Raw genomic sequence first — 72,089 nt, 5'->3', positions numbered from 1 at the left:
CGCCTTTCCCACTTGGCCTAAATGACAATATTTTTCAACAGGGTAACATCTCTAAAGATCCAAACATTGATATATTTTCTATTCTGAATATTCGTAAACGTAAATCCCGATCTCACGGAGTACGTAGAAATGGCAACATCAAACGTAAATCTAAAATTACCCTGTCTGTCACCGACTTAAATATTATCTTAAAAAACTTCTGGTAAAAACATGCAATGTTATCACGTCTTACTTCCCTTTCATTATCATCTCTGAAAATCTTAGACGCGGAGGCAGATAATATAGTTATTCAAACAGATCCTTTATATACAGCAGCTTATCTTATTCAAAGTTATACTCAGCACGTCTTAAGACCTCGTATCGACAACACTTCTGACCACAACAGGCATTTCCTAAAAGTAACCTTTCTTAATAAAGGTATCGATTTCATCGATTTACCAAGTATTTTTCGTGATAAACGTGTCACTAATTCAGTTCCTTTATATTTCAAAAACTCCGAGATACCAATTATTTGCTATAAATATAAGAAACCTGTTAGAAATATCATATTTAATTACAACAAAGTGGTTTCTGACTTAGATATTCAGTCTAATACTCCAACAACTTGAGACTGCAATACTTCTAAATTCTGTAATTCAGATTTTGGCCATATAATCACTGGTAATTTTGATATAATTGCAGACAAAAGAATTCGTAATTTATTCTTGAAAGGACCTAAATACAGAATTCCTTCTGAGATTGATTTTAATGCTTGTCGTGGTCAGATTGCTGAATCTATAGAGGATTTTCGGTCAAATGGTGTCGCCGTGAAAATGCGGATAGTAATGCTCTAGTTACATGGAAACGTACCATCTTTAAAAATAATTGATTCACGTATTAATTTTTATCGTGGAAATGAACATCTTTTGCACCTAAAACCAAGACTTACTTTAAGACATCTGAAAAAAGATATTCTAGCTTTTCACTCAAAATTTGTTTTGGTGCCAGCGGACAAGGCGGCTAATAATATTATAATTGTTTGACGAATCCATACTACATTAACGTTTTGCATAAGGAACTAAATAGCACTAATGCGTATTCTAAAACTCTGCCTCCGAAAAAGACATTGTAAACAATCATTTTACTAATATTTCCAATTCTTAAAGTCCAAATTAATGAAAAAAGAACTCAAACTTCCTATTATGTATTGGATTCCTAAAATACATAAAAAAACCTTACAAAGCCAGGTTTATTGCTAATTCTACATCTTGCACTACAAGTAAACTTTCTATTTTATTGACGTCTTGTTTGACTGCCATTAAAAACACATATAATTAGATATTGTGATAAAGTCTATGAAAACACAGGCAAACATCTCTTTTGGTCAATTAAAAATTCTGGTGAAATCTTGGATAAATTCAAAAAATTAATAACTTTCAAGCTTCAACTGTCAGTACATACGATTTTTCTACACTTTATACAACTTTGCCACATAAATTAATCAATGATAAACTAATTTCCCTAATTCAGAAAAACTTTTGCACGGGAAAAAGTTACCTTTCTAGCATGTAATTCTAACAAAGCTTTTTTTTTACTAACGGTATTGTTAAACATTATACTATGTGGACCTGTGACGAAGTTTGTAGAGCACTCTCTTTTCTTTTTAGACAACATTTATGTCAGGTTTGGTAATACCCTATTTAAACAGATCGTAGGAATTCCTATGGTACATAATTGTGCACCCCTGGTCGCCGATTTGTTTTTCTACTGCTATGAAAGAGACTTTTATGTTGAGTCTCTCTGAAGAGAAACAACAAGATGTTATAGTCGCATTTAATAATACTTTCCAGATACCTTTGATGATATTTTTAATTTAGATAATCCTTATTTTGATCAAATGGTGTCTGACATTTATCCGCATGAACTTACAACTTAATAAAAAATATGAAAACAAGATCAACAAGGAAAGCGGCGTTCAATGAACGCAACCCCCCATATGACCCAGCAACAAGAACCAATGGCAAGGAGCCCAGGTGGACCCCAAACATAAAAAGGACAGGGCAAAAACGAACTCTTGAAATTTTAGTACATCATTTTTGGATCTTCATATTACTATCAACAACAATTCTATTCACACCGAAAATTTATGATAAAAGAGATGACTTTGACTTTTGTATAGTTAAATTATCCACATTTAGATGGAGACGTACCCCATGCAACATCTTACGGGGTTTATGTTTCTCAGTTAATTAGATTCGCTAGAGGCTTGTAGCAACATAAAGGATTTCAACGAGCGGAATATTTTTTATTACCAGCAAGCTTCTAAAAACAGGGCTACCGCTATCATAAATTACGGAAATATTTTACTAAATTTTACAATCGTAACTTTGATTTAATTTCTAATTCAATAGTGATTTAAACACTCTTCTGCGACAAGGGATTAGCCAGCCTGGTTTTTTTATGGCGATGTGATTTACAAACTTCGTAAGATTTTGGGTCATGGTAATTTTTCTGCTGTTTTTACTAAAATCATTAAACGTTTTATTAAAAGAGGTTATGACCCTACTTTTTTAAACATACTGCATGTTTAGTGTTCAACCCTTTTACAGTTGGACACTACGCTTTCCTCTTTTGATTGCATCTGACGGACCAAGTGGGAGACTCTATGATGGATAGTTCGTAAAGCCCTTTGGGACTGAATTGTCTTAATGTTCGTCTTCTGCCTTGCTTCGTCGGGCCCTTGTAGGTGATTTTCTTGTTGCTCTGTCTTCCTTTAGGACATTGAGTACTTTTGTTATGGTCATTGGGTTTTACTTTTATATGTTTCTACATGATCATTTTAGTGTTTTACTTATTTAACCTTTTGTAACCATGACAACTGTTAGAATTTCACTTGGCGGGGATTCATTTTATTTACACTGTCTCGTTTATAAGAACATGGTGGGGCTAAGAGCGAGGTTTGGTGCACCATTAACCGGTTTAAACTCCCCAGCAGTCATTATTATGCTGTGTTCCACTGTGTTCCTCAGATGTATGTCTATGTTGTTTCATACTGTTTTGGTGACACTTTTGCTTGTGTCCCTTGTTGTTTTCTCGTCTACGGTAAGTATCTTCCCCATTGCCTCTAGTTTTTATTTCTTTGATTAACCCCCCCCCCTCCCCCAGGCTCCTGTCCCCTTACCCTTTGTGGGCCTATTATTATTTTCTTCGAATTCCTAATCAGTTACAAATTATTTATCATTTAATGATTAACGTGTCTTTGCCCTGTCCTTTTTATGTTTGGGGTCCGCCTGGGCTCCTTGCCATTGGGTTCTTGTTGCTTGGTCATGTGGGGGTTGCGTTCAATGAACGCCGCCTTTCCTTGTTGATCTTGTTTATCATATTTTACCCTGTCCCACTACATGTCCTAGAAATGTTAAAATTGCATGACAAAATTCACTTTTTGCAAGATTAACTGTCAATTTAGCATCACTAAGTCGGTCGAAGAATGCTCTTATAGTTTTGAGATGTTCCTCCCATTCATCAGAGTAGATGATTGCGTCATCAATGTATGCGTCACAATCCGTGTAGACCAATATTACCATGTTTATAAAGTCTCTGAAATGTTGCCTGGTGAGGTTTTTCATACCAAATGCATGACTTTATATTGATACAAGCCGTCTGATGTTAACAAAAAGGCTGATATTTCTTTAGGCTCTATCAGTAAGTGGAACTTGCCAAAATCCTTTTAGAAGATCAAACTTTGTTACATTACTTTGCCTTTTCCAATTTTGTCAAAACAGTCATCAATTCTTGGTATAGAAAATGAATCAGTTTTTGTTACAGAGTTCACTTTACGATAATCTGTACACATTCTATATGTTCCATTTGATTTTGGTACAAGAATACATGGAGAGCTGTAACTGCTTTGACTTGGTTCAATAAAGTCATTATCCAATAAATACTGAACTTCTTGTCTTAGGTACTTTTGTTTTACAGGATTAGTTCTATATGGATGTTGTTTAATTGGTTCAGAGTTTTCAAGAAAGACGAAATGATGTATTTTATCAGTCCGTGTGGGAATATCAGGAAATAAGTGTTCATACTCATAAATAAGCTTTTTCAGTTCATCTCGTTTCGACGGTTCTAAGTGAGCAAGTTTTTCATCCAGATTTTTCAGAATATCAGAGTTTTCAAGCTTCGCTGAACCAGGATCAGACTTTTCAAAACTTTCACAACTATTAGATTCAACTGAACACTGATTTTGTGGAACAGAGTTTACAACAGATACAAGTTTATTAATTGTGCTATCTCTGTCAAAATATTCTTTTAACATATTTATGTGACACATTTGTTTTTGCTTTCGCCTCCCAGGAGTATTACTAATATAATTAAGGTCACTGACTTTCTTTTCAATAGTATAAGGAAATGGCACTACTGTGTCACATTGAAGGTTTCATGATAACGGCCGTATGAACACATCTGCGGATGTTTCTTAATTCAAAATTTCACCATAATTTCGTGTTAAATGTTGAATTCTGCTTAAGCCGGTGCTAGGGGCGTGGACGATATCTTGCACTTTCCATTACCGTCCATGAACATGCTCAATCAAACCGAGTCTGCAACATTTTCAATTTTGACGTTTTGGGCTTTCTTTAGGGATTCTGTTTACACTATTTTATGCTTTACTAGCCATCATCACTAAACATTAAAGTAACAAGGCTGAAACTTAATCAAACTTTAATTATATTAACAATTGATATTAACGCAATAAAAGTTATATTAACTATTTATATTAACTCAATAAAGGTTTTTTATGACTAGAAACAGTTTTATGAAAGGAAACAACAACAATTCATTGACTAGTGTGATATGAAAAAAAATCCATCAATTGCACAAAATTGTCACAAATGTACTTTATAACAGGCTTCATAACCTCTGATCCCCTTTCAAAATTCCATTTTATTTAGTTCCGCCCATTGTTTTCTCGTTTAGGGCACACGCTTTTTATTACTTGGGGACCATACGCCGCTTTTCATGGAATGGCACGGAAGTGTCACATTGAAGGTTCCATGATAACCGCCGTATGAACACATCTGCGGATGTTTCTAAATTCAAAATTTTACTATTTCACGTTTGAATGTTGAATTCTGCTTAAGCCGGTGCTAGGGGGCGTGGACGGTAACTTGCACTTTCCAGTACCGTCCATGAACAGGCTCAATCAAAACCGAGCCTGCAACATTTTCAATTTTGCCGTGTTGGGCTTTCTTTAGGGATTCTGTATTTATCTATTTTATGATCACATCCGTGTTATTTGTGCCGTGTGGCGGCTGTAAAAAATCTCCCCGTACATTTCATCAATGATGTTATGTTTTCGATCCTTGAAGATCGTTCAGCATGACATTATTGTTGTGCTTGTGGTATTTTTAGTTTCAACTTTTCGGCATTTTCTAGTTGGGTGGTTCCAATATTCCTACTTGAATAATGTTGAATCACCCTTAGGATATGTTGCCTGCTTTTTAAATTTGTCTTTTGACGTCTTATCTGTGATACGCAGGCTTCATAACCTCTGATCCCCTTTCAAAATTCCATTTTATTTAGTTCCGCCCATTGTTTTCTCGTTTAGGGCACACGCTTTTTATTACTTGGGGACCATACGCGGCTTTTCATGGAATGGCACGGAAGTGTCACATTGAACGTTCCATGATAACCGCCGTATGAACACATCTGCGGATGTTTCTAAATTCAAAATTTTACTATTTCACGTTTAAATGTTGAATTCTGCTTAAGCCGGTGCTAGGGGGCGTGGACGGTAACTTGCACTTTCCAGTACCGTCCATGAACAGGCTCAATCAAACCGAGCCTGCAACATTTTCAATTTTGCCGTGTTGGGCTTTCTTTAGGGATTCTGTATTTATCTATTTTATAATAAATTGCGTTTTAATACCCAATTCTCTTTGTCAATCTCATAGATGTCACATATTTTAACATGTCCATCACTTTACAAGCAACCGATACATTTTCAAATGAAGGGGCTTGTCAGTTAGATTTCAACATAGAATAAAGTTATTACTCAATTAAATAGTTCCAAGTTCCAACAATTAGTGGTAATCAAAACAGTAAAACAGAAAACTGGTAACTTTTCTGCGGATGTTTCTAATTCATAATTTTACCATTTCATGTTGAATTCTGCTTAAGCCGGTGCTAGGGGGCGTGGACGGTAACTTGCACTTTCCAGTACCGTCCATGAACAGGCTCAATCAAACCGAGCCTGCAACATTTTCTATTTTGCCGTGTTGGGCTTTCTTTAGGGATTCTGTTTTTATCTATTTTATACGTTGTTCAATATGCTCCAACATTGACATTTATTAATTCATTTCCAGTTTTTCTTTAGAAATATCAACTGATCAACATGTGAGCAGTAAGGATATCACCTGCTGTTGAAAAAATACATTTCCGAGGGAACACTAGTGGCAGGAATACATAACAAGCATTTTGTTTATTTTGATAATATTGTTTACCTTATTTCCCGTTGCTTCCACCACTGTAATGTATTTAAACTTTAAACTTTGAACACATCTGCGGAGGTTTCTAAATTCAAAATTTTACTATTTCATGTTTAAATGTTGAATTCTGCTTAAGGCGGTGCTAGGGGCGTGGACGGTAACTTGCACTTTCCAGTACCGTCCATGAACAGGCTCAATCAAACTGAGCCTGCAACATTTTCAATTTTGTCGTGTTGGGCTTTCTTTAGGGATTCTGTAGTTATCTATTTTATACTGATTTATTCCATTTCTGCCAAATCTTCATCAGATTTTGCCGGTTCAACATGTGTGACAAAAACATTACCAAGAATTTCGTTTAAACCTGACTTCACGGAAGTACAGACTATAGTAACTGTACACTCATGATCTGATGTACAGCTCAAAATGTCACTGACTGTCCTGTCAGGTAAACCGACTAAACAAGGCAGACTTGGTAAGAGTACCGTCCATGAACAGGCTCAATCAAACCGAGCCTGCAACATTTTACAATTTTGCCGTGTTGGGCTTTCTTTAGGGATTCTGTATTTATCTATTTGGTAATGATGGTTCTGCTGCTGCCGCTTCTCTATAACTGTTGAAGGAGGACACATTCTCTTTCTTCACCTTGATACCAAGGGCTACTGTTGATATGTGGATGGCTTCTTTGCAAAATCTAAGTAAACAGAAACCCTGTTTTCAACAATCAATAAAGTTAACATTTTAAACCTTGGATCAATTGCAGATGCCGTATATAGAGGAAATAGAGAAAAACAGAATCCCTAAAGAAAGCCCAACACGGCAAAATTGTAAAATGTTGCAGGCTCGGTTTGATTGAGCCTGTTCATGGACGGTACTCTTACCAGAGTACCTTTAAGTGAGATCAGATCTCATGATATTTTCATTTCAACAATAGTAGGTAAATTAAAATCTGAGTTGTCAATCTGTAGTGGAGAGACACGGCACGATAACTGAAAAAGTTGACTCACTGTAAAGCATTGTTGTAATGTCTTTCAGAGGCTTTCAGACTCAATCAAACCGAGTCTGCAATTCTTATGTTATTTTGTTGTGATTAATGCTTCCGAGGGATCACTTTGTTTCCAGAATTTAGCATGTTAGACACTTCCTGCGCTTAAATGATGTTATCGTTACTCATGCTGGCTGCAGCCCTGTCTTTCATGTGCAGGCCGGACATTACTATTTACTTTTCAACATTCAGAAAAAATAAATTTAGACTTTTTATAATTAAATCATAATTTATTATTGAACTTATTAGTTTATTAAATTACCTGTTTGACTCTCTGGTAATGGTCGTGTTTGAAGAACAAATTTACCAAATTCTGGAAACAAAGTGATCCCTCGGAAGCATTAATCACAACAAAATAACATAAGAATTGCAGACTCGGTTTGATTGAGTCTGTACATGAGTGATAATGAATAAGTGCAACATCACTCACGCCCCCTAGCACCGGCTTGAGCGGTACTCAATTCTCAATACCAACTCCTATAAATAAATGTTGCTGTTATTGTAATATACGACTCGGTAGACCTTGATGTCCAGCCGTCACTTGTCAAAGCAACCTGTAATAAAAAAAAATCGACATTAATAATATTTTCCGTTTGAATTTAATATTTCTTTTGGGTTATGAAGGGTATTATTATATTAGTTAGAATAATTACATGTATTTATTTGATAGCAAGATAATTAAGCTTTGCAACAATTCACAATTTTTGTCTTTTTATTTCGTAATCTGGTCCAACACACATACGGTATATTCAAGCAAGGAAATATTCAAGGTCTCTAATTAATTAAATACTATCTGTAATTTCACTTTGTTTCAGTAATGGTCTGTATAAAAATTGATTTCAAGTTTAAATATGGAAATAATGAGTGTGGATGAAATTGATTGATATATATGCAGCTAATTAATGTCTGTGATGAAGACTGAGGAAAGGCGGCGTTCAAGACTAACTGTTTGGTGACTACCATTTTGACATCATTGTACACTTTCGGTATTGTTACCTCTATAGACGGTAGCCTATACCTAGGATCCAACTCTAAAACAAGGTCCTTAAATTTTCTCTTTTCAACTATTTTATATGGGCGAAAATCTTAAACAATAATTTTTGCAATTTTTTTCAGTGATCAACTTTTCATGTACAGACTCAATCAAACCGAGTCTGCAATTCTTATGTTATTTTGTTGTGATTAATGCTTCCGAGGGATCACTTTGTTTCCAGAATTTTGGTTTTGGCAGAATCAGGTCTATAAAGATTCTGGAAACAAACGATCCCTCGGAAGCATTAATCACAACAAAATAACATAAGAATTGCAGACTCGGTTTGATTGAGTCTGTACATGAGGGATAATGTATAAGTGCAACATCCCTCACGCCCCCTAGCACCGGCTTGAGCGGTACTCAATTCTCAACACTTTATAGTGTTGGCATCAATGATCCTGAAGGACCAGAAAATATAACAACACTGAAGTGAAGTACGGGGCAACTTTTTACGGCTGCCACACGGCACTTGACACCTGCTGTTGTGAAGTACAAAATTCTGGAAACAAAGTGATCCCTCGGAAGCATTAATCACAACAAAATAACATAAGAATTGCAGACTCGGTTTGATTGAGTCTGTACATGAGGGATAATGTATAAGTGCAACATCCCTCACGACCAAACATACTGTGTATTGTCTGCTATTGTTGAAATGAAAGTGATGGGGTGAAGCACTGATGTTTTCACTTGATTTATTAATAATGCTATTCTCAACAGATCCTTTAACAACATTAGATTTCCCAGAAAGTTGCGAAATACAAAAATTGTTGTTGTTGGCATTTGGATGATGTCGGCGAATGTAAGCAGTCATGTTTGATGCCCCCCCCCCCCCATGCACTTAACTTAACCGTCACATTAGCGGCAGATGACAACGTTTTCTTCAATCACGGCATCATGTTTACGTTTTCAAGGCAAAATTTTCCCAAACATGTGACTAGGCTGTCCAGTTTTTTTACAAGCATTAACGCCGCCATGTTGTTTCCATGGAAGCTTAGACGGGGCTCATTTGATTCTCGCCAATTCGGTAATGACCGGTCAATATTATTATGAATATGCCGTGCGAAAATTAAAATGAATTACTAAAAGAAAATAATATTTTTTACTGAACCTTAATTCGTGAAAAATAAATATGCGTCTGTATATACACGAAAAATTATCTCGTGTGAATCTTTAGCGTAATTATACAGCCACGGGTTTAAATGTCGATTAAAGTCCGTGATACAGCAAAAGGGTTCGGTGCGGCACCGGCATTGTTAACAAGTACGCCCTTGTCAAGACCGGCGCAGACATATTTTTGCGCATAATCACGAGGTCAATAACGCATGTACTGTTATCCCACCAGATAGTTTTTTGTTGTTGTTTTTTTTTAATCTTTATATAGCTACTGTATACGTCACATTTCATAAACAAAATATGATAAACAAGATCGACAAGGAAAGGCGGCATTCAATGAACGCAGCCCCCACCCGACCCAGCAACAAGCGCCAGCGGCAAGGAGCCCAGGAGGACCCCAAAGAAAAACAGGACAGGGCACAAGGCAGAGCACGGGCAGGCAAACCACTACATCAGAATACATAATTAGTAACTTATAAGGAAATAAAACAAAACAAATAAATGATTTAATATAAGGCCCATAATGTCAAAAGGCACAGGGGAAGGGGACATGAGACACGGGGAAGGGGGGGGAATAAAATAAATAAAAACTAGGGACAAAGGGAAGATACTTACCGTAGACGAGAAACAACAAGAGACACGAGCAAAAGTGTCACCAAAACAGTATAAAACAACATAGACATACATCTGAGGAACACAGAGGGGCGCCGCCTTGGAACGGTCAGCAGCATAATAATGACTACTGGGGAGTTTAAACCGGTTAATGGTGCACCAAACCTCGCTCTTAGCCCCACCATGTTCCTATAAACGATACAATGTAAATAAAATGAATTCCCGCCAAGCGAAATTCTAACAGTTGTTATGGTTAAGATGAAATAAGCTAAACATGTAAATACATATTAATTTAAAAGTAAACCCAATGACAAACCTAAGTACTCGATGTCTTAAAGGAAGACGAAGCAGCAAGAAAGTCACCTACAAGGGCCCGACGAAGCAAGACAGAAGACAAACATTAAGGCAATTCAGTCCCAAAGGGCTTTAAGAACTGTCCATCATATAGTCTCCCATTTGGCCCGTCAGATGTAATCAAAAGAGGAAAGCGTAGTGTCCAACTGTAAATGGGTTGAACACTAAGCATGCGTATGTCTTAAAATAATAGGGTCATAACCCTTTTAATAAAACGTTTTATAATTTTAGTAACACAACAGAAAAATTACAATGACCCAAGATCTTACGAAGTTTGTAAACAACATCACCGTAAAAATCAGGCTGGCTAATCCCTTGTCGCAGAAGTGTTTTTTTAGATCACTATTGAATTTTTGAAATTAAATCAAAGTTACGATTGTAAAATTTTGTAAAATATTTACGTAATTTATAATAGCGGTAGCCCTGTTTTAAAAGCTTACCGTAATGAAAATATTTCGCTCGTTAAAATCCTTTACGTTGCTACAAGCTCTAGCAAATCTAATTAACTGAGATATATAAACCCCGTAAGATGTTGCGTGCGGTACGTCTCCATCCAAATGAGGATAATTTACTATACTAAAATCAAAGTCATCTCTTTTATCATAAATTTTCGTGTGAATCGAATTGTTTTTGATAGTGATATGAAGATCCAAAAATGATGTAGTTAAATTTCAAGAATTCGTTTTATTAAGTTGTAGCTCCGTAGGATAAATATTAGACACCATTTGATCAAAAAAAGAATTATCTAAATTAAAAATGTCATCAAGATATCTGGAAGTGTTATTAAATGCTGATATAACATCTTGTTGTGTAATTTCAGAGAGACTTAACATAAAATCTCTTTACACTCGCAAATTTGTACAGTTCGTCGCGAGAAGATAGTAGTTTACCAATTTCCCTGTTCTTTTCACCCAATAAAATTATTTCATTTTTTTTGTGTTTTTCGGTCCTCGCTTGTAAAATCTGTTACTGCCTTATTATGGATCTAAATGTATTGGTTTTCCGGGTCTGTACCGCTGTACGTACCGCAGACGGCTCGGACCATGGTTTGTGCCCTTTGACTTTATGGGCCTATTCAATCATTTATTTGTTTTCTTTTAATTCCTTATTAGTTACTAAATATTTATGATTTTAGGGGTTAGCCTGCCCATGCCCTTGTGCCCTGTCCTGTTTTTGTTTGGGGGATCCTCCTGGGCTCCTTGCCACTGGCTCTTGTTGCTGAGTCGGGTGGGGGTTGCGTTCATTGAACGCCGCCTTTCCTTGTTGATCTTGTTTATCATAGTTTACCGGTATACCGGTTAAACCGAGCACCTCTAATTGATACATACCATGCAATATGTGGAAGCGTTAAATAAGCATTGTATTGTACATCTTAAATGGGAACAAGAATCTGTGTTTGATAAACACAAATGCCCCCGTGCTCACTGTTGTCAATAATTTAACTTTAGAGAGTGAAGTAGCTAATTTGTATGGAAGACAAAATTCTACTTTGTTTACATTTTGCCACTTTTATGACAATTATTTCATATTAGGCGCTACTTTCTTTAGGATAAAAGCATCTAACAATGTCATGCTCTTACACTGTTATGAAGTTCATGTTTGCCCTTTTAAAGAAATAAAACTTCATTCATTTCTAAGGCATTATGTGCCTTTAAAAACTTCATGACAACAACAACAACACAGTGATCATAAAAGTTTGTCTTTTTTTTTAAAAATAAAACGTGCTAGCGAAATCACATACAAGTCATTGCACAACAAGAAAACACAACACTATATTTCATGTGTATGCACAGTCCAGTATAATCTGTGTTCATAAAATCATACCTTATACCGACTGTTGTGTGCTTTAAAAGAGATCGACTTAGGGCCGGAGGTTCCATCTAGGTCTAGGCAGGAATTGCAAATGGTTTTTGTACACTCCTTGTTGTGATCAATTGGAATTTGAAAATAACCAACACTACCAAGTTTAGGCTCTTGTGGGGTACACATCCCACCGTTAACTGTTCAAAATTACTCATAAAACAAAGTGTTAATAACAGGTAATGGTCAATTGTTTAAACTATTACTAAATAATTTAAATATTGGCACAATCAATTCATATCTAAATAATTACTGCTCACAGAGAATTGTTAAAGTGACAGGATACCCAGCAATGATCACTGAAATAGCATGAATGCACTGTGGTATTTGATACCTCCATTGAGCGAGTCTACAAATGGTCCAAGCAAGATCCACTGAAATGCGTAGTATGGCAAACTTGTTGCTTAAATCCATTTGTTTCAAGATGTCTGGACATACATTTCACTTTCCAGTACCGTCCATGAACAGGCTCAATTAAACCGAGCCTGCAACATTTTCAATTTTGCCGTGTTGGGCTTTCTTTAGGGATTCTGTATTTATCTATTTTGCAATCTGACAACATGTTCTCATTAAAATCTCCAGTAATTATTACTTTCGAACAAGCTGGTATATTCCTTGTCAAGTTATCAAACACAATTTTCAGTTTTACTTTACTGTGTGGTGCTCTGTACACGGCAATGACATGTTAAGTCCCATATTTAATATTTGAGATCTTTACAACTAACACTTGCAAAAAATTGTCAGAACAGGTACATACGTATTCTGCACTTGCTGCAAATTTTTTTGACTACTATAACAACACCACCTGCGTTCTTTGTGTGGTAGATTGGTCTTCGATTTTGTCACATCTAAAACAGATCATTTTCCAATGGCAGAAAAAGTGTTAAATTTTGAGAAGGTGCTAACCATGTTTCTGTGCAAACAACTATGTCTGATAAAGAGAATGCTGGATCCTGAAGAATATCTTTACTGTGTAAAGGCAGTGACCTAACATTTAGCACTGAAATCAGATTTATTTGGCGCAATGGAAAGCGCTGTAGAAAGGAATAACAGTCCTCTCAGTTTGAAGGTGTATCATGTGTTCTTGTACTGACTTACTTGTCTTAATTTTTTTTTGTTCAAAGTTTTTGATAAAAAGTCCTTCAACTGACTTAACTCTACTTAAAGCTACATAGGCTTGTCCATTGTCGAGTCTATTTTCAAATGAAACAAGAATTCTGTCAACAGTAAGTCCCTGAACTTTATGAATGGTACATGACCATGCAAGTTTTAATGGGAACTGGTATCTGTGTATATTAAGGTTTTTATTTGTTCTGTTACTGTATAAGCGGCTTCAATTCTGTTCAATTCTGAGGATTGGTGTTGCTTCTGGGTAGTTTTTTCAATTTAAGTATAAATTGTGTATTTTTTCTTGCTGCTTACCTACTTATGAATTATCAAATGTCACTAATACTGCATCAGTTTGCAAGGACTCTCTTTCCTGTTAATAAATCCAACAAACAGTTCCTTGTGAACCATTCACAAGTTCATCAGCCATGTCAACATTTCGTATCAGCATAATTCGTGCTCCTGTTGGCTAGTTTAATCTCATTAGGAAGTCAAGCAGTGAATTTTGGATCATCACTAGGTGTAAAATTCTCTATAGCCTGTGGCTTTCTTATCTATTGCTATTAATGTACGAATAGGCCGTTCCCAGGGTGGCTAATTTATGCTTTGTTGTGATAATCAACATCTTTGTTTCTAGCAAAAACATGTAAAATATTGCTTGGATAATTCTCTTTTACCTGGTGTTTATTTAGCTCTTCAATATCCTGCAAAGTATGGTTTCCAGTTCTTACTCTGTTCAATATTTCTGCAAATTTTTGGTCATTTCGCTGTCTCATGATTTCAGTTAGTTCAGCAACCTGGAAGTTATCCCATAGAGAACCATACATTCGGGCGATACTATCTGAAACTGGTTGGAAAACCAATCGTTGCCTTACAGGAGGCAGTTGATATAGATCACCAAAAGATATAACTGATATCCCACCAAATAGAGCATTTGAAGCCATAAGGTCACTCAAACGATAATGAAGCGTCAAAAAACAGATTGTTTCCCACCATAGATATTTCATCAATTATAAGTAGTTTTAGATTTGATAGTTTCGATCTTAAAGTATTCTTAAAGTATTAGGGACTCTGTATTTATCTATTTTATGATCACATCCGTGTTATGTGTGCCGTGTGGCGGCTGTAAAAAGTCTCCCCGTACATTTAATCAATGATGTTATATTTTCGATCCTTGAAATCGTTCAGCACGACATTATTGTTGTGCTTGTGGTATTTTTAGTTTCAACTTTTCGGCATTTTCTAGTTGGGTGGTTCCAATATTCCTACTTGAATAATAATGAATCACCTTTAGGATATGTTGCCTGCTTTTTAAATTTGTCTTTTGACGTCTAATCTGTGATACGCAGGCTTTATAACCTCTGATCCCCTTTCAAAATTCCATTTAATTAGTTCCGCCCATTGTTTTCTCGTTTAGGGCACACGCTTTTTATTACTTGGGGACCATACGCCGCTTTTCATGGAATGGCACGGAAGTGTTACATTGAAGGTTCCATGATAACCGCCGTATGAACACATCTGCGGATGTTTCTTAAATCAAAATTTTACTATTTCATGTTTAAATGTTGAATTCTGCTTAAGCCGGTGCTAGGGGGGCGTGGACGGTAACTTGCACTTTCCAGTACCGTCCATGAACAGACTCAATCAAACCGAGCCTGCAACATTTTCAATTTTGCCGTGTTGGGCTTTCTTTAGGGACTCTGTTTTTATCTATTGTTTTCAATTTGTCATCGCTTAGCCTTTGGTTAGACTTTGTCTGGCCAAGTGGTAAAAGAAATGCTGAATGCAAGGTTGTTCCAGATATATTATACGCAGCAGTTCCTGTAGGGGCAGTAAGAAGATCATTTATGTTTTCTGGGTCATCGTGCACATCTTGAAATTTTCTGATTGCCATTTGGAAAACTGCTTGAATTAAGTGTGTTTCTGGTCCTTCGGGATCATTGATGCCAACACTATAAAGTGTTGAGAATTGAGTACCGCTCAAGCCGGTGCTAGGGGGCGTGAGGGATGTTGCACTTATTCATTATCCCTCATGTACAGACTTAATCAAACCGAGTCTGCAATTCTTATGTTATTTTGTTGTGATTAATGCTTCCGAGGGATCACTTTGTTTCCAGAATTTTCCCAGTTCCTGCTCCTCCTGAAATGAACAGAAACAGAGGTGGAATATTCTGTTTTGTTGATACTGACTTTTCATGGCACCACTGAGCAACCTTTGCAAAGGTATCTCTTTGCTGAAAGTTAAGTGACTGTACATGAGAGCGATATTCGGTATCTGGTATAAACTGCGGCCTTGTTTCTAATGAAGTATTAACTGTTTTAGATATAGGTATACTGAAACTATTGTCTTTCTGAGACAACATATCTGAATTTAATGAAGAAAAATCTGGATCAAGCTCTTGAAAAACTGTTTCATCATCATCATGTTCTTGTTGTTCTTGGCCTGCAATACTGTCAAAGGCATGGACAGGTGGACCCAACTCATTGTTTTGTTCTCCATTGTCTCCATATTTTTCCACTTCAGCTCTGTTTGAAAGGATAATGTCAATGTTTTCATAATAGTGTTCCTCATATGATGAGATACTTAATAAATCATCTTTTTCCTGTCTCCATGGTCAAAATAACATTATCTGTGAGTAAAAATACTCTTCCCTTTGCTTTTGTTTAGAAATGTGAAACTGCCTTTTTTCCCTCTTTTTCATTGTTCCTTATCTATTTTGGAGTTGTATAAGATCATTTTCCCCATCCTCTTTATTTTCTGAAACATCCAAATATACTGAATTTGAGAATTGAGTACCGCTCAAGCCGGTGCTAGGGGGCGTGAGGGATGTCGCACTTATTCATTATCCCTCATGTACAGACTCAATCAAACCGAGTCTGCAATTCTTATGTTATTTTGTTGTGATTAATGCTTCCGAAGGATCACTTTGTTTCCAGAATTTTGTACTTCACAACAGCAGGTGTCAAGTGCCGTGTGGCAGCCGTAAAAAGTTGCCCCGTACTTCACTTCAGTGTTGTTATATTTTCTGGTCCTTCGGGATCATTGATGCCAACACTATAAAGTGTTGAGAATTGAGTACCGCTCAAGCCGGTGCTAGGGGGCGTGAGGGATGTTGCACTTATTCATTATCCCTCATGTACAGACTCAATCAAACCGAGTCTGCAATTCTTATGTTATTTTGTTGTGGTTAATGCTTCCGAAGGATCACTTTGTTTCCAGAATTTTGTTATAACATATGAAATAGCAAAGTGAGCTAGACAAAGATCAAACAAATGGTTGGGCCGTGCTGCATATCTATCAATTATACTTGTGCAATAAATTTCATCATTGTCATCTTCCAAAGACTGTATAACACTCACAGGCTTCAACAGACACACACGCTTTTCTGGAAGATCAACGGGAACAAAGACACAGCTAAATGATGACTTAAACAGTGGTAAGCTTAACAGTCGGAACACAGCTGCCTGTGCACTCACTTCTCGAGCATTCAGGAAGGATGATCCACATGCTTTCATTTGATCTCTCCATCCTTGGCACTGTGTTTCTTTAAATACATTTTGTAAAACAGTGCTCATTTCACGTTCATCTTTGGTTATATAAGCAAGCATTTAAGCTATACATGCATATGGGTCCAAGCAATACTTGGTTTGCCTCCAATGCTAGCAGTAGGTCACTGTTATAGTAGTTGACATTTCTTTCTTGTAAGCTTCTTTTTAAAATGACAGTTTTGCCCCTTTTCAAATCCCTAGAGCATAAAGGTATTGTTCCATAGTAAAGCCTGAAGATAGGACAACATCTTCTAGATTTGCGTCAAGTAGATTATTAGTCTCTAAAGCATCAATGCTAGATGAAATGTTAGACAACAAATCAGCTGCTGTCTCTAATGTTGCATTTTTGAAGACAAGATCATCTGTATCAAGTTGCCTCGCTATGATGGTTTATGGTGATGGAAAGTTCTGGAAACAAAGTGATCCCTCGGAAGCATTAATCACAACAAAATAACATAAGAATTGCAGACTCGGTTTGATTGAGTCTGTAAATGAGGGATAATGAATAAGTGCAACATCCCTCACGCCCCCTAGCACCGGCTTGAGCGGTACTCAATTCTCAACACTTTATAGTGTTGGCATCAATAATCCCGAAGGACCAGAAAATATAACAACACTGAAGTGAAGTACGGGGCAACTTTTTACGGCTGCCACACGGCACTTGACACCTGAAGTTTTGGATAACCAAAAAATATGATAAACAAGATCAACAAGGAAGGCGGCGTTCAATGAACGCAACCCCCACATGACCCAGCAACAAGAACCAATGGCAAGGAGCCCAGGGGGACCCCAAACAAAAACAGGACAGGGCAAAGACAGAGCACGGACAGGTTAATCATTAAATGATAATTAATTTGTAACTGATTAGGAATTCAAAGAAAATAAAAATAGGCCCACAAAGGGGAAGGGGACAGGAGACCGGGGGAGGGGGTGGGGAGTAATCAAAGAAATAAAAACTAGAGGCAATGGGGAAGATATTTACCGTAGACGAGAAAACAACAAGGGACACAAGCAACCACTGTAAAGCAAATTTTATTTTTTCTAGGCGTACATTTTGAAACTGAACATGACCTTATAAAGATTTCTTTCTTTTCAACTTCACTGGAATGATACCAGCAGAAGATGATGGCCTTGGAATAGAGAAAAACAGAATCCCTAAAGAAAGTCCAACACAACAAAATTGAAAATGTTGCAGGCTCGGTTTGATTGAGCCTGTTCATGGACGGTACTGGAAAGTGCAAGTTACCGTCCACGCCCCCTAGCACCGGCTTAAGCAGAATTCAACATTTAACACGAACATGGTAAAATTTTGAATATAGAAACATCCGCAGATGTATTCATACAGCGGTTATCATGGAACCTTCAATGTGACACAGAAGTGCCATTCCATGAAAAGCGGCGTATGGTCCCCAAGTAAAAGAATGCTTTTACCCTAAACGAGAAAACAATGGGCGGAACTAAATAAAATGGAATTTTGAAAGGGGATCTGAGGTCATGAAATAGATGAATACAGAAGCCCTAAAGAAAGCCCAACACGGCAAAATTGAAAATGTTGCAGGCTCGGTTTGATTGAGCCTGTTCATGGACGGTACTGGAAAGTGCAAGTTACCGTCCACGCCCCCTAGCACCGGCTTAAGCAGAATTCAACATTTAAACGTGAAATAGCAAAATTTTGAATTTAGAAACATCCGCAGATGTGTTCATACGGCGGTTATTCATGGAACCTTCAATGTGACACTTCCGTGCCATTCCATTGAAAAGCGGCGTATTGTCCCCAAGTAATAAAAATGCGTGTGCCCTAAACGAGAAAACAATGGGCGGAAACTAAATAAAATGGAATTTTGAAAGGGGATCAGAGGTTATGAAGCCTGCGTATCACAGATAAGACGTCAAAAGACAAATTTAAAAAGCAGGCAACATATCCTAAGGGTGATTCAACATTATTCAAGTAGGAATATTGGAACCACCCAACTAGAAAATGCCGAAAACTGTGCAACTAAAAATACCACAAGCACAACAATAATGTCGTGCTGAACGATCTTCAAGGATCGAAAAATATAACATCATTGATTAAATGTTACGGGGAGAAGCTTTTTACAGGCCGCCACACGGCACAAATAACACGGATGTGATCATAAATAGATGAATACAGAATCCCTAAAGAAAGCCCAACACGGCAAAAATTGAAAATGTTGCAGGCTCGGTTTGATTGAGCCTGTTCATGGACGGGTACTGGGAAAGTGCAAGGTTACCGTCCACGCCCCCTAGCACTGCTTAAGCAGAATTCAACATTTAAACGTGAAATAGCAAAATTTTTTTTGAATTTTTTGAAAAAAAAAACATAATCCGCCCCCAGATGTGTTCATACGGCTGGTTATCATGGAACCTTCAATGTGACACTTCCGTAGCCATTCCATGAAAAGCGGCGTTTGGTCCCCAAGTAATAAAATGCGTGTGCCCTAAACGAGAAAAAACAATGGGCGGAACTAAATAAATGGAATTTTGAAAGGGGATCAGAGGTTATGAAGCCCTGCGTTCACAGATAAGACGTCAAAAGACAATTTTAAAAGGCAGGCAACATATCCTAAGGGTGATTATACAGTATTCAAGTAGGAATACTGGAACCTACCCAAGTTTAAATATGGCCAAATAGAAGAAACTAAAAAGTTACCAAAATAACATGTATTACACAACAATAATGTCGTGCTGAACCGATCTTCAAGGATCGAAAAATATAACATTCATTTGATTATATGTACGGGGAAGTTTGGAACAAACTGCCCCTGCATCAAACTGGTACATTTACAAACCTGTTTCGATTATACGCTCTTTGATGTCCCTAGGAAGCTGTACAATTTCATGAATGGGTAAACGTTTAGCTAAGAGTCTACATTCAAAGGGTCTGTTCAATTAGGCTAGCTCGACTGGGATGTCAGGGTAATGACATTGAATTCAATTGTGCTTGTGAAGGCATTCTATTTGTGTTTTGATGTATCTTAACATGTACAACTACATACTAATTTTGGTCATTTGATTTGATATTCGTATTCAAAACATCCTGGCAAGCTCAGACTGTGCTTTAAACTTTACTACACTGTCTCTATAAGGCATCTACAGCAAACTTGTACACACATTTTCAGGTGACAAAGCTATTTTATTCTTGAAAAGGGAATAATGGACTTTAATATGTTCATCGGAATATCTTTTACTTAATGTCCTTGCTTTGTCACAACTTCTTCCTCTAACTTTGTTTCCCTCACATTGTTTCCTTTCATATTTGCTTTTCTTTCTCTATCTTTCAATCTGTTTTCAAGTTTACCCTTTTTTCACTTCTAATTCTTTCTCATGTGTGCATGTTTTTTACTCCTATTTCTTCAAAGTTTCTTTTTCCAATTTTTTTACGATTTTCTTTCTTGATTTTTTCTCTCAATAGCCTTCCTCTGTTTATCTTTCAAGTCTGCTTTTAACTATATCTTCTTCACTTTTGTGTCTTCTCACCTAAGCATGTTTAACTCTATCCTTCAGTTTCTTTTTCACCTTAACGTTTTCTTTTGATTTTTCTCTTCCAAAGTCTTCCTCTGTTTATCTTTCAGCCTGTTTTCAATTTTATTTTCTTCACATCTGTGTCTTCTCACCTGAGCATGTTTCACTCTATTCTTCACTTTCTTTTCCATCTTAGCCTTTTCATCTTGATTACTTTTCAAATGCCTTCCTCTGTTTATCTTTCGGTCGGCTTTCAAGTTTATTTTCTTCACTTCTGTGTCTTCTCACCAGAGCATGTTTTGCTCTATCCTTCAGATTCTTTTCCATCTTAGCCTTTTCATCTTAAATTACTTCTTTCAAATGCCTTCCTCTGTTTTATCTTTTCAGTCCGGCTTTCAAGTTTATTTTCTTCACTTCTGTGTCTTCTCACCCTGAGCATGTTTACTCTATCCTTCAGTTTCTTTTCCATCGTAACCTTTTCATCTTGATTATTTCTCTCAAAGCCTTCATCTGTCCTGTCTTTTACTCTCCCATTATGTTTTATCCTTCTCACTTTTTTTACTTAAACTTAGCTGTGGCTATTCTTAGTCTTTCTGTCAGTTTTCTTTTCAAGTTAATCATAATTGTTTTCACTTTTTCTGCCTTGGATTTTTTTCAAGTAATCTGTTAATTTTATTTATCGTTTCTTCTTCTTCCCTCTGAATTTTTTTTGATATTTTATTTCTGGTGTTTCCTTTCTGTACAGTGTCCCTTTCATTGCTGATCGATTGATTAAGTTGGTTCTGTCTCTGCAGTTCCCCTTGTAGAGCATTGAAGTATCAATCTTTTTTTCAAAAATAAAGTTGAATATTCGGATTTCACTGTGAACATCCAATACAACTTCATAATGGTTAGCATTTAAATGATTCAAGTAAATTCATTTCCCTGTTTGACACAAATCTTTCATCACAAAAAGTACTAGAATGTCTCAGCCATTTGAAATTCATTTGAAATTGGAAAAATAAATTAAAAATATCAGAATTTAACATATGTGCTATGGAACAAGATTTCAACTTCTGTTGCCCAAGTTCCATTTTGTTCCAAATAGCTTGAAGAATGCAAATATTCACGCATAGAAATTTGGCCTTCTGGTAATATACTTTTTAAAATAACTGAATGTAATGACATGTGTTTCACAAAGCATTTGACGAAAATCGGTAAAAAGTGTTGCTCTGTTCCTGTCACTATGAAAGAAATACTTCTGAAGAAAGCAATACTTCTCCAACAATTTTTTTGAAAATGAGAAGGGCTTTGTGAGTTGGTTCACACTTGAGGCTGCTCAAATACAACTTTTCATGAAGTTAAAATTTCTGACACTGTAACGTTTTGCCAAGCTGGATCTCACCAGAAACAAATTACTTGTGATTTGTTGGTCTGGGTTTATTAACCTGACAGTGTGCAAAACTGATCTTTGGAAAAATTGTACTTTTCAAACATTTTCTTTTTTTTTCTTCATTTGAGGCCAAAAGAATGTGTTCACTGCATTTACATGAATGTACTTTTTTCTTTTGAACGTTAGAAAATCAATTGTTACAAATTTTACAAAAACTACAGACATGTTTTCCCAAATTCTGTGGAGATATAAACTGTCTATTGCAATATTTGCAAGATACATGCTGATGGCACACATATGGTTCAACAGATGATCTTTTTTCTGAAATGTTTTTCCACAAGTACAACATATTTTATCACTGGCTGCAAAAATAAGGATTATTATACAAAAGATCATAGCTTTAAATGTTAAAAACAGAACAATGCTTTACTGTTTTTTGCAGTCACTTCAATTACTGTACAGTTATTGTAAATAGCTTTGACATAGGATGAAAATGTGCCAGTGAGAGATAAATTTAATAAGAACATCATTGATGGTAAATCTGTTTTCTATTGAAGTTGTTTGAAAAAGAATACTTAAAAGACACAAATTATTCATCCAATAATTACAAAAAAAATAGATATAAACTTACATAACTATCCTTTAAACATGAATTCATCTGTAAATATAAAAATTTTTCTTATTTATTACAACCCCTTATTGAATAATCTTTGGGGCACCAATATACATTGTTTAATACATATTTGTGAGAATTATTTTATATCATAAGCAAATACCAGATCACAAAAAAGGGGATGACATTTGTTGTAAGTCATTTACATTTTTAAATTATAAGCATATTGATCAGATTTTTCAAACAAAATGGCGCCCTCAATGTGAAAATACACAGGGAGATAATAAGAACGGCGAGTGCATTGTTGTAGAATAATGCACGCTTCGGGCCTTCTTTGTTTATATAGAAATATTTCCGAGTGTTAGAATTATGATTTAAAAATGTAAATGACTTACAACAAATGTCATCCCTTTTGTTGTGATCAGGTATTTGCTTATCAATTAAAAAATGTTTTACAACAAATATCACCCCTTTTTGTTGTGATCAATAAAAAACATTTTTTGTCGAATTTTGTTGTGAAAACTATCTAGAATGAAAGAAAATGGTCTCACTAAAAGAATTAATCCGAACACCAATATCTTTGATTCAGTCGTTAACGCTGTACAGACGTTTAAAGTGTTGTTTACATGACGTCACAATGAAGCACCAAACAGCACGTGCAAAACAATCAAATCAAGTACGCTATTTTAATGTATTTCACTTTTAATAATTTGTATTTAGCTTGTAAAATCGTAGAGTGAAATAAAATAAACAAACAAAGTTTTATCAACGTTTTCAAAATTCTTTATTCTCCAAAATGTTTTTTACACACGGTAGATTTAACGACAGTGTTGTCCAACCCACTGGAACAGCCTTTAAAGAACGTTTCTATTGGAAACTATTAGGCGAAAACAAATAAAACCATTAAACATAAAGTCCAACTTTATAATGATAATCATACTTTTTCTTGACGTGTTAGAATGGAAATAGATATAAATTCTTCGTGCATTATTGTATTATAATGCACGTTTTTCGTTCAAATGCTTTGTAATTAATCACTCAGGCCTACCGGCCTTCGTGATTATATTACTACGCATTTGAGCTCAAACCGTGCATTATTCTACAACAATGCACTCAGAATTGATATCTATTTCCTAAGCAAATACCGATCACAATGAAAAGGGATGACATTTGTTGTAAGTCATTTACATTTTTAAATTATAAGCAAATACCTGATCACAACAAAAAGGGATGACATTTGTTGTAAAACATTTTTTAATTCATAAGCAAATACCTGATCACAACAAAAAGGGATGACATTTGTTGTAAGTCATTTACATTTTTAAATCATAAGCAAATATCTGATCACAATGAAAAGAGATGACATTTGTTGTAAGTCATTTACATTTTTAAATTATAAGCAAATACCTGATCACAATGAAAACGGATGACATTTGCTGTAAGTCATTTACATTTTTAAAATCATAATCAATAATCAAGTATCAGGTCACAATTATAAGGGATGACAATTGTTTTACATTATGTAAGTCATTTACATTTCTAAATCATAAGCAACTATCTCATCACAACAATAAGGGATGACATGTGTTGTAAGTTATTAATTTTTTAGATCATAAGCAAATACCTGATCTATGACATTTGTTGTAAGTCATTTAAATATTTCAATAGTAAGAAAATACCTGATCACAACAATAAGAGGTCACATTTGTTGCAAAACATTTTTTAAATCATAAGCAAATACCTAATCACAATAATAAGGGATGACATTTGTTGTAAAATAGAGAAAGTAGGAATCCCTAAAGAAAGTCCAAAATGGCAAAATTGAAAATGTGGCAGGCTTGGTTGATTGAACCTGTTCATTGGCGGTACTGTCAGGTGCAAACTACCGTCCACGCTCCCTAGCACTGTGTAAGAAGAATATTACATTTAAACATGAAAATGGTGAAATTTTGAATCTAAAAACATCTGCAGATGTGCAAGTCATTTACATATTTTCATCATAATCAAAAACTTGATCAATCTATCAAGGTTAATATTTTGTCTATCTCTTTTGATATAGTTTTGATATAATTAACAAATTTAATAAGATATCAATAAGGAATACGATAAGTTATTTTCTATAACTCATTTACATATCTATCCCATATGTAAGTTGTAAAACACAACAATAAAGAATGTTCTGTAACTCCTGTACAGGAAACAGAGGTAGACTTTTAAAAAACCTTATTAAGTTATCACTGTTTTCTGACAGTGTAAGATTGTCTCATTGAATAGCAATCACGTTTAAATGTTGAATTCTGCTTAAGCCAGTGCTAGGGGGCGTGGACGGTAACTTGCACTTTACAGTACCGTCCATGAACAGGCTCAATCAAACCGAGCCTGCAACATTTTCAATTTTGCCGTGTTGGGCTTTCTTTAGGGATTCTGTATTTATCTATTTTAAGATCACATCCGTGTTATTTGTGCCGTGTGGCGGCTGTAAAAAGTCTCCCCGTACATTTAATCAATGATGTTATATTTTCGATCCTTGAAGATCGTTCAGCACGACATTATTGTTGTGCTTGTGGTATTTTTAGTTTTAACTTTTCGGCATTTTCTAGTTGGGTGGTTCCAATATTCCTACTTGAATAATGTTTAATCACCCTTAGGATATGTTGCCTGCTTTTTAAATTTGTCTTTTGACGTCTTATCTGTGATACGCAGGCTTCATAACCTCTGATCCCCTTTCAAAATTCCATTTTATTTAGTTCCGCCCATTGTTTTCTCGTTTAGGGCACACGCTTTTTATTACTTGGGGACCATACGCCGCTTTTCATGGAATGGCACGGAAGTGTCACATTGAAGGTTCCATGATAACCGCCGTATGAACACATCTGCGGATGTTTCTAAATTCAAAATTTTACTATTTCATGTTTAAATGTTGAATTCTGCTTAAGCCAGTGCTAGGGGGCGTGGACGGTAACTTGCACTTTCCAGTACCGTCCATGAACAGGCTCAATCAAACCGAGCCTGCAACATTTTCAATTTTGCCGTGTTGGGCTTTCTTTAGGGATTCTGTATTTATCTATTTTAAGATCACATCCGTGTTATTTGTGCCGTGTGGCGGCTGTAAAAAGTCTCCCCGTACATTTAATCAATGATGTTATATTTTCGATCCTTGAAGATCGTTCAGCACGACATTATTGTTGTGCTTGTGGTATTTTTAGTTTCAACTTTTCGGCATTTTCTAGTTGGGTGGTTCCAATATTCCTACTTGAATAATGTTTAATCACCCTTAGGATATGTTGCCTGCTTTTTAAATTTGTCTTTTGACGTCTTATTTGTGATACGCAGGCTTCATAACCTCTGATCCCCTTTAAAAATTCCATTTTATTTAGTTCCGCCCATTGTTTTCTCGTTTAGGGCACACGCATTTTATTACTTAGGGACCATACGCCGCTTTTCATGGAATGGCACGGAAGTGTCACATTGAAGGTTCCATGATGACCGCCGTATGAACACATCTGCGGATGTTTCTAAATTCAAAATGTTACTATTTCACGTTTAAATGTTGAATTCTGCTTAAGCCAGTGCTAGGGGGCGTGGACGGTAACTTGCACTTTACAGTACCGTCCATGAACAGGCTCAATCAAACCGAGCCTGCAACATTTTCAATTTTGCCGTGTTGGGCTTTCTTTAGGGATTCTGTATTTATCTATTTTAAGATCACATCCGTGTTATTTGGGCCGTGTGGCGGCTGTAAAAAGTCTCCCCGTACATTTAATCAATGATGTTATATTTTCGATCCTTGAAGATCGTTCAGCACGACATTATTGTTGTGCTTGTGGTATTTTTAGTTTCAACTTTTCGGCATTTTCTAGTTGGGTGGTTCCAATATTCCTACTTGAATAATGTTTAATCACCCTTAGGATGTGTTGCCTGCTTTTTAAATTTGTCTTTTGACGTCTTATCTGTGATACGCAGGCTTCATAACCTCTGATCCCCTTTCAAAATTCCATTTTATTTAGTTCCGCCCATTGTTTTCTCGTTTAGGGCACACGCATTTTATTACTTGGGGACCATACGCCGCTTTTCATGGAATGGCACGGAAGTGTCACATTGAAGGTTCCATGATGACCGCCGTATGAACACATCTGCGGATGTTTCTAAATTCAAAATGTTACTATTTCACGTTTAAATGTTGAATTCTGCTTAAGCCAGTGCTAGGGGGCGTGGACGGTAACTTGCACTTTACAGTACCGTCCATGAACAGGCTCAATCAAACCGAGCCTGCAACATTTTCAATTTTGCCGTGTTGGGCTTTCTTTAGGGATTCTGTATTTATCTATTTCCTATTGTCTCTATTGGAGCCAGATGCTCAACCCTCTACATAACAACTTGCAGTTGATTCTTCATTTGGAGATTTGATACGCTTGGCATGGTTGCATTCAGGCTTGGCATGGTTGCATTCAAGCTTGGCATGGTTGCATTACCATTTGGATGTTGTGAAGCAGCTTCATTACCAAACGAGTTCATAAGTTCCAACATATCAGAATCATTCAAGTCATCATTGCTGTCCTTCCATTTCTTTTCTTCCTCTTCTTTTCCTTTCATGACAGATTCTAATCTTTTTACTTTGTTCTTTTCACATTGATGGTCTGTTTGTAACTGATTTAACTTTCTTTTTATGGTTGAATTTTCATTTTTTAGTCTTGATGAAGCCACAGAATCATCCAGGGCTTGGGTTTCTATCTTGCTCCTCAGTGATTGAGAGCTTGTTTTTAGCTTTCTTGCTAATGTATGAATGTCTTAAACTGCAGTATCCTTGTCACCATGTTGAACCTTAAAAGCAACTCCTAAGAGTTGTAGTTCATAAAAGTCAAGTGTTTCTAATTGCTTTTGTATGTTTTTATTCATTTTATCTGAAAATAGAAAGGAAAACTGTTTTAACAAAGAAAAGTACTAAAGACAGCATATATCTCTGATTGGGAGACTGACATCTAAAATCAAGGTTAACAATAACCATATAAATTAATTAAAAACTAATTTTATCACAATTTAGATAAGGACAGAATATTTTAGTTAAATATTGTATCAACTTTTATAATATAATTATGTCTATTTGTTAGAAACTGAAGCTGTGTTATTATTGTAAAAGCTATGTTGCTATGGAGGCAAGGGATGCAACACTTATCAAACATGACAGCTTCCACAAAATAGTCATTTGTATTTTTTAGTGCTTATAGGTTACTTTAACAATTCAGATGCTTACAATAATAATGATCCTAAATTGGATATGAGGGAACATTTTAAAGTATTTATTTAAGTATTCAATTTGTGGAAACAATATATTTGATGGAACCCTTTCAACATATAACATTTATTAATGTATAAAACTTTTATAAAAATTGTTTGTCTGGTTGTCATATTCAATAATACTATTAAAAATTTTCAAAAGAAATAAAGGTGCTATATGTTGCCACAGCCATTTTAGCCATTATTTGAATGCATTTTTAAAAATACATATAAATCATTTACTTACCTCAACATGTACGTAGAAACACGAAGATGTTACTTTCTTTTAAGCCATTGAACATGTTGTGAAAGATGTATTTCTGTCTGAGAAGTATGTCAGCAATTCAGCGAAGTAAGTAAAAAAATTCAGCGAAATTGTTTCTTTGGCTATTAAACTCGGTAAGTAAATGCCTTCATTAATTGTTAACACTTTTTTAAATGATAAGAAAGAACAATTTGTTACTAAGAGATGCAAGCAAATTATCGCAGTTCATGAAGAAAACTAATCATGTGTAGAAATCTGTAATTTGTCAAAAGGAAGAATATCATGCAAGTTATTTTCCTACCAAATATGAAATAAATATGTCAAGAAATAAAGGCTGTATGGGCAAAAGTGTAAAAAATCTATTTTTAGCACTTGTGACCTTGACCCAACTGACCCCTAACTCCGTCCAAAGGAAGAATATCATGCAACTTATTTTCCTATCAAATACGCAATAAATCTGTTTATATATAAAGGCTGTATGGGCAAAAGTGTAAAAGTCTATTTTTAGCACTGTTGACCTTGACCCAACTGACCCCTGAATCCATCCTAAGGAAGAATACCATGTAAGTTATCTTCCTACCAATTATAAAACAAATCTGTCAATAAATAAAGGCTGTATGAGCAAAAGTGTAAAAATCTATTTTTCGCACTGGTGACCTTGACCCAACTGACCCCTACCTCCGTCCAAATGAGAATACCCCAATTTTATGTTCCTACAAAAAATACAAGACATCTGTCGATAGAATAAGGTTAATACACCTGTAAAGGTGTAAAAAATCTATTTTTGACATTGGTGACCTTGACCCAAATGACCGCTTACTTAAGGAAAAGGAAGAGAACCTCCCTTGGTATGACTATTATAAACATGAAAGACATTAACTAAAAATAAAGGCTGTATGAGCAGAAATGTTTAGATCAAGGTTACACAAGTGACCTTGACCTAGAGACGCCTAACGCTACAGAAAATTAGAGGACCGTTAAAGGTATCCACCTACCAAATATGAAAGATATCATTAAATAAATTAAGTAATTAGGTGAAATGTTTTGATAAAATCCAACTTGGCGGAATAGGTTAACCATACAAGGCCCTATTTTCAAAGTGATATAAAGGGAAATTACTGGAAAAATGGATGGCACATTTATATAACTTGGCAATATCATGTACATTGTATTGATAAGAAAGTGTGAAAATTATTAAGCCATTAGTTCAGATAGAACATAAGATATTTCCAACTTGTCGGTTTAGGTTAACCATTATTCATTTTCTAAGTGCTGAAAAGGGCCATTACTTGGTGCAAATGGAAGCCATAGTTATGTAACTTGCCCAGATCATATACTTTGTATGGATTAGTAAGTGTGTTAATTATGAAGCCATTGGTACAGGTAGAACTTAAGAAAAATCCAACTTGCCGTTCTAGGTTAACCTCGTACGGACGGACGGACAGTTCAATTACTATATGCCCGGGGGCATAAAAACAATGGTTGTATAAAAGAAAGATTTCTTTAAAATATTATTTACTTCATCAACCAATACCTCGTGAAAAATATCGTAGCCTGACATAATTAAAATATAACGATAATCAAATTTGTCTCGTGTAGTAATATTGATAAAATAATCAGGAAATCATTTAATAATGAAAATTCTGGAACAGTTAATTTGGTTTTATGATGCGTATTGGAAAACTGAACATAACATCTCCAATTTATCAATCAATTTTTGGACACTTTTTTTACATTTTAAAATTTCCCATGTACTGCAGCACTCAAGGGTTTAATTTTATTGTGTGATTTTACAGACACCATTTAATCTAAAACAAATAAAAAAATTTTTGGCATTATATTTTTTTTAATAAATTGACACATTTTTACACGAAAGTCAATCTCACATATAAATAACCAAATCACGCAATGCATCTGTACGGATTTCAAATTAATGATAGAGGAAAAAACTATTATTTTTAAAAGACAAGACAGATGCATCTGCTATTATTTATATCATGTACGAATTTTACACGCACACATATTGATTGTTTTTTTAACCAATTTGTTTGATAGGAACTACATCTTAATAAAACAAACTCTTGAAATTTTAGTACATCATTTTTGGATCTTCATATTACTATCAACAACAATTCTATTCACACGAAAATCTATGATAAAAGAGATAACTTTGACTTTTGTATAGTTAATTATCCACATTTAGATGGAGACGTTATTTTGATTTAATTTCTAAATTCAAAAGTGATTTAAAAACCTTTCTGCGACAAGGGATAAGCCAGTTTTTATGGCGATGTGATTTACAAACTTGGTAAGATTTTGGGTCATGGTAATTTTTCTGCTGTTTTTACTAAAATCATTAAACGTTGTATTGAAAAAGGTTATGACCCTACTATTTTAAGACGTCCTGCATGCTAAGTGTTCAACCCTTTTACAGTTTGACACTACGCTTTCCTCTTTTGATTACATCTGAAGGACCAAGTGGGAGACTATGATGGACAGTTCTTAAAGCCCTTTGGGACTGAATTGTCTTAATGTTCGTCTTCTGCCTTGCTTCGTCGGGCCCTTGTAGGTGATTTTCTTGATGCTCCGCTTTCTTTAGGACATTGAGTACTTTTGTTATGGTCAATGGGTTTACTTTTATATGTTTCTAACAATGATCATTTTTGTGTTTTTTACTTATTTAACTTTTTGTAACCATAACAACTGTTAAAAGATTTCACTTGGCGGGGAATTCATTTTATTTTCACTGTCTCGTTTATAAAAGGACATGGTGGGGCTAAGAGCGAGGTTTGGTGCACCATTAACCGGTTTAAACTCCCCACCGGCAGCAGTCATAACTATGCTGCTGACCGTTCCAAAGGCGGGGCGGGACCCCCTCTGTGTTCCTCAGATGTATGTCTATGTTGTTACATACTGTTTTGGTGACATTTTTGCTTGTGTCCCTTGTTGTTTTCTCGTCTACGGTAAGTATCTTCCCCCATTATCCCTAGTTTTTATTTGTTTGATTAGCCCTCCCCCCTTCCTCCGGACTCCTGTCCCCTTCCCCTGTGCCCTTTGACTTTGTGGGCCTATTATTCAATCATTTATTTGTTTTCTTTAAATTCCTTATCAGTTACAAATTATTTATCATTTGGTGATTGGCCTGTCCGTGCTCTGTTTTATGCCCTGTCCTGTTTTTGTTTGGGTCCGCCTGGGCTCGTTGCCACTGGTTCTTGTTGCTGGGTCGTGTGGGGGTTGCGTTCATTGAACGCCGCCTTCCTTGTTGATCTTGTTTATGATATTTTGAATTTTTTACAGGACTTTTGTTTAAACTTTGAGAAAAGCATTGTAGGAAACACAAGTCTAGAAAGATATACAGATTGTGAACCTTTCTTATATACATTCCAAATCATTTCTGTCTTTTAGTAATCAATTGTATCCTATAATATTGGAATGAATTGTAAATCTGCTCAGGAGAACACGAGCACCGCAAGGCGGAGCATTATATGCCCCAAAGTGTTTTTTGTAAGGATGAAGCACTTGTAAGACATGGGAATTTAATAAAGATTTACCTCCCTCAAATAGCAATCCTCCTATGAAGTTTGAATATTGTGGGCCAAATGGAACTTCAGTTATGCTCCGGAAACTGTTTTCAGTTTTAAGATAATAGTGACCTTGAACTTTGACCTTGTAGATCAAAATCAATAGTGGTGTTATACTATTAAAGACAATCATCCTTTGAAGTTTGAACACTGTGGACCGAATGGAACTTAAATTATGGTATGGAAACTGTTTTCAGTTTTAAAGTTATAATGACATTGACCTTTGACCTTTTGACCCCAAAATCACTAGGGGTCTTTTACCTAATATGGACAATCATCCTATGAAGTTTGAACACTGTGGGCCAAATGGAACTTAATTTATGTTCTGGAAACTGTTTTCAGTTTTTAAGGTAATAGTGACCTTTGACCTTGTGACCCTAAAATAACTAGGAGTATACTACCCAATATTGACAATCATCCTATGAAGTTTGAATACTGTGGGCCAAATGGAACTTAAGTTACGCTCCGGAAACTGTTTTCAGTTTTAAGGTGATAGTGACCTTGACCGTTGACATTGTGACCCAAAAATCAAAGGGGTCTTCCTAACCATAAATGGACAATCATCCTATGAAAAAGTTTGAATATTGTGGGCGCAATAATAGACCTTAAGTTATGCCCCGGAAAACCAAATTGCTTACGTACGGACGTGTACAGTCGCCAGGAGTTATTTAATAAAAAAAGTTGAAATATTTTAGAAAAGCGCAGTAATTTTAAAAAACGGTTAACAAGAAATTTGTAGACAGAGTTAACCAACCGTCCACCGCCTCGGGAAGTTTTATTGAAGCATAAAATTGTGCTATTTCAAAAGATTGAGGTATGGATCGTATCAGGAACATTCAGTCGCAAAAATTATGATCAAAGCTAGATCTGCAAAATGCAACAATAAATTTGTTAAAAAAAATGAAACACGGAATTAAAAATCTATCAAAGTTAAGATTTGACCTCTAAGTGTGACCTTGACTTGGAGGTTAGGGGAGGCAGGTGTTGTGCATGACATTACGTGTATTACGTCTTATTATTGAGACTATTTGTGCCAAGTATTTTTAAAAATCCTTGAAACTATGAAGAAGTTATAGATTGGACACAAAATATACCCTATAACAGACTATGTAAAATCTTGACCTCTAAGTGTGACCTTGACCTTAGAGGTAGGGAACAGATGTTAAGCATGACATATCATCTAATCATTGTGAGTATTTGTGGCCAAGTATTTTTCAAAATCCCTTGATCTATGAAGAAGAAAAATGGACGGGACACAAAATATAACAAATAACAGACCTCGGTTAACCCTTTGACCTCTAAGTGTGACCTTTTGACCTTGTGAGGTAGGGGTGCAGGTGTTGTACTTATGACATATCGTCTTATTATTGTGACTATTTGTGCCAAGTTATTTCAAAATACCTTGAACTATGAAGAAGTTCTAGATCCGACACAAAATATACCCTATAACATGTTAATTTTTGACCTCTAAGTGTGACCTTGACCTTGGAGGTAGGGATGCAGGTGTTGCGCATAACACAACCTCTTATTATAGTGACTATTTGTGCGAAGTATTTTCAAAATCCTTTGATCTATGAAAAAGTTATAGACCGGACACAAAATATACCCTGTAACCGACTATGTAAGTATTTGACCTCTAAGTGTGACCTTGACCTTGGAGGTAGGTGACCGGTTTTTGCGCATGACACATTGTCTGATTATTGTGAACAACTATGGCAAGTATTTACAAAATTCCTTCATAGATAAGAAAGTTATGGACCGGGAACGACATATACCCTCAAATAGACAATGTTGACCTTGAATGAGCAAGTGCGACCTTGACCATAAAGGTCGGGGTCTGGTTGTTGCGCATGATACATCATCTTATTATAACAAACCTTTGTGCAAAAATATTTCAAATTCCTTTGATAAATGACAAAGTTATGGACCGGACACAAAATATACCCTGTAACAGACTATGTTAATATTTGACCGCCAAGTGTGACCTTGACCTTGAAGGTAGTTGACTGGTTTTTGCGCATGACACATTGTCTGATTATTGTGAACAATTATGGCAAATATTTACAAAATCCCTTCATAGATAAGAAAGTTATGGATCGGGCACGACATATACCCTCAAATAGACAATGTTGACCTAGAATGAGCAAGTGCGACCTTGACCCTGGAGGTAGGGGTCTGGTTGTTGCGCATGACACATCGTCTTATTATAATAAACACTTGTGCCAAGTTATTTTAAATTCCTTTCATAAATGACAAAGTTATGGACCGGACACGAAAGTGTGACGGACGGACAGACGGACGGACGGAGCCTATTTCTATATCCCCCTTTTTGAGGCGGGGGACAAAAAGTTGTTAAAAAGCAAACTAAATGTCTATCCCATATACAAATTTCTAAACAACCTAAATTATCCCAGGCATGAAAAAGCAAACTTCACGTCATTTATTATAATTATTGTTTAAAAATAGCCCATTTTGTAGCTCCTGAAATAATAAGTACAACTATGTACATCTGCTTATCCTTACCTATTTATATCTATCTTCAACATCTCAAAGGTAAATCAACTTTTATTTTATAGTAAACGACGTCATTTTGATCGTTTTGTCTTACCAATTGTTGTTTAAAATAGAGAAATACATAATCCCTAAAGAAAGCCCAAAACGACAAAATTATAAATGTTGCAGGCTCGGTTTGATTGAGCCTGTTCATGGACGGTACTGGAATGTGCAAGTTACCGTCCACGCCCCCTAGCACCGGCTTAAGCAGAATTCAACATTTAAACACGAAAAATTGTGAAATTTTGAATTTAGAGACATCCGCAAATGTGTTCATATAGCGATTATCATGGAACTTTCAATGTGACACAGTAGTGCCATTCCAGGAAAAGCGGCCTATGGTCCCCAAGTAAAAGAATGCGTGTGCCCTAAACGAGAAAACAATGGGCCGGATCGTCGGCGGTTCTACTCAGATGCTCTTTCGTGCCTGAAATAATCTAACTTCGCTATTATAGCTGGAAAGTCGTCTTTTGGTCTTAGTATTAATGCACCTTTATATTCAACATAAAACACACACACAATCATATTTAAAAAAAAAAAAAACATTTGCAAAAAATATGATAAACAAGATCAACAAGGAAACGCAGCGTTCAATGCAAATCTTACTTAAATGTAAGAAAAATCTAAATTCTCATGAAGTTTATGATTAATGGTGTGCGCATGAAGAAATAACCTCATAAAAGGTAGCAGATGGCAAAAACAGTAAAATTATTTTTAAGGATAAATAATGATAACCACAAATGATCGACCAAACTTCTATCTAGCAAAGTCAGGTAAAATAAAAAGTTCCAGTACACGGAATCCGGAACGCAGGATATTCTCCGCCTTACGCTTGATAGTTTCCGACCTGTAATAATTTGCCTTGTACACATTCAATGCCTTTAAATAATGTAATATTACACTGTCAATAGTTTGATAATTCAATAATAAATTCAGTTTATGTAAATAAAGTATAAAAAAGGTCGGAAAAGTCATACACAATTAATTAGAATATACAGGTTGTCGCACATTCCGGAAAAATTACGGCCCGGGACGTGTTGGTCAGCCCTCAGCTCGTGACATAGGGCATGTGACACCAGCATCGGGGCTCAGTCATGGAGGGGACACGTACACAGACTGCAGGCATGCCTTACAATGTCTCTATCTTGGGGCTGAAGGGTCCACAACGAGCCAGAACGAGCGCCGAACCCCCAGCGACCACACTTTTCGGCCGATTTTGGCTCAATTACGGCGTCCAATCTGGGACATAAGCGGGGCATGTGACACCACTTGCTACCCATGGGCGTTCAGGTATGCCCATGGCCTTAACAAAACCGGAGAGATTAGGTCGCCAGCTTGGGGAAGGATATGTTTGATTTTCGTGTTTGCTAGGCTAGGTTTCCACGTCAAAATGACCGCCCGGGACGTGTTGGTCAGCCCTCAGCTCGTGACATAGGGCATGTGACACCAGCATCGGGGCTCAGTCATGGAGGGGACACGTACACAGACTGCAGGCATGCCTTACAATGTCTCTATCTTGGGGCTGAAGGGTCCACAACGAGCCAGAACGAGCGCCGAACCCCCAGCGACCACACTTTTCGGCCGATTTTGGCTCAATTACGGCGTCCAATCTGGGACATAAGCGGGGCATGTGACACCACTTGCTACCCATGGGCGTTCAGGTATGCCCATGGCCTTAACAAAACCGGAGAGATTAGGTCGCCAGCTTGGGGAAGGATATGTTTGATTTTCGTGTTTGCTAGGCTAGGTTTCCACGTCAAAATGACCGCCCGGGACGTGTTGGTCAGCCCTCAGCTCGTGACATAGGGCATGTGACACCAGCATCGGGGCTCAGTCATGGAGGGGACACGTACACAGACTGCAGGCATGCCTTACAATGTCTCTATCTTGGGGCTGAAGGGTCCACAACGAGCCAGAACGAGCGCCGAACCCCCAGCGACCACACTTTTCGGCCGATTTTGGCTCAATTACGGCGTCCAATCTGGGACATAAGCGGGGCATGTGACACCACTTGCTACCCATGGGCGTTCAGGTATGCCCATGGCCTTATCAAAACCGGAGAGATTAGGTCGCCAGCTTGGGGAAGGATATGTTTGATTTTCATGTTTGCTAGGCTAGGTTTCCACGTCAAAATGACCGCCCGGGACGTGTTGGTCAGCCCTCAGCTCGTGACATAGGGCATGTGACACCAGCATCGGGGCTCAGTCATGGAGGGGACACGTACACAGACTGCAGGCATGCCTTACAATGTCTCTATCTTGGGGCTGAAGGGTCCACAACGAGCCAGAACGAGCGCCGAACCCCCAGCGACCACTGTTTTCGGCCGATTTTGGCTCAATTACGGCGTCCAATCTGGGACATAAGCGGGGCATGTGACACCACTTGCTACCCATGGGCGTTCAGGTATGCCCATGGCCTTATCAAAACCGGAGAGATTAGGTCGCCAGCTTGGGGAAGGATATGTTTGATTTTCATGTTTGCTAGGCTAGGTTTCCACGTCAAAATGACCGCCCGGGACGTGTTGGTCAGCCCTCAGCTCGTGACATAGGGCATGTGACACCAGCATCGGGGCTCAGTCATGGAGGGGACACGTACACAGACTGCAGGCATGCCTTACAATGTCTCTATCTTGGGGCTGAAGGGTCCACAACGAGCCAGAACGAGCGCCGAACCCCCAGCGACCACTGTTTTCGGCCGATTTTGGCTCAATTACGGCGTCCAATCTGGGACATAAGCGGGGCATGTGACACCACTTGCTACCCATGGGCGTTCAGGTATGCCCATGGCCTTATCAAAACCGGAGAGATTAGGTCGCCAGCTTGGGGAAGGATATGTTTGATTTTCATGTTTGCTAGGCTAGGTTTCCACGTCAAAATGACCGCCCGGGACGTGTTGGTCAGCCCTCAGCTCGTGACATAGGGCATGTGACACCAGCATCGGGGCTCAGTCATGGAGGGGACACGTACACAGACTGCAGGCATGCCTTACAATGTCTCTATCTTGGGGCTGAAGGGTCCACAACGAGCCAGAACGAGCGCCGAACCCCCAGCGACCACTGTTTTCGGCCGATTTTGGCTCAATTACGGCGTCCAATCTGGGACATAAGCGGGGCATGTGACACCACTTGCTACCCATGGGCGTTCAGGTATGCCCATGGCCTTATCAAAACCGGAGAGATTAGGTCGCCAGCTTGGGGAAGGATATGTTTGATTTTCATGTTTGCTAGGCTAGGTTTCCACGTCAAAATGACCGCCCGGGACGTGTTGGTCAGCCCTCAGCTCGTGACATAGGGCATGTGACACCAGCATCGGGGCTCAGTCATGGAGGGGACACGTACACAGACTGCAGGCATGCCTTACAATGTCTCTATCTTGGGGCTGAAGGGTCCACAACGAGCCAGAACGAGCGCCGAACCCCCAGCGACCACTGTTTTCGGCCGATTTTGGCTCAATTACGGCGTCCAATCTGGGACATAAGCGGGGCATGTGACACCACTTGCTACCCATGGGCGTTCAGGTATGCCCATGGCCTTATCAAAACCGGAGAGATTAGGTCGCCAGCTTGGGGAAGGATATGTTTGATTTTCATGTTTGCTAGGCTAGGTTTCCACGTCAAAATGACCGCCCGGGACGTGTTGGTCAGCCCTCAGCTCGTGACATAGGGCATGTGACACCAGCATCGGGGCTCAGTCATGGAGGGGACACGTACACAGACTGCAGGCATGCCTTACAATGTCTCTATCTTGGGGCTGAAGGGTCCACAACGAGCCAGAACGAGCGCCGAACCCCCAGCGACCACTGTTTTCGGCCGATTTTGGCTCAATTACGGCGTCCAATCTGGGACATAAGCGGGGCATGTGACACCACTTGCTACCCATGGGCGTTCAGGTATGCCCATGGCCTTATCAAAACCGGAGAGATTAGGTCGCCAGCTTGGGGAAGGATATGTTTGATTTTCATGTTTGCTAGGCTAGGTTTCCACGTCAAAATGACCGCCCGGGACGTGTTGGTCAGCCCTCAGCTCGTGACATAGGGCATGTGACACCAGCATCGGGGCTCAGTCATGGAGGGGACACGTACACAGACTGCAGGCATGCCTTACAATGTCTCTATCTTGGGGCTGAAGGGTCCACAACGAGCCAGAACGAGCGCCGAACCCCCAGCGACCACTGTTTTCGGCCGATTTTGGCTCAATTACGGCGTCCAATCTGGGACATAAGCGGGGCATGTGACACCACTTGCTACCCATGGGCGTTCAGGTATGCCCATGGCCTTATCAAAACCGGAGAGATTAGGTCGCCAGCTTGGGGAAGGATATGTTTGATTTTCATGTTTGCTAGGCTAGGTTTCCACGTCAAAATGACCGCCCGGGACGTGTTGGTCAGCCCTCAGCTCGTGACATAGGGCATGTGACACCAGCATCGGGGCTCAGTCATGGAGGGGACACGTACACAGACTGCAGGCATGCCTTACAATGTCTCTATCTTGGGGCTGAAGGGTCCACAACGAGCCAGAACGAGCGCCGAACCCCCAGCGACCACTGTTTTCGGCCGATTTTGGCTCAATTACGGCGTCCAATCTGGGACATAAGCGGGGCATGTGACACCACTTGCTACCCATGGGCGTTCAGGTATGCCCATGGCCTTATCAAAACCGGAGAGATTAGGTCGCCAGCTTGGGGAAGGATATGTTGGATTTTCATGTTTGCTAGGCTAGGTTTCCACGTCAAAATGACCGCCCGGGACGTGTTGGTCAGCCCTCAGCTCGTGACATAGGGCATGTGACACCAGCATCGGGGCTCAGTCATGGAGGGGACACGTACACAGACTGCAGGCATGCCTTACAATGTCTCTATCTTGGGGCTGAAGGGTCCACAACGAGCCAGAACGAGCGCCGAACCCCCAGCGACCACTGTTTTCGGCCGATTTTGGCTCAATTACGGCGTCCAATCTGGGACATAAGCGGGGCATGTGACACCACTTGCTACCCATGGGCGTTCAGGTATGCCCATGGCCTTATCAAAACCGGAGAGATTAGGTCGCCAGCTTGGGGAAGGATATGTTTGATTTTCATGTTTGCTAGGCTAGGTTTCCACGTCAAAATGACCGCCCGGGACGTGTTGGTCAGCCCTCAGCTCGTGACATAGGGCATGTGACACCAGCATCGGGGCTCAGTCATGGAGGGGACACGTACACAGACTGCAGGCATGCCTTACAATGTCTCTATCTTGGGGCTGAAGGGTCCACAACGAGCCAGAACGAGCGCCGAACCCCCAGCGACCACTGTTTTCGGCCGATTTTGGCTCAATTACGGCGTCCAATCTGGGACATAAGCGGGGCATGTGACACCACTTGCTACCCATGGGCGTTCAGGTATGCCCATGGCCTTATCAAAACCGGAGAGATTAGGTCGCCAGCTTGGGGAAGGATATGTTTGATTTTTCATGTTTGCTAGGCTAGGTTTCCACGTCAAAATGACCGCCCGGGACGTGTTGGTCAGCCCTCAGCTCGTGACATAGGGCATGTGACACCAGCATCGGGGCTCAGTCATGGAGGGGACACGTACACAGACTGCAGGCATGCCTTACAATGTCTCTATCTTGGGGCTGAAGGGTCCACAACGAGCCAGAACGAGCGCCGAACCCCCAGCGACCACTGTTTTCGGCCGATTTTGGCTCAATTACGGCGTCCAATCTGGGACATAAGCGGGGCATGTGACACCACTTGCTACCCATGGGCGTTCAGGTATGCCCATGGCCTTATCAAAACCGGAGAGAATTAGGTCGCCAGCTTGGGGAAGGATATGTTTGATTTTCATGTTTGCTAGGCTAGGTTTCCACGTCAAAATGACCGCCCGGGACGTGTTGGTCAGCCCTCAGCTCGTGACATAGGGCATGTGACACCAGCATCGGGGCTCAGTCATGGAGGGGACACGTACACAGACTGCAGGCATGCCTTACAATGTCTCTATCTTGGGGCTGAAGGGTCCACAACGAGCCAGAACGAGCGCCGAACCCCCAGCGACCACTGTTTTCGGCCGATTTTGGCTCAATTACGGCGTCCAATCTGGGACATAAGCGGGGCATGTGACACCACTTGCTACCCATGGGCGTTCAGGTATGCCCATGGCCTTATCAAAACCGGAGAGATTAGGTCGCCAGCTTGGGGAAGGATATGTTTGATTTTCATGTTTGCTAGGCTAGGTTTCCACGTCAAAATGACCGCCCGGGACGTGTTGGTCAGCCCTCAGCTCGTGACATAGGGCATGTGACACCAGCATCGGGGCTCAGTCATGGAGGGGACACGTACACAGACTGCAGGCATGCCTTACAATGTCTCTATCTTGGGGCTGAAGGGTCCACAACGAGCCAGAACGAGCGCCGAACCCCCAGCGACCACTGTTTTCGGCCGATTTTGGCTCAATTACGGCGTCCAATCTGGGACATAAGCGGGGCATGTGACACCACTTGCTACCCATGGGCGTTCAGGTATGCCCATGGCCTTATCAAAACCGGAGAGATTAGGTCGCCAGCTTGGGGAAGGATATGTTGATTTTCATGTTTGCTAGGCTAGGTTTCCACGTCAAAATGACCGCCCGGGACGTGTTGGTCAGCCCTCAGCTCGTGACATAGGGCATGTGACACCAGCATCGGGGCTCAGTCATGGAGGGGACACGTACACAGACTGCAGGCATGCCTTACAATGTCTCTATCTTGGGGCTGAAGGGTCCACAACGAGCCAGAACGAGCGCCGAACCCCCAGCGACCACTGTTTTCGGCCGATTTTGGCTCAATTACGGCGTCCAATCTGGGACATAAGCGGGGCATGTGACACCACTTGCTACCCATGGGCGTTCAGGTATGCCCATGGCCTTATCAAAACCGGAGAGATTAGGTCGCCAGCTTGGGGAAGGATATGTTTGATTTTCATGTTTGCTAGGCTAGGTTTCCACGTCAAAATGACCGCCCGGGACGTGTTGGTCAGCCCTCAGCTCGTGACATAGGGCATGTGACACCAGCATCGGGGCTCAGTCATGGAGGGGACACGTACACAGACTGCAGGCATGCCTTACAATGTCTCTATCTTGGGGCTGAAGGGTCCACAACGAGCCAGAACGAGCGCCGAACCCCCAGCGACCACTGTTTTCGGCCGATTTTGGCTCAATTACGGCGTCCAATCTGGGACATAAGCGGGGCATGTGACACCACTTGCTACCCATGGGCGTTCAGGTATGCCCATGGCCTTATCAAAACCGGAGAGATTAGGTCGCCAGCTTGGGGAAGGATATGTTTGATTTTCATGTTTGCTAGGCTAGGTTTCCACGTCAAAATGACCGCCCGGGACGTGTTGGTCAGCCCTCAGCTCGTGACATAGGGCATGTGACACCAGCATCGGGGCTCAGTCATGGAGGGGACACGTACACAGACTGCAGGCATGCCTTACAATGTCTCTATCTTGGGGCTGAAGGGTCCACAACGAGCCAGAACGAGCGCCGAACCCCCAGCGACCACTGTTTTCGGCCGATTTTGGCTCAATTACGGCGTCCAATCTGGGACATAAGCGGGGCATGTGACACCACTTGCTACCCATGGGCGTTCAGGTATGCCCATGGCCTTATCAAAACCGGAGAGATTAGGTCGCCAGCTTGGGGAAGGATATGTTTGATTTTCATGTTTGCTAGGCTAGGTTTCCACGTCAAAATGACCGCCCGGGACGTGTTGGTCAGCCCTCAGCTCGTGACATAGGGCATGTGACACCAGCATCGGGGCTCAGTCATGGAGGGGACACGTACACAGACTGCAGGCATGCCTTACAATGTCTCTATCTTGGGGCTGAAGGGTCCACAACGAGCCAGAACGAGCGCCGAACCCCCAGCGACCACTGTTTTCGGCCGATTTTGGCTCAATTACGGCGTCCAATCTGGGACATAAGCGGGGCATGTGACACCACTTGCTACCCATGGGCGTTCAGGTATGCCCATGGCCTTATCAAAAACCGGAGAGATTAGGTCGCCAGCTTGGGGAAGGATATGTTTGATTTTCATGTTTGCTAGGCTAGGTTTCCACGTCAAAATGACCGCCCGGGACGTGTTGGTCAGCCCTCAGCTCGTGACATAGGGCATGTGACACCAGCATCGGGGCTCAGTCATGGAGGGGACACGTACACAGACTGCAGGCATGCCTTACAATGTCTCTATCTTGGGGCTGAAGGGTCCACAACGAGCCAGAACGAGCGCCGAACCCCAGCGACCACTGTTTTTCGGCCGATTTTGGCTCAATTACGGCGTCCAATCTGGGACATAAGCGGGGCATGTGACACCACTTGCTACCCATGGGCGTTCAGGTATGCCCATGGCCTTATCAAACCGGAGAGATTAGGGTCGCCAGCTTGGGGAAGGATATGTTTGATTTTCATGTTTGCTAGGCTAGGTTTCACGTTAAAATGACCTGCCCGGACGTGTTGGTCAGACCCTCAGCTCGTGACATAGGGCATGTGACACCAGCATCGGGCTCAGTCATGGAGGACACGTACACAGACTGCAGGCATGCCTTACAATGTCTCTATCTTGGGGCTGAAGGGTCCACAACGAGCCAGAACGAGCGCCGAACCCCCAGCGACCACTGTTTTCGGCCGATTTGGGCTCAAATTACGGCGTCCAATCTGGGACATAAGCGGGGCATGTGACACCACTTGCTACCCATGGGCGTTCAGGTATGCCCATGGCCTTAATCAAAACCGGAGAGATTAGGTCGCCAGCTTGGGGAAGGATATGTTTGATTTTCATGTTTGCTAGGCTAGGTTTCCACGTCAAAATGACCGCCCGGGACGTGTTGGTCAGCCCTCAGCTCGTGACATAGGGCATGTGACACCAGCATCGGGGGCTCAGTCATGGAGGGGACACGTACACAGACTGCAGGCATGCCTTACAATGTCTCTATCTTGGGGCTGAAGGGTCCACAACGAGCCAGAACGAGCGCCGAACCCCCAGCGACCACTGTTTTCGGCCGATTTTGGCTCAATTACGGGGCCGTCCAATCTGGGACATAAGCGGGGGCATTGTGACACCACTTGCTACCCATGGGCGTTCAGGTATGCCCATGGGCCTTATCAAAACCGGAGAGATTAGGTCGCCAGCTTGGGGAAGGATATGTTTGATTTTCATGTTTGCTAGGCTAGGTTTCCACGTCAAAATGACCGCCCGGGACGTGTTGGTCAGCCCTCAGCTCGTGACATAGGGCATGTGACACCAGCATCGGGGCTCAGTCATGGAGGGGACACGTACACAGACTGCAGGCATGCCTTACAATGTCTCTATCTTGGGGCTGAAGGGTCCACAACGAGCCAGAACGAGCACCTCTTGTGAAATTATCGTTACGGTCCTGTTTATTAATATCTATGTGTGTGAAAGTTAATTTCGGTTATTTTTCACCTGTATATCATTGTGTTTAAACAGGACTGTAATGTGACTGATTATATGTACAGTATACTGTTACTATCAATTATAGGTCAATTCCCATTATAATAGTCATTATTTACATAGTAAATTCAGCTCAAACTGACAACGAATAAAATAGCAGAATTTTACTTTTCACTATCCAGAGAAGTGATATTTAATTGAAAAATACTACATTCATGTGAATACTACATTCGCACATTCACGTATTTTTTTGTTTTGAAAATGCTTTTTTGAATACATTGTATAATAGACATTTTCAACTACCGCAGTATCATTTCCTAAATGCATTTTACTTGTCTGATCCAGCACTTACAATATGTTTCATATTTTCAATATATTAAGTTTCATTTGTAACAACCATTTTGACCATACATACTAAAATGTTGCTCTATCCATGCTTGCAAAGGTGCTAGTCGCATTGATTTTACATAAAATATGTTTAATCTTGTAATCATGTAATATTATGGATACAATGTGTTTTGTTTCTCTATTTCTTTGGTGGGAAATGTCATCTTACATATCCATGGTAATCTACATTCTTTGACCAAAAGATCTGTACACAGATTATTCAGAGGAACAAGATAAAGAAACAACTTCATCCTTTTCATGTGTTTATTATTCAATAAATTATTCTATCACAATTATAAATATTTCCAAAACATACTTATTATATTTTCATACAGATGTTAATATGACATTATAAAAAGGTAACATAGAGAGATCAATCACACATTAATTTATATCATACATGTATTACATTATCATGAGTTAATCATAAAAAAATTAATTCAATCATTAATAATGTATTAATATTTTCCATTATTAAGAGGTTCTCATTAATATTTATCATACATTATTTTGACAACTTTCATCAATTCATCAACATATATTGCTAGTAATCTAACTTTATGCAATCTGTCAGGCAATAGGTACACCTTAGATAAATAGATACATAAAATAAAACACTTACAGGTAAATGACTACCAAAATAAACAAATACTTCACACCTGTTCATGGTTTTTTGTTGTTGCACAAAATGTTAAAGTTATTTTTTCTCCAGAATTGAAGTCTTGAGTATGAGCTGATTATTATAATATCATGTCCTGTTAGCAGTGCAGTCAAAGTTCTCCCAGCTAAAAATAACCCCTTCATCTATTATGCTAGAACAGTTATCATTTGATACAATACAACAGACAGACATGATACAGGTGACAACATGTACAGGATTAAAGACATAAAAGATAATTTGAATTTGATACCTGTTATTGGCAAAAATGCATTGTACAGTCCATTATATATTTATTTAAATTACAGTATCAAATTTCTGAACACTTGCTTTAACTAAAAGTATAAATAATAATGATGACTTTTAATCAAAATTATCATTATCAATCAATTATTCATAGTAATCAATATATAGTAATCAATAACTGGAAAAAGTAAAGTATCATCATTATCTTAACCAATGACATTACCTTAAGGTAAGTGTAACCAGCACTGAAAAATCTTTGACTCTATCTATCTCAATCCAATGAGAAGTTGCATCACTTTGAGACCAGTTTTGATGGAAAAATCAAATCAAAATAGTGCGATTTTTGGCAATTTTGAGATGTCCCCTTGTTGCAATGGGAACAGGAAATTTCAGATTGAGTATGCCAGCCATTCAACATATGTGCCAAGTTTAACAATATTGAAGCCTTTTTAATAGTTCCATAGTAATTTGAACTTGTAACAGGAGGCTTTTCAATGAAAATAGTCATTTTTCACAATATGCTCATGCATTAATGGGTTAATCAACTAATTTTGCAAGTAATTAGATATGTCTGACAAATAACAAAGGAACAGATTTTTTTTTCAATATGCATACATTAGAAAAAAAAAATATATGAACTACAGTACATTATACAGTATTAACATTCTTAAATTTACATTATTCTCTCATGACAAAGTAGTAAAATTAAAAAAAAAAACACAAAAAAAAAACAATAACACTTGTACTTTCATTAAATGTACTTAACAGTATCTTTTTTAATTAAATATGCATTGCTCCTAAAATAGAAAAAAAAATATTTGCTGGAATGAAAAGGAAAAATAAAAATAATATATATTTAAACACTGCAAAATCTCAACATATCATTGACTGCAATGACAGCAATTGTAACTTTCTTACAGATATTACTCAAATGTATGCTGTTTTATATATATACATATATTTGCATATACATATATATGTATAATGTTTACACATCAAGATGAAAATTTTACATAAAACCATTTCAATAGTTTAAAAAAAATATCAGCTGTTCCAACTTCAGTGATATCAAAAAATATCAATGTCAAATCAGAACATTATTAATAGGCATTTAAACCTAGCAACGTTCTGAAGGGCAGGCCTGGTCATCCAATTATGCTGCTGTTGAAGACATGAATGAACTTGAATCTTTTGAGCTCTTGAATTGTTGGTACCATAGAAATGTGTTAATTTAACAAGCCTTTTATAATGTAAAAAGTAAAAAAAATCAAATCTTGCATTCAAATTTAACTGTAACATATTTATCATAATTTGCATATTTTTGATCTATTTAAATTAATCTAAAAGACCAAATAGATCTATCCCTGTAATAATTGTGATATTATGTTTCTAGACTTTTAGATCTCTCTCAATGGAGCTCCTTGCTTGTGATCCTCTGTTTTCAGAATATCACATCTAGCTGGTGTCGGTATAATAAAAACATTTATTATATACTTATAAAAGAATAACTGAGAAATATTGATGAAATAAAATGCATATTTTTATTTTCCTAAATTTCAAGTTGAAAATTCATTTTTCATGCCAGTGAAACATATTTTTTTGTATTTTCACTGGTGTCTTGCTTCACTTCTTTTTTCTAGATTCAGCCAATTCACAAAATTAAAAAGGAATTCTTCTTACTCATAAGGTTAAAAAAGATAAAAAGTATATATTAAACAGAAAATTCAAGTCTTTTCTATTAATACTGGATTTATTTTCACCTTGTGGTATGAAAATTATCATATTTCACTGGTGGCTACTGAAAATAAATCCTGTATTTAAAAAAGAAACTTGAATATCCTCGTATATAACGAGAAAACAGAAATCAGATCAGCTGTACAAGAGTATTTTCATAAAATAAGTGAACCATACTTTCACAAGAAATGGTGTATGCAAAAACATCTTTCTTCTTGACCCGTAGATGTCTTTTCTGTCTATTTGAAGAATTGTTAGTTGAAATTCAGAAACATCATTGTCATTCATCTCCTTGTGCTGAGCTATTCTTGTTTTTTCTTCAAAAAACAAAACAAAACAAAAATATAATTCAGACAGAAACGTTACTTAAATAGAATATGACATGCATCACCATTTATCAATTAAAAGATTATATATAGAATTTATTGGACTAACTTTTAAGATCTTAAAATATAAAAAAAATTTAAAGCAGTACTAAAACAAGAATTTGAAACAGATTTACCAATATGCTGAAAGGAAGCACACAATAATGTTATTTTAAAAGTTTCCTGCACAAAATATAATTCAAACTTGACAGTCAATGTCATTCATTAGACATACCTTTGGTTCAAGAACGAATGACATCTATAAATGAAAAACATAGACAAATTAAGGAAACTTCAATAGTTTGACTTTGATGGTAAAGATCACTTAAAGGTCAAGACCACATAAAAATAACCATTTCATCCTAGAATGCTGTGACCTTGCACAGGTTTGTGACAGATATTCAATTTCAGAACTTTTTGACTCAGTTCCTTCCAAAACATTGACCCACAACTTAAAAGAAATAAATCTGTATTCTAAGAGTTAACTAACTCACTTTATAACATTGCACTGACTTTTTTTAGGTTTAATAATCTTATGTTAACCATTAAAGTTTGGCACAGTATAGCCAGTTATGTGTCTATGTGGCGTTTAACACACACACACACACACACACACAAAAACGACAAAAAACAAGAGCTGTCACAGAAAGTGACAAATGCCCCCAAAGAATTCTTGTTATAAACCACCTATTACATGTTTTGTGTGGTGGTAAAAATTGACAAAGTTCGAACCCCAGCATTAACCTTTAAGTTACACAAAGAACTTTGGTCTTGTTCACAACACATTGTACATATATTAAGACTAACACATTGTACATATATTAAGACTTTATATGTCTTTGTTAAAAAATTTAAATTTCATGTGTATGGAAGTTGCAGAGCGGACACAACAACCACCATTCATATGTATATAACATAAATATTGAAAGAGTTTAAACCCCAGCAGTGACCTTGAACTAAGGCGTAGGAACACAGGTCTTAAGGGCAACACATCATACATTTATGATAATTTCATATGTGAAATAAAAATATAATCCTTTCATGCATATTAGTTTCAGAGCAGACACAACCATCTCTGCCTTTATGTATATTAACATTAAAATTGACAAAGTTTGAACCTCCACAGTGACCTTGACCTAAGTCATAGAAACCAGAGTCTTATTCGCGACATACCATACATCTATGGTTATGTTATATTTGAAAGAAAAAATAAAATCCTTTCATGCATACTGAAGTTTCAGAGCGGACACGACCACCACCATCTATATTTATATAACATAAAAAAATGACAAAGTTTGAACCCCCACAGTGACCTTGACCTTAGTTCGTTAGAACCCGAGTCTTGTTCACGACACACCATACATTTATGGTTTTATTTCATATATGAAAAGAAAAATTTAAAATCCTTTCATGCACATACTTAAGTTTCAGAGCGGACACGACCACCACTGTCTCTATTGTATAACAGCGGGACGGACGAAACTGATGTTGACATTCTAACAGGGAGTAATAATGTTCCTCTCTATTTTCTCTCATTGTTCTTTTTTAGCCACACGGAAAGAAAAAAGCCAAATAAAAGCATTAAGGAATGAATGACATCAAAGAAGAAAGAACCCGTTAGCCTATTGTCCCTCTAGCCACATAATTACTGTCCCATGAGTGCGGACTGATAGACGGACGGACAGACGGACGGGACGAAGGTTCGATTTTTAATATATCACCCCTTCGGGGATAAACAAAGACACAAAACAAAGAAATAATTAGTGATCTGAAAATGATAAATATAGTCAGCCAACATGAATCAAAGTACTAAGTTTCTCTCGCATCATTATGTAAAATAATTATACCCCGGAAACGAAGTTTGGGGGGTATAAAGGCCAGTCACCCGGTTGTTGGATGGTCAGACAAGCAGACAATTGCATTTTCCTTGTCAGCAGCATAACTTGAAGACTAATGGTTGGTATTCAATACAACTTCATACGATGGTCAAGCACAATAAAAGGAAGTGCAGTTCACAAGAACCATAACTCTATCCAGAGTAATTATAAAGTTATTGACCTTTGTTACTTTTCCATTGCTTTTTTCTTGTCCAAAGCATTACTTGAAAACCGCTAGTTGGAATTCAATACAACTTCATACAATGGTCTAGCGCATTAAGAGGAAGTGCAGTGTACAAGAACCATAACTCTATCTTGACTAATTACACAGTTATTGCCCTTTGATGCTTTTCCTTGTCAGGAACATAACTTGAAAAGTACTGGTTGGATTTCAAAACAAATTTAATGGTTAAGCATAATAATAAAGCATAATAAGAGGAAGTGCAGTGCACAATAACCATAACTCTATCTTAAGAAATTGTAGAATTATTGCCCTTGTTACTTTTCAATTGCATTGTCCTTGTCTGGAGCATAACTTGAAAACCACTTGTTGGAATTATTACAGAGTAATTCAATAAAACTTCATCAATGGTCAACCACAGTGAAGGGAAATGCAACGTAAAAGAAGCACAACTCTCTTTAATTACCCACAACCATAACTCTTATTTCAATTCTTTAACAAGGTATTCTGTTACTAGTTATTTACTCATTTCTGAAGCAGTCTTACGGGGGTATTAATTAGTGATAGCTCTAGTTATGTTTTCTTTTCAGTTTAATTATCACATCATTATGTAAAATTAAGTCTTCATAATTATGTAGAAAAAAAAGTTCCAAATATTTTACTGCCTTGTAAATTTAATGAATTAGATTTTATGATGATATTTAGATTTCTTTTTGATTTTTTCAATCAAATATATTTAAGTATCATATAAGGTATGTATTTCTACTGGAAAATAGAATATCAGGATTAAACCAGTAGTATACAGCACAAAAGCCAGTGTATCGAATGTCCCAAGCTAAAGCTAACTTCCTGCAGCAGTTTAGTTCCCTGAATAGTACAGTTTCAATTGGAAGGAGAGATATGCGAAGAGTTACTATTGACATGTTAACATGTATACCTACAAGTTTTATCAAAGTTGGAACTATTTTCAAACGTGTATGCAAAAACTAGTGGTATTAGGTTTTTGGCAAGTTTCCTCGGTAACAACAAGCAAGTTAGAGTAGAATGAACAATCTGTAAATTGCAGACCAAGAATGGTGTTTTATGTATCAAAATATTCAATGTTAACCAGTTGCATTACAAGAGCATGATTATTTCATTTTCTTTTGTGTTCATAAACAGATAATGAAAATCACAGAACAACCAAGTCCCTTTTAGCTTTTGAATGCAGATACACATGTAAATTTCAGTTACGCAAAAGCAGAGACATTTTATTTCCTTTTTCTATACAGTTCAATGTTTTAAAATGTCTTAGGTTTAAATTTGAATTCCGCATTACAATTAATTGAGTAACATGAAAGTATTATTTTGTATTCCTAGTTAAAAAAAAATAATAAAAATAAACTTATTGTTTAACCGTCAGTTCACTATTGTCAATCCATGGTAAAATAATAAGAAATATATTGTATCTAAATAAATCTATTTTAGATAAGGCTTTTTACATAAACAAATCATGAGACAATAAACTTAACTGAAAGTTATAAATAAAGATAGACAACAATGTCTTCCACAGAAGTGATATAAAAAATCATTCAATGAAAATATATATAATAAGTTAATTTACTCTGTCTGATATCAATAAAATGTTTATCAATAAATTTCAATATTGATGCAAAACCATTTATTCAAATGGTTAAGCAAAACAAATATTTGATAAACCGTCAAACTCTCAAGCAAGAACAGTCATTCAAATGGTTACATAAAACAAACATTTGTTAACCGTCAAACTCTTCAGCAAGAACAGTCATTCAAATGGTTACATAAAACAAATATTTGACATTCAAATGGTTACATAAAACAAATATTTGATAAACCGTCAAACTCTCCAGCAAGAACAGTCATTCAAATGGTTACATAAAACAAACATTTGATAAACTGTCAAACTCTCCAGCAAGAACAGTCATTCAAATGGTTACATAAAACAAACATTTGATAAACCGTCAAACTCTCCAGCAAGAACAGTCATTCAAATGGTTACATAAAACAAACATTTGATAAACCGTCAAACTCTCCAGCAAGAACAGTCATTCAAATGGTTACATAAAACAAACATTTGATAAACCGTCAAACACATGGTGGCACAAAAATACATTTGATGAACTGTCAAACTCTCTAGCTAGACAGGTAATTCAAATGGTGTCATTGAAAAAGACCTATTAAACAGTATTCAATTCACCTGTGTTAACCTTACTACTTAGAAAATCGTGAGGTTATAAACCAATTATGTTAAAATACATGATGATTTTATTCTGATTCAAAATTTAAAAATTGTCTGACAGTCAATCTAACAATAAGTATATCTTTTTATTAAAGATTTTAAATAAGTACAAGCAAACCAATCTTTATTTTAATAATATAACTTGCAAAACTAAGTATGTTTCTAGAAAATATAAATCTCATATTTTTCTTTTTTTTTTCAAATAAAATATTTTCTTTCATGTTTTTATCAATACACTGTAATGTACATTTCAAAACATTCATTATTAAACTCTTAAACCATTTCATCATTTTAAAGTATATTCTGTAATGATCAAAATTGTTTAAGCTAATGCCAATGGATGAATTATTACAAAATTACTATCAACAGTTTTATTGCAACAGTATTAAAATAATGGCTTTTTATAGCTACATTGAAAACAAATTTTCACAAGCGTAAAGTCTACCCTATTTGACATATTACCTAGGTAACTAGCCAAAAATATAACACCACCTATTTCTGCATACCTGTACTAATATAACAATGTCATATCCAATATTAGCCAAAAGCTTTGAAATTTGACCTTCAAAGATAATTGTTTGTTAAAGGCAAAGGTCAAATTGAGTTTAATTTTATTCTTATTATGACAATGTCTTTAAGGTAGTGAGTGAAACATATAGTACTAGGCCTTGTTAAAAGTTTTTTGACTCCAGTATTGTGATTATAAGAATATTGAGCTCAAAATGAGGGCATCATTATATATATATATCTTTTTTTTTTTTTGGTTTCATTATTTTATTTGAGATATATCTGATGCTATACTCTTACGTAGGCTTCCCAAATTTGGCTCAAAAGGTAACTGTGAATTGGTTAGAATAGCAGAAACAACACCACACACATATACCCCACAGCTACTTCCATCTGTCTGTTTAGGAAAACCAATTAAATCACTATATATTACATGAGACCACTGTTTTTGATCTAAAATCTGGCTTGAGTGACATAATGCCTCAAAGCAAAGATAGCGCCAGATTTGGAAAAGGACATATTTTCCGTTCACATTTTCTTCAATTCCATATGAGTTACAATAAAAGATAAATTTTTGTTTTGTATCTATCACAACAACAGTCCAGTGACAATTTTGTTCATTAATTGGTAAGATAATGAAGTCATACAAAAGCCAGATTTCCTTGCTCTCTGTGTCTTTGAAAGACCAATAAAGCTGTTGTGGATTTCCTTTTCTAAAAAGTGCCTTATTGCTCCACATACTTTCAACAACATGAATTCTTTGAGGTAATTTTTCTGATAACAAACTTAAATATACATTTAAATGATCTGATGTTAGCCAGCCAGATTTATCAATCAAAGATGAGTAAAATGATTTTGTCAATCTTACACCTTTGTAAGTCTTTACAAGAACAGATTGCTCAGGTATGAATGATCTTGTTATGTTTAAAATTGGCAATGATTTAATATCAATATTTCTCCTTTGAAGAATATTTAAATTATCAATTGTTCCTACAGTTTTGTAATAAAATAAATATATCCTTTTATAAGAAGTTAGACACTTAAAATCAACCTTTTTTTTACTGTTTGAGAAAAAAAACTCGTCTTTTTGCTTCAATATTGCCGAGTAGATATTACCATCAAAACATAGAATTGCTTTCAGACTATAGTTCATACCACTTAAAGGAAAACAAGTATCAATTGTTTTAGAAAAGTTAAGATTTGCAGGTAAAGATAACTCATTACTCACAGCAACATTATAAATTAAGAGATTTGGTAAAGAAACAAAAAGTGTTCTGGAGCAAAGTGCAGAGCATTTACAACTGTTAACACATGTGTCTTCAGTTTCTTTAAGGGATTCTGAAAATTTATTTGTAGAAAAAAAATTCAGTTGACACATCAGTTTCACATATTCCTTTTTAACATTTGAATTACATTTTTCACAGGACTTCAACTTAACCAAATTTGTTTCAAAGAACTCTTTTCTGAACAAAAAAACATCACCATTACCATTTCCATATATAAACTCTATAAAGAAAGTAAAAAACTGTTGGACCTGATCACCAACAGACTCTTGTAACTTTGAACTTATAACCTTTTGCAAAGGATGCTTTATATTATTACTGTAATTATTCTCAAAAATTAGTTGTAAAATTTCCTGACCTCTTGCATGTAAATGTACAAATCTTTCATCTTTTATTAATCTTTTAACTATGCCAGTATGATTCAAACATTCTAAAAATGGTTCTGTAAATAGTGGTAAAGGAGTGTTTATTTTGTCAAAAATAACTATGTAAGCAGTTTCCAGCATTTCATCTGGGGAACAATAAGAAATATCAGTGTCATCACACTGAACAAATTTATCTTCTGATTTTATGATAGAAACATAATGGCCAGATCTTACATTTTCGCCAATATGACATATGGCACTTCTAAAATTGTAACAAACATTGAAAGGTGAAATGTTACTGAAATTTAATGTTGAACTTACAGAAATGGAACTATGTATCTTTTTTACTGCACTTCTTTTTCCTTTTGAATATAATTGATAGCGACCTAAATTTATTATCAAAGATTTTGGAAAGCAATTTATTTCTTTAGTAACTGTATGGATAGTTTCTGAGCAGCAGATGGAGCAGTTACACTTAACACTGTCTGGTTGCAGAAAATAATTATCAATTAATGTTTGTAATGAAACATTCGTTACACCAGAATGTACATTTAAGACAATACAATTACCTTCTTTTAAATTTTGATCAATTGTATGTTGACAAACAGTACAAATTTTGGAATAGTGTATTTGGGTATTGTCAAATAACATATTTGCTATCTCAGAAAATATTGTACTAACAATTTCATGAGCATCCTGCTGATAATTATATGAAAAAGAAGGGAGTACACAACCAATTTTTCTTAATGCTGACAAAAGAAGATTATTTGGGACTGTTTTACCTCTGCCATCATCAGACTTCATATACTTCCATATATCCACAAATGACTTTATACAAATTGAGATGTCCTCTGAATCAATTTCAACAACATTCAAGTTTACAAAATATTCAATGGCATTATCTGAAAACTGACTGTTACAAAAAGCTTGTATAACAGAATTGAACCAACAAGTAGAACCAAAGTTATTCATTGGACAAATGTCTCTAATTTTTAAATTTTTAGCATTTAAAGGAGTTGACCTATTTTTCAATTTTTCTGCTACAATTTTGTTATCCTTTTTTTTAGAATTACAATAATAACTAGAGCTATCTATTTGCCATGCCTTTTTTGGAGCTTTTGAATATTTTCCTGTTTTGTTTTTAACATCAATGTTTTCTGGCTGTTTTTTAGATTTATTCCATTCTTCTTTAATTAGTCTAGTATTACGCTTTGTAAACTTCTCAGAAATGTGAGGCAATTCAATTTTTTCTTCTGATTTATTCTTTCGCTTTCTTTTAGGAACTACTTTAGTTTTAAGGCAGTTGACAGCTGCGAGTTTTTGTATCGACAAAGTATGCATCTTTAATTGTTCAGAAAATTCATCAATTCGATGTTGGGATCTGTTATTTAAATAAATATGTTTCAAAATTCTAAACCTATTCTCAATAGTACTATTAGTTTCTGTAGAAGAGTTTATATCTGCTGATGTGCTTGAGTAATTTTTGTTAAATTTAGTTAAATCTCCCATTAAAATTGATGACCAAAGAGGAAAAATAGGAACTGAATTTTTCAAAAAATAATCCTTGAATACATCACAAAAATATTTATTTATAATAACATTTTCAGTTTCACAATCAACACAAAGTTCTGTGGACAATGTGAAGATTTTTTCTGCTATACTTTTAAATGGGGAAGGGGATCCAATAATCTGATAATCCTCCTCTGTAAACATATTGGGGTTTATTTCTTTACTCTCTAGCATATCTTTATTTAAATTATTAATATCATAATCTAAATTTTGAGTGTCACAACAGGTCTGAAATAAATTAACTTTTTTCACCAATCTTTCAACATTCTTCCTATTTCTATCACTTATAAATTTTGAAGTTAGTGTTATAAAACTGTCCAACAACAGCTCTTTAAATTCTTTTAAATTTTCACATTTCATGAAAAGTCCAATTATGTAAAGACAAAAACTTATTTTTGTTAAAGAAACTTCTTTTTTTTTAAGATATCTTTTAACAGAATTCAAAAAGTGGCTTCTGCACAAATGTACCAATGTTTTTTTTGTATCTTGCAGTGAAGCTGTACCATTTAATATATTCCAAGCTCGAGTCAAAAAACTTTCAATATCTTCATCATTAAATTCCTTAAGTGCTGCTAAAATAAATACCATAGACTGATCACTAATAATTAATTTCGGGTGTTTAACAATCCTTGAATATCCAAATTTCTTCTTCTCTGCATGTCTAAAATTTCTAATCCAGTCTAAAACAACAGGAAGACTTTGAGATTCAGTAATCATTGAAGTAATAGGAATACCCATTTTACCCTTTACTGGGTGGCATAAAGCTAATTCATAATAAAGGAATGTTTTACCAAATTCTGATTTTCTGATCACACCACCTGTTGCATCCCAAAATAGTGTTTTAGAAGCAGAAAGACTATTATAAAATTGTAAACCAAAAGAACTCCAATAAAGAATATACATTGGAGAAATTGACACTTTTTGAATAAAGCCACCAGGGTGATGTTTATACATGTCCTCCTGTTGATAGAGTAAACTTTTATAGAGTTCAAAATCATATCTGCCTAATTGACGTGACTCGGTAGCTATTTGGGAAAATTTCTTAGAGTCAATACTTGTATCGTCAAAATTACCAGCTAAAAGTTCTTTTGGTGGGATTTTATCAAATTTTTCTAAAAACACTGAGAGAGGTTTTGCACCATGTCTAAACTTGTTTTTTAAAGATTTTCTCATGGAACCTGTGATATGTCTATAATGACTTTCAGTTATGTCATGCTTAATTTTTCCTGAATATATTAGATTCACTAAATGTACATCAAACATTTTAATTACAACAGTGCAAGTGCAATCTTGAAACTTACACTTCCCTTTAGCACTAAATAATGGTTTATCTGCTTTTCGAAGTTGTTTATTAGCTACTGACACTCTATGATAATTAAAAATAAATACACAATATGGATTAGACTTTTTAATAATATTAATAAAAAATGGCTCCCAAGAATGCCTTTTAAAATACCTGCCATTTTGTTCTAATTATAAATTTTCCCAAGTCTTGATATCAAACTCTTCTGTGAAAACAGTATTTGGCAAGGTATATGTAAAAAACTTGTCAGGAATGTGTACCCCAAGAATTTCAGATAATGCTTCATTAGAAAGGTTGTCATTATTTTCAGTATTTTCAGTAATTATGTTAGATTTTTTTTTCTGATCAAGTGTTTCAAAAGTTGTAGACATAAGTTCACATAATGTCTTGTATAATGAAAATTTGTCATCTGTTTCCGGAATTGTTATCGACTTTAAATTTTTTTTACATTTCAGTAGTGAGCTATACAAACAATGATATTTTTTGATAGATGAAGGGGTATTATCAAAGGAAAAATTAAGTACTTCTGAAAATAGTGACTTAAACGCCTTAAAAATACTTTTGAATTTATTAAACCCCATCTTATTTTTAAAAGAATTCTTTTTAGACAAAGAACTTTTAGTTTCAAAAATAGGTTTATCGCATGAATAATTATGGTCAGAAGGCATATTGATACAAGATTCATTGTCATCTGAACTTTCAATCAAGTTGTTAACAAATGTGCTAGATAAATGTGTATCAGTAGGTGGTGAAGGTTGCTTTGAAGACAATGGACATGTTAAGGAATCATAGGTTTCATCTTCATCATTTGTACGAGTTATGGAGTTGGGACATTGTGCATTAGATACAACAGATTCATTGTCTTCTGAACTTTCAATCAAGTTGTTAACAAATGTGCTAGATAAATGTGTATCAGTAGGTGGTGAAGGTTGCTTTTAAGACAATGGACATGTTAAGGAATCATAGGTTTCATCTTCATCATTTGTACGAGTTATGGAGTTGGGACATTGTGCATTAGATACAACAGATTCATTGTCTTCTGAACTTTCAATCAAGTTGTTAACAAATGTGCTAGATAAATGTGTATCAGTAGGTGGTGAAGGTTGCTTTGAAGACAATGGACATGTTAAGGAATCATAGGTTTCATCTTCATCATTTGTACGAGTTATGGAGGTGGGACATTGTGCATTAGATACAACAGATTCATTGTCTTCTGAACTTTCAATCAAGTTGTTAACAAATGTGCTAGATAAATGTGTATCAGTAGGTGGTGAAGGTTGCTTTGAAGACAATGGACATGTTAAGGAATCATAGGTTTCATCTTCATCATTTGTACGAGTTATGGAGTTGGGACATTGTGCATTAGATACAACAGATTCATTGTCTTCTGAACTTTCAATCAAGTTGTTAACAAATGTGCTAGATAAATGTGTATCAGTAGGTGGTGAAGGTTGCTTTGAAGACAATGGACATGTTATGGAATCATAGGTTTCATCTTCATCATTTGTACGAGTTATGGAGGTGGGACATTGTGCATTAGATAATACAGATTCATTGTCTTCTGAACTTTCAATCAAGTTGTTAACAAATGTGCTAGATAAATGTGTATCAGTAGGTGGTGAAGGTTGCTTTGAAGACAATGGACATGTTAAGGAATCATAGGTTTCATTTTCATCATTTGTACGAGTTATGGAGTTGGGACATTGTGCATTAGATACAACAGATTCATTGTCATTTGTATTTAAAGGAGACATTTGGTCTTTAATCAAATTGTCAACATTGGCGCTAGACATCCTACAAGAATCATTATTTGAAACCTCACATAACTTCTCAACATTTTCATTACAAGCAAAACAATTTTTAAGTTTATAACTTTTACCTTTTACTGAAAGAAAACCAGATGAAAATTGACAACCTTTCAACCCACAAATAAATTTGATATGTTTGTTGTCAAAGAAAGATTCATTTATTTTAAATTTAGAAGCAATAACACATTTGTAGTGGTACCATTGTCTGCATACTTCACATTCAACCATGGGTGACTGGTCTTCAGACCACATTTTTTTACAAACACAGTAAACAGTAATTTGTTGGCATTTTTTTACACCACATGTTTTTTTCTTCTGGACTCTCCCTTTTCTCACACGCTTTATAGACAATAAACTTATATCATTTGGCAATTCAGTGCTATTTATGGATGCATCTAAATTAGAATTACTTAAATTTTGTTGACTAGTCATATGGGGCATGGATATATCTGAATTCAGAATTAAACTTTTCAAGTGAGGTGGGGACATTTCTGATTCAGAATTTAAACTCTGCAGGCTTGTTAAGTTGGAATTGGACTTCTTCATAGGGTTATTATTTCTCAAATAGAAAGTCTGTAGACGCTTTCTGTTTACTTTGCTATTTTTAATATTAGCTAACAGACAAGCTGCCCCAAAATCTGAATTTGGTTGAAGGTTACGAACATTATGTTTATTGATCACTTTTGACCATACTTGAAAGGACTGTGATAAAGACTTCCTTTTTAACTTACCTCCTTTGTTCCTTCCACCACCAGCTTGTATATGAGGAATGTTGATGTTCTAAAATTAAAAAAGTTATTCAGTGAGATGAGCTAAGTCATTTGAATCAAATAAAAACTAGAAATGTGTTGTCACGCCACGGATGCTCCCACATGCAGCCAAAATTTCAGATGTAATAATATTTAGTTCCAAATTTGTTTGCACAAATTATTTTTTTCATTTAAATTTCAAAGCCCTTAAAACAATTCAAGGTTAACACAAACCATTTTAATACAAAGTTCAAGGCACTGAAACTATTCAGTGTTAACCTTTTGTAAATTGTATGTTGCATATTTGTAGCCAAAATAATGGCTACATACATTTCAACAAAAGAATGAGTGCTGAAACTGAAAATTCAAATTTTTTCCAACATTCAAGAGACATAACTTTGTCCAAAATCATTGAACCATGACCAAATTCAAACTTGAACTGCTTATTCCTAAGATGTATCTATATATCAAACTTGAGTTGAATGTGTGGAGAAAAGAAAAAAACGTGCATAATCTCAATAGTGCCATTTATTCATATATCAAGTTTCATTAAAATATTTTCAATACTTTTTGCGTAATCGCGGGATCCAGTTTTGTGGACGGACAAACTGACAGACAGTTAGACAGACAGACAGAGGGTAAACCTAAAGTCCCCTCCAGTTAAACCGGTAGGGGATTAACAAAAAAGGAAATTATAATGAGAAACTATCCATGAAAAGTTTCTGTTCAGACTCCAATGTGTGTACCTTTACGAACCAAGTTATATGAACCAAGTTTTATTTACATATTCTCAGTTTGCATACATACAAACGCAACAGATAATGCATGTCAATTACATTACATATAATAACCCATGTGCATAGCAGTCTTTAAACTCTGCTTGTGAGAATGTCAAACCATCAAACTGTGTGACCTTGACTTTAGACATAGGTCATGGGTCTTAGATCTGGCACATCAGCATGATGTGGTAGACAGTTGAGCCCAGTTATTTTAAAATCCTTCAATGGTAGACAATGTTAAAGTCTGGACACAAATGTGTACCTAAAACCTGTAGTGTGAACTTGACAGTTAAAGTAGTGACACTGGCCCAAGGCACGACTTGATGTGGTAGTTATTTGTCCCAAGTTATTTTAAAATTCTTCAATGCATGACAAAGTAACAGTTTGGACACAAATATCTACCTTTAAAAACTCTTCTAGTAAGAATGAGAACCTTCAAACTATAAGTGTGACCTTGACTTTTGAGGTAGGAATGCTATTTTTCAACGCAACAAATTGTCTTGTTGTGGTTGACATTAGTGCCAAGTTATTTTAAGATTCCTCCATGTAAGATAAAGTTACAGTCCATACACTAATGTGTTTACTTTCAAACTTTTCTTCTGTGAAATGTAAGTGTTACATTGACCTTTCAAGTAAGCACACGGGTTTTCGATGTGACACATCGTCTTGATATGGTAGTTATTTATGCCAAGTTATTCTAAAATCCTTCAATGCATGACAAAGTAACAGTCTGGACACCATTTTATGTACCTTCAAACTCTTCTTGTAAGATTGTGAGTCTTCAAACTGTGTGACCCTGACCTTTCAGGTAGGGACATGGTTTTTTAACAAGACATATTGTCTTGATATGGTAGACATCTATTGTCTTGATATGGGTAGACATTTTTGCCAAGTTATTTTAAAATCTCTCAATGTTTGACAAAGTTACAATCCAAACACAAATGTTGTGTAAGTGGGGATGCACTGGTGTACTTATGAAATGGTACTCATTTGACATTTCCTTTGATCTTTTTAGTCATTTTTAGTCACAAGGCCTAAATAAAAGACACACAAATAAAAACATGAATAGGATCAAAGAAAATTTACTGTAACCAAGTCACACAATTACCACTATGTTTTTATTGACTGTCAGACAAACGGATGTGCTCAAAGTTTGATACTTAGGTGGCTACTCTTTCGTTCTCTCTATTGTTCTTTTGGCCACATAAGAGAAAAAGTAGCCACATAAGAGCTTACTGAATGAAAAGAATCAAAAGAAATTTACTGTTACCTATTGTTCCCATAGCCACCTAAGTATCTATATGTTTGTACGGAGAGACAGATGGATATAGCGATTTTAATATGCCACCCTTCGGGGCATAAAAATGGGAGAAATAGTTATGTAACTTTGTACTGATTAATAGGTGTGTAAATTATAAAAATTACCATTGGTGAAGTAGAATTTAAGAAATATCCAACTTGCTGTTTTAGGTTATCCCTGTACAGAAAGATGGACAGTCCAATAAATGGCTCAATTAATTTATGTCATGGGCATAACAAAGTAAGTTATAGGAATAATGAAGTAATATTAACATACTGTAAATATACATCCTCCTGGTTTTGAAACAACCAAAGTCCCCTCATTGTTAATGATGACTGATCTGTAATTAAAACATAAATGTTTAATTCAATATCATATATCAATATATATTACCAAACCTTTAAATACAGCTTAGCAAGTGCTGAATATGATATTATGAAAAGCAGAAAATTTGGCAAAATTATGCAAATGTGTTCAGCATAATTACTAGCATTTTAAATGAACAAATATTTCATGCGTTGATTAAGTGAACATATATATGGGGAAAAATTAGTTATTGTACAAGGGTTGTTCCAAAAGTAATAGGACTAAGAGTCTTGCATCTTTATTTTCCATTCAATTTAGATTATTCTTATATATATATATGAACATCAATCGTAAAAATTTTTCTTTGATTGAAGTGTAAGTTTATCAAATTCTTGTGATGAACGCGTGTTTCCCGCGATATTGAATAACCATGGTAACACGGACCCGGCGCAACACATCAACAAAGTTATTGAAGCTAAGTTGTACTTCTGATTTATTCATAATTTATTTTCTATTTTTCCATATATTCCGCAAACACATTTGAATATTTTTAAGTGAGATTATGCCCAAATTTGACATCATTCACACATGAATTGGCTAAATTATCAAGTTTTGAATAGCAGTGGTCAAAATGTAAAATGTAGAAAATTGACGTTCGTTCAAGAACTGCAAATGGGTGCGATCGCTAAACTTTGCCAACAAATTTACGATACTCCTTCAGATACATACCAAAATATTAAATTAACACAGTACAATTAATCGACTTTCAGGATAATCGTTTTCAGCTTGCGAAAGGAATTCAAAAACGACATATACAAGATCACAAACAGGAAAGGGTGAGGATGATAGCGGGAAAATGACAAGACGTTAGTGACGTCAACTGAAACAAGCGCTACATAAGAACTGACGGTAAACAGTCCACAAACTATCCGGCATGTTCGATGTCTGCATCGGGTCTACTGTTTCAGTTCTGACCAAATAATATAATATGAGACATTTGTTTCAAGCTCTATTTTTTTTCATTTAACTACATATATGCGTTATCAATAAATTAATATGATATAAAGATTAACAGTAATTATAAATATTTTTCCGCGATTTTCTTTTAATTAATGATAGCCTGTTCTTAGTAGAAAAAGATACTTTTCAGTTGATAAATATTGACATTTTACTAACATTATCATATTGTTTTAAGAACTTACGATTATATATGTAAATTATTACTATAAATGGCTTTTTAAGTTCATGTCTGTTGAATCCCAGATTACTATAAAAATATGAGAAAAACCACATTTTGTGGTGGGGGGATAAAAAGGTAAAACTGAACAGAAATAAAACAACAACAAGAGGGCCATGATGTCCCTTAATCGCTTACCTGAGTCAGAATATCTATTTAGGTTTTTTAAAAAAAGATTGGTTTTGTTTTTACTATATGCATATAAAGAAAACCAATGACCCCCCAGTGCAGAGCCAATATTAAACCCAGGGCTTTCTTAGAACAAATTGGTAGAATAGATGAAAAAGAATCTCTAAAGAAAGCCCAAAATGACAAATTTGAAAATATTGCAGGCTTGGTTTGATTGAGCCTGTTTATGGACGATAATGGAAAATGCAAGTTACCGTCCACGCCCCCTAGCACCAGCTTAAGCAGAATTCATGTCCCTCTCCTTTCACTGCCCTTATGTCCACTCCAGGTTTTGGTTTGGTGCCTTCTGGGTGCCCTACTTTGGTGTGTCAGGGGCTGCGTCCTGTGAGCGTTGCCTTTGCCTTGTTGATTTTAATTCTTGTCTTTTCAACGGTAAAAATTTTGAAATAAGAAACATCTGCAGATATGTTTGGTCGGATATGGCGGTTATCTTGGAACCTTCAATGTGACACGTTAGTGCCATTCCATGAAAAGCACACTTTACACTAGAGGCTTACTACAAGATGTTTTATGCTAAATATCAAAGCTAAAAGAAGCCTTTTTTATGTTCTTACGAAATACATATTAGGAAAATCAATGACCCCTACATCCCCCCACCAGCAGGACCAATTTTGACCCCAAGGCTTTTATGTGAACAAACTTGGCAGACACCCATTAGAAGATGTTTCATACTTAATATTAAGCTCTAGGTCTTTGGGTTTTTCTTAAAAAAATTTTTTTTAATTTTAATTTATATATATAAGGAAAATCAATGACCCCATGGCAGGGCCAATTTTGACCCCAGGGCTTTTATTTGAACTAGAAGATGTTTCATGTTTAATATCTAAGCTCTAATTACTTTAAAAAGCTTGGATAGACAATTAAAAAAAATATATGACACCCTTCAGGAGTGCTATCAACAATAACTGTTAACATTTTATTAACATTTAACTGTATATGAAAGATATATGATGCACATTTCCTTTAAATAGATAACTTTTTTCAAAAAGCCATCCTATGCAATTTTTTGTACACATGTGTGATGGAAATGTTTTGTTTCTTTCCTTTTTATTTAAGGAAGTAGAAACATAAATCGTCAAGAATTAAGTTTTTAAAAAAATTTAACTATATAACATGTAATTAAGTTCATTTTTATCATTTAAAATCTTTGAGCAGGTAATAAGGTATTCTTTCTATTTGTTCAAATGCATGAACAATAAAATGTAGAAACATTTAATTACATCTGAATTATCATTACATGCATGTACTTTCAAAGTATTATATGACCTTGACATAGTATTATTTAAAAGGCAGTGTACACTGCAAATCTCTAGGCAAGAAGCAATTTTACAGGCAATTTGTATGTAAAGGGAATTACTCTATCAATACTGAAATGAATGTTAAGAAAATTAAACGTAAGCTTTTTTTGTAGCTTATCAAGTACAGACAATATTACATTATTTCACATGTCCAAAAACATTACCTTTGTCTGTAAAAAAATCATTAATAGTATTTATGCATGTGCATTATACATCTTCATATCATCAAGAGTAAAAAACAAATGTCAAACAAATAACATAATTAAAATTTTATTACCCAGCAAATTGTTTAATATCACTTTTCTAAAAGAATATATTAAATAGTATTATAAAAAATAATATGATTCATCACTTCTATGAATAACAATTAACTGAATTAGAAAATTAATCACCACTTAATAATCAAAACTTATGAGAATGTGTTTATGCAAAATTTGTTTAAATTGAACCAATCATGACAATTTATAAAAGAACCATGTAATGGTCAGGGAAATCGCAAAACAAGAATACTGTGGTGACTCTAATTTCAGTTTTTAACGAAATTAAACTAACACATTTTCAAACCAAATGCCTTTAACACTTTTTAATAAGCTTTTAATAACTAATGATGCAGACAAGCAAATTTAAAGAGTAGAACCACCAATTCTCTGTTAGCTGCTTTTATATCTTCATGTTGTTAAAACATATTTTTTTTTCAAACATTACTGTTTACAATATTCATAAGTTAAGGCCATTTTATAAAAAGTTGGCAACTCTTTGCTACATTAACTTAGTTATATTTAAGTGCATGTGTAGTTTGAATATTTCGTAAAAATGCTAAAAGTTAATGAATTACCTTTCTTGCTTGTCTTCTTTTAGAGACTGGACACCATTCCTTAATTTAAAAAAAAGACATACCAGATTATTTCTGAAAAATAAATACAATTAAAACAGTACCTTTCATTTTTTTTCAAATTCTATTTCACTAAATTTTAGTTTTAGGATAAAATTCTTTCTTATTCCAATAATGGTTGAGGCATGTGTTTTACAAAATCAGAGACAAACTTCATTTCATAAATAGTTACTAAATCTCATATTTTTCTTTTAAATTACTACACTGAACAAGAGATGATCAAAGAGCACTGTGCTCCATTTTTCTCAGTGCTTAAAAAAATGACAAAATCATAGTCGAAAAGAAAGCATTATACTGTGAAACTGATTAGCAGAATTTCCTACAGGTGCTTCGTGAATATCTAAGACAAAAAAATGATTTAACTGTGCAAAATATAACTTAAGGATGAACTGTCTTTTTGATCCAGGATGCAATTTTTTAAAATGACCCAGAATACAAAGTAATGTTCCTTTTAATTATGAATGAAATTGGACTTTAATTGGAGATTTATTTTGAACTAATATCAATTGGTAAGAAAGTGTGCACAATATTTAGCCATTGGTATGAATATAACTTAAGACATATCACACTTGCCTTAGTAGGTAAAACAAATCTTAATTTCAATGTGATTTAAAGGGTAATAACTGAATAACAACGGCCATCAGTGATGATGTGTCACCTCAGGATAGCCAAATGCATGTAAAGTATCATTGAAATTGCATTAGTGGTATAACAGGAGTAGTCCAGACAAATTTTAAAAATTAAAATACTTGAAGGGCCATAACTCTGACAAAATTCATTAAATCAAATGTCAACAAGGTACACAACAAGACATTCCTATAAAGTTTGAATGAAATTAAACCAGTAGTTTTTGAGGAGTAGTCCAAACAAGTAGCTGGCAACACAAAAATTACACCTTTTTTATTGAAGGGCCATAACTTGGCCAAAAATCATTCACTGGAAACCCGTGTAATGTGCACAAGTACTTAAAGCTACATATCAATCCTGTATAGCTTCAATGAAATTGCACAAGTGGTATTATAAGACAAGTAGTTCGGACATACTTTAAAAATAAAATCAGAAAAGGACCATAACTCTGACAAAAATCATTGAACTGAAAAATGCAGACGATATGCACAAAATGTGCAGCAAACTACACTTGGTAATGATCATTCCTGTTATGTTTGGATGATATTGCACCAGTAGTTTTTGAGGAGTACTCATGACAAGTTTTGTGACAGATGGACAGACAATGGAAAAGTGATCTCTACATGTCAAAAAAAAAATAAAAAAAATTGAAATTGTGTACTTTGTATTGATAGGGAAGTGTGTAAATCATGAAGTCATTGGTAAAGGTAGAACTTAAAATAAATACAATTTGCAAATTAAAGTTAACCTGGTAGGGACTAGCAGACAGATGGTTTGGTTAATAGGCTTATAGAGGGCGTACAAAGTCTCACACTTCAAAGGTCACTGGCTAGACGAACATCTGAAAATGTCTATATAAAAATTCTAAGATGGCAGATATTACTAAGTACTAACCTCAATCACCTGTTGCCCCTCATCTTCTCCAGCTTCAACTAGGTTTGTCTCTGGACGATTGATCTCCTCCAGTCTACCATTGGCTGACTGAACAAAATAAAATTTTAAAATTTATCTAATGTAAATCATAATGAAATCAAATTCACAGTAAAAGTACCTGGAAGTCATCATATGTTTCTACTGTGTAAGCTTTAAGTGTTTGTTGTTAACAGGTTAATCCCCCCACCCACCCACTAAACAAGCAAAAAAAAACCCACAAACAAACAAACACAGTAGTAATACCTGAGACAAAAAATTTGAACCAGGTTATATAAAAGCTTATCAGTATTATATTTATTGTGTGCAAAATATTTAGACATTGGTACAAATAAAACTTAAGGCATTATCCAACTTGCCTGAGTAGGTTAAAAAAGCCTTAATTTAATTGTGCTTTAAATGGTAATAACTATATGAAAATGGAAGGCACAGTTATGTTGCTTGTCAAAATTGTGTACTTTGTATTGATAGGTAAGTGTGTAAATCATGAAGTCATTGGTAAAGGTAGAACTTAAAATAAATACAATTTGCAAATTAAAGTTATCCTGGTAGGGACAAGCAGACAGATGGTTTGGTTATTAAGCTTATAGAGGGCATACAAAGTCTCACACTTCAAAGGTCACTGGCTAGACGAACATCTGAAAATGTCTATATAAAAATTCTAAGATGGCAGATATTACTAAGTACTAACCTCAATCACCTGTTGCCCCTCATCTTCTCCAGTTTCAACTAGGTTTGTCTCTGGACGACTGATCTCCTCCAGCTTACCATTGGCTGACTGAACAAAATAAAATTTTAAAATTCATCTAATGTAAATCATAATGAAATCAAATTCACAATAAAAGTACCTGGAAGTCATCATATGTTTCTACTGTGTAAGCTTTAAGTGTTTGTTGTTAACAGGTTAATTCCTCCCCCCCCCACCCACTAAACGAGCAAAAAAAACCCCACAAACAAACAAACACAGTAGTAATACCTGAGACAAAAAATTTGAACCAGGTTATATAAAAGCTTATCAGTATTATATTTATTGTGTGCAAAATATTTAGACATTGGTACAAATAAAACTTAAGACATTATCCAACTTGCCTGAGTAGGTTCAAAAAGCCTTAATTTAATTGTGCTTTAAATGGTAATAACTATATGAAAATGGAAGGCACAGTTATGTTGCTTGTCAAAATTGTGTACTTTGTATTGATAGGTAAGTGTGTAAATCATAAAGTCATTGGTAAAGGTAGAACTTAAAATAAATACAATTTGCAAATTAAAGTTATCCTGGTAGGGACAAGCAGACAGATGGTTTGGTTATTAAGCTTATAGAGGGCGTACAAAGTCTCACACTTCAAAGGTCACTGGCTAGACGAACATCTGAAAATGTCTATATAAAAATTCTAAGATGGCAGATATTACTAAGTACTAACCTCAATCACCTGTTGCCCCTCATCTTCTCCAGTTTCAACTAGGTTTGTCTCTGGACGACTGATCTCCTCCAGCTTACCATTGGCTGACTGAACAAAATAAAATTTTAAAATTTATCTAATGTAAATCATAATGAAATCAAATTCACAATAAAAGTACCTGGAAGTCATCATATGTTTCTACTGTGTAAGCTTTAAGAGTCTGTTGTTAACAGGTTAATTCCACTCTTCACCCCCCCCACCAATAAACAAGCAAAAAAACACAAAAAACACATTAGTAATATAGAAGTTTATAGGCCTAATCTTTTGGAAGTGGCTAGCTGCACAGGCCTGTACAGTAAGCAAAAAGATCTACCATCAAGTCTTAATTATTGAGACTTGATGGTGAAATGTATTTTTTTCATAATTATATGTAAAATTTGTTTAAAAAAACCATTTTAACAACTGCCAATATCTATTGTGTCACTAATGTGTATGAAGGGGGGGGGGAGGGGGTGCTATAGTATACAGGGGGTTGTCAAAATATATTGACATGCCAAAGCTAGATTCTAGTATCTATCTTCCATTAATGTCAAACCCCTCGCAGGGACGTATACATGACTATAGACTAGTCACTTTAAAGAAAGCTATGAGATACAAGGGAATACGGGAACCAGTCCCTATATATTATTGAATAGACCCCTTGGTTCTTTTACATGCCCAGTGTATAGCACTAATAGTATTAGTACATGGGAGGATTACCTGGATTTCTTACCAGTACACCTCTAGTTAGAATGTCTCAAATCCAAATGGGTGTTAGCCAGGATTGAACCCGGGGACCTCAGGAGTGACAGTCTGTGGTCTAACCAACTGAGCTATCACGCCAACTTATACGAGATATTTTCGTTCTGGTTACTATTTTTATAGTATATATATATGGGAATTTTTTTTAAATCGTTATTTTTTTTGTTTTTGATATAATTTCAGGCTCCTGTGGTGTAATCTTGAAACATCTGATGTTGAGAGGTGAACTTGAAACAGACAGAGCCTGAGCGTGCTCTGAGCCTGAGGTCCTCAGTGAGGAATTTTCAGTTTGAACATGTGATCAGTGATGATACACAGAAACATTCTATTTAAATATTATACCATTGTAAATCAGTAATCTGAAATGTTGATAAATTGGCATTTATGACATTATTTTAAGGTATTCTATTATTTCTTACTTCATTAAGTGTTGGCCACTCAATGTCATTGGAAAAATCAAATTCTGGCATGTTGAACTTGAACTGTACATGTAGTTACTACACACTGGAATAAATGTATAGCTACACCGTTTACAAAAATTATGATTTGATTTTTTACCAAGTGCACCGTTTTTATGGTCGATAGAAGTTTGCTCGATAGCTTGATTTTCGTATAAATAATCAATAGATTTTTCCAGAAGAAAGATAATATTTATGCCACCACTGGCGACGATAGAGACGCCAATATTATATTTATTTTGTTGATTAATATATCTCTCACTTTTCAACAGCGGGTGTCAAGTGCTGTGTGGCAGCTGTAAAATGTTGCCCCATACTTCACTTCAGTGTTGTGATTTTTCTGGTCCTTCGGGATCATTGATGCCAGCACTATTAGGTGTTGAGAATTAAGTACCGCTCATGCCGGTGCTGGGGCGTGAGGGATGCTACACGTATTTAACTATTTATTATCCCTCATGTACGGACTCAATCAATCCGAGTCTGCAATTCTCTTGTAATTTGGTTGTGATAAATGCTTCCAAGGGATAGTCGTATTACGGAAAGAGAACTCACAGATGTTTCATACTTTATTATTACTGATACACAAGTGTACAAGTCAACTATCAAATTCGAACTGTCAGACTGGGCGTTGAGACCAGTATTTATAATGACAGCTTGTAATAATGACAACTTATAATGCATATACATGCACGCGTTTAGAGTTACATGTAGAACTCTCATTAATCATTTTTGACATATTATTACCACCCAGTCCAGCCTGCATGTATATTGTCAAATAACATACATAAACCTTTGTCATGTTTCAAGTTCATATTATAATTAAATACATGCACTTATACTAAAATCTTTGTTGTCATCACAGCATGAAATATAAACATATTGTAAAACCGTGTCCATTATTCTTTTACATAACTTAAGTCTGACTTATTAACCTGTGCAATCAATTATTCGACAAATTCCTCCCTTTCATATAAAAAAATATTTAAAAAAAGATAATTACATAGATTTATAAATATTTTTTTTCTTTGTCAACAAATATAACAAAAAAATCATTTTGAAATAACTTAACATAGATCTATGTTTTTGCCCCAAAGATAAGGATGTTAAACCCCTGTCACACTAGGGCGGCGTTCTCACGGTGTCCAAAGAAAATTCAGAACGCCGAGGTGAGCGCAGTAAGATCGCAAACATCGCCGCATCATCGTAGTGGCATCGCATAGAACGCCGACCGACGTCGCGCGTTTTGAGTATGCTCAAAACAAACGCCGTCACTCGGCGTTCTGATAAGAGCGCTGTAAGATCGCAGTAAGGATGCCGTAGCAACTCAGAAGCATCTCCTACGACGCAACAAGAGCGCCGTGAAAGCGCAGAAGGTCGGCGAATGATCGCCGTTATTAGGCACGGCGCTTGTACGGAGATTGTGCGGTGTCCCTACCGGGCTTATACTGCGTGTGTACGGCGCTTTTACGGAGCTTTATTTTTTTCTAAAACGCTCTTACTGCGACTTTACGGCACTGTCACGGCGACCACTGTGCACTCAAGGCTATTCTACTGCGTTTATCTGAAATTACAGAATACGGTACAGTAGAATCCCTACCACCCCGGAATTAAGACCAACCCTCTATTTGACCAACTTTACAAGAAGGAAATGTTCTGTTCTTTATGTTAATGGTAACATAACCCACAATTAAGACCATCCTACTGATCCACTTTTAAGATCACCACTTTCAGTCCAAATTCCTAAAATAGATAAATACAGAATCCCTAAAGAAAGCCCAACACGACAAAATTGAAAATGTTGCAGGCTCGGTTTGATTGAGCCTGTTCATGGACGGTACTGGTAAGTGCAAGTTACCGTCCACGCCCCCTAGCACCGGCTTAAGCAGAATTCAACATTTAAACATGAAATAGTAAAATTTTGAATTTAGAATATCCGCAGATGTGTTCATACGGCGGTTATCATGGAACCTTCAATGTGACACTTCCGTGCCATTCCATGAAAAGCGGCGTATGGTCCCTAATTAATAAAAAGCGTGTGCCCTAAACGAGAAAACAATGGGCAGAACTAATTAAAATGGAATTTTGAAAGGGGATCAGAGGTTATGAAGCCTGCATATCACAGATAAGACGTCAAAAGACAAATTTAAAAAGCAGGCAACATATCCTAAGGGTGATTCAACATTATTCAAGTAGGAATATTGGAACCACCCAACTAGAAAATGCCGAAAAGTTGAAACTAAAAATACCACAAGCACAACAATAATGTCGTGCTCAACGATCTTCAAGGATCGAAAATATAACATCATTGATTAAATGTACGGGGAGACTTTTTACAGCCGCCACACGGCACAAATAACACGGATGTGACCATAAAATAGATAAATACAGAATCCCTAACCCCACTTTTGAGACCACTTATATTCCAGTCAATACCTATTCAGATAACAAGTTTGTTGTTATTCATCTGCTTGAATTCTCTAAAGCATGACACTTAAAACAATGTGTTAAAACTGTTATGATTGGAAAATTGTATAAATGTGAGAAATGTACTTCAGATTGGTTAATGTTACTTTCTGCACATGTATTTTGTGAAGATTTATTTCTAAATTAATGCGTGAATTGTGTATATGAAAGAAAATCTATGAAAATTTAATCTATTTATTAAATATCTCAAGATTAATGTTCTAATAAGAATTAAATATCAGAACATCAGTTTAAAGTAATATTTGAATGTTATAATATAATTGTTTAAATATGTTTCTACAATAGAATTCAAATAGAGTGGTCATGATTTATTTATGCCTTGATAATTATATCCACAATTAAGACCACCGCTATTAAGACCACTTTAGTCCAGTCCCTTTGGTGGTCTTAACAGATTGTTTTCAAGTA

The 72,089-nt window shown here is 36.3% G+C and overlaps 1 protein-coding gene across 2 annotated transcripts; it reads right to left on the bottom strand.

Moving 5' to 3' along the window:
- Nucleotides 1–44,328: 44,328 nt before the first annotated feature.
- On the bottom strand, nucleotides 44,329–69,351 carry LOC132752810 (uncharacterized; the record flags this gene model as incomplete). 2 transcript variants are annotated; one of them, XM_060743196.1, is given in 10 exon segments in its annotated part: nucleotides 44,329–46,222; nucleotides 46,894–47,033; nucleotides 58,963–59,011; nucleotides 61,336–61,399; nucleotides 64,367–64,392; nucleotides 64,925–64,963; nucleotides 66,503–66,589; nucleotides 67,230–67,316; nucleotides 67,960–68,046; nucleotides 69,159–69,351. In XM_060743196.1, coding segments are annotated over 10 exon segments (639 nt in total). In that variant the 3' UTR covers nucleotides 44,329–46,213.
- Between the last annotated feature and the right edge of the window lie 2,738 nt (nucleotides 69,352–72,089).

Source organism: Ruditapes philippinarum, unplaced genomic scaffold, assembly GCF_026571515.1.
Source record: "Ruditapes philippinarum isolate M1 unplaced genomic scaffold, ASM2657151v2 ctg6300_1_1_1_1, whole genome shotgun sequence".
Taxonomy (NCBI): Eukaryota; Metazoa; Mollusca; class Bivalvia; order Venerida; family Veneridae; genus Ruditapes; species Ruditapes philippinarum.
The sequence above is the reverse complement of the archived record's forward strand: the minus strand, read 5'-3'. Positions and strand labels throughout refer to the sequence as shown.